The sequence below is a fragment of the Coffea arabica genome, chromosome 5c, assembly GCF_036785885.1.
Source record: "Coffea arabica cultivar ET-39 chromosome 5c, Coffea Arabica ET-39 HiFi, whole genome shotgun sequence".
NCBI lineage: Eukaryota > Viridiplantae > Streptophyta > Magnoliopsida > Gentianales > Rubiaceae > Coffea > Coffea arabica.
In genome coordinates, this window is record NC_092319.1 from 17595841 (window position 1) to 17667929 (window position 72089).

At 35.3% G+C, this 72089-nt stretch overlaps 2 long non-coding RNA genes across 2 annotated transcripts; both read left to right on the forward strand.

Moving 5' to 3' along the window:
• Positions 1-2488: 2488 nt before the first annotated feature.
• LOC113690210 (uncharacterized) lies at positions 2489-15276 on the forward strand. Its single transcript, XR_011815026.1, has 2 exons — positions 2489-4632; positions 5465-15276. It is a non-coding gene; the product is annotated as an uncharacterized lncRNA (long non-coding RNA).
• Positions 15277-18458: 3182 nt separating this feature from the next.
• On the forward strand, positions 18459-24566 carry LOC140007673 (uncharacterized). Its single transcript, XR_011815027.1, has 2 exons — positions 18459-19425; positions 24265-24566. It is a non-coding gene; the product is annotated as an uncharacterized lncRNA (long non-coding RNA).
• Positions 24567-72089: the final 47523 nt, after the last annotated feature.

The window sequence follows — 72089 nt, forward strand, 5'->3', positions numbered from 1 at the left end:
GTCAGATCAGGATTGGGGATCATTGCAAGGAACTGGTGCGGGGTGATAGTGAAAGCGAAGGGAATTACTGAGAGGAGGAAAGGGGAAGCGGCCACAGAGGAAACTCTAGCAATCAGAGGTGCGCTGGAAATGGCTCAAGGTGCAGGATGGACAAACATAGAAGTCCAATCTAACTGCAAGTATGTTGTGAGCCTCATCAATATGGACAATGTTCAGGAATGTAGACTCCAAACACTCCTGGATGACATTGATGTCCTGAAGAAAAGATTTGAAAGTTGCACTTTCTCTTTTGTTCCCAGAACTGCTAATAGTTGTAGCCATGAATTGGCTCAATTCGTAGTCAAGGCAACTAGAAGTTTTGAATGAGAAGGTACATTCCCAACTTGGCTTTCAGCTTTAGCTAGGAAAGATATGGGGGTAGTTACCCTTTTTTGTAATTAGCCCTTGTACTATCAAGTGTTAATATCTATAAAAACATTATCGTTTGTCAAAAAAAAAAGAACCATAAAATCATTGGAATGAAATACTGAATTAACAATCAAGAACTATATCATAAAAAAGCTATGAAATTTGTACCTTGATTTTGAATCAACCTTATGTCAATTCAAATAGTAAATTCAAACCTTTCTATGGAAAAAGGTTGTAAAATGCATAGAATTTACTTTACTTAATCATAAGACTAGTAATCTAGAACAATGAATTAAAGAAATAATTCGTACTTGTGAGCATAGAAATATCTCTTAATCTCACCAAAATAATTACCTCCCTGTGGGCCCGGATAACTATCTCAATGAATTAATTGCAACTTGATATAGATGCCATTTTTTTTAATTTCTTTAATCACTTAGCAATATGTGAAAAAGAAATACAAAATTTCTCCAAACACCAATATACTTAAGATGTTGTGGCTACTCCTAAATATACGGCATTATAAGAAAAATTGTCAACTAGTTAATATATTGACTAAAAGTTCATAATTTCAATCACCAAACTATATGTGATGAAAAACTTTTCTCATCAAATATTTGGGATATTGTGGCTACTCCCAAGTAGTAATGTAAAAGTAAAATTCTTAGCATGACATCTTGTTATTTGTCAACAGTCAAAAAACTTTATGTTGACTGAATTTCATTGAATTTTCTTTTTCTTTTATAATAACCTATTCTTATGTCATTAAAGTTTTTTACACCGTATATTTGAGATGCTGTGGCTACTCCCAAATATACGATGTAAGAAAACTTCTAATGAAAATTCATAGAAAATAAGTAGTCAACTTGTTGACTAGAAATCCTTGATTTTAATCACTAAACTATATGCGATCAAAATTATAGTATACCAATGTTTGAGATGCTATGCCTACTCTCAAACATAAAGTGTGCTAGACTTTATAAGGATATCAAAATAGTCAAAAATCTGTATTTTGACAAAGAATTTCATAATTTCCTTTTTTTTTAACCATCAGTCTTTATATGATTAAAATTCTTCACGCATCAAATAATTGAGATGCAAGACACAATTCATAAAGGAAATTCTGTAAAATTTAAATGTAATCAACCATACTAATGTTGACATTATAATATGAGATAAATGAACATAAGTGTAGTGCACAAACTACTACATAATTCTAAATAACAATAGGAACGTGGAGCCAAATTCATATTGAAATCATGCCGTTATATATTTATCTCATAATAAGGTAGCAAACATTCAATAAACCTGCAAATCCATTCATATAAAGTCAACCAATTATCTTACATAGATTAATATGATATTAATCTTTTGATTGTTGAATATAACAACTCTTTATATGTTTCTCGAATTGTTATATTATATTGATAATAACAATCAATACATATAACCCTTACAATCACAAATATGTAAGTCCGAGAAACATTCAAATTACTTGCAATCATACCAAATTATTGGAGAAAATTTGGATGAATTGCATAACCAAATAAGGTATCATATAAATGATACATATACATAGGATTAGTCAATAAATCTCAATTATTGAGAAAATGCACCATAGATCCTATAACAAATTAAATTCGATTCGTTCAAACTTGATGTAAATCTTTAAAACTTTTATCAGGTTGCCAATAAACCATGAAATTATAACCTGAACAACATGGTTAGAGGTTGGCTCTGATACCACATGTTTGACTAACTATGTACATGTGAATTTACTACGCAGCGAAAATTTAAATATACTTACCTCTAACCACTGTTGTCAAGTACAAGTTGATCTCTTCTTGTGTCTTTCACTCCTTCTTGTATATTCTACAAAAACAAAATATGTAGAAGAAGGAAAAAGTAGAAGGAGAATTTAGAGTAAGAATCTTCTAACCTATGCCTAATTCAAAAGTGTACAATTAATGAAATACCACAGGCTATTTATAGGCTAGGCTAGGGACCCTTATTAGCAAATACAAAAATCCCTAGGGTTTCCTTCCATCAAGGAAATCTTGCCAAAATTCATAATTGAAGATAATATTTTCTGACTAATTGATTGATTTGATTGATTAATTGATTGATTAAAATATCAATTAACAAAGATATCAATCAATCATTAACAAATGAGAGATACTAATTAATTATTGATAAAATGTCAATCAATTAATCAAAATATCAATCACCAATCATTATCTAATGGGAGATGCTAATTAATTATTGACAAAATGTCAATCAATGAATAATGATATCAACCACTTTAGAATCAATCATGTGGGTCATAATTGCCTCAAAAAGAGGCAAGTCTTACACATTAGGGTACATCACATTAAAAGCAAATTTAATGAGTACCATTGTATATCTAGGATCCAAGATGGCAGCAAAAGAAAGAACCAGATTACATTCACCCTAATAACTATCAAATTTTATAGCCATACTCGGAGCCATTGCCCTTACACGATCAGACAAATCTAAAGATTCTCATTCAAAAGTTCCTTGATCCTTTTTAACTCAGCTAAGAAGATATTTGTAGTTGGATATTCGGAACCAAATATCAATCAGTAATTTCATGAAAAACACCTAGGAATTGACAAACTCCTTCTACTTTTATTCAATAATGTAGGGCTGTCAACGGGTAGGGTTTGGACTCGAGCCTAGCCCGGATCAGGTAATTATTTTTGGGTATGGGTTGAGAAATAATTCTGGTGCCCAGACCTATACCCATTTGCTCTAACAAAAAAGTAGATCGAATATGGAATATAGGATTCTGACCCATATCTAACTCAAACCCGAATAATATATTAATAATTATAAAATGTAAATATTTCTAAGTATATTATTTTAGTAAATTAATAAAAGTATTCTTTTACCAAATTAACCAAATTACCCATATCCCAAATGAAGCATCTAAGAAATTAGGATTTGGAAGAAGCAAACTTGTTTGACCCGAAATGTATTCATCACAACTTGTACATAAGTGCTTTTTGCTAAATATCCTGAGATCATGTTGGGCCTTTTTGCTAACATAGATAAAAGAAAATTAATGATACATGTTGTGCCTTTTCTTTCCAAGTAGTCTCGGACCCGACCCCGAAACCCGTCGAACCCAGTTTTGGAATCTTAAGCCCAAGACCGATTGGGTATACGAGTCGAGTTCAGGTCTAGTACATTAAAATGGGTCCGGGTCTGGAATTTTCAATTCCAACCTGAACCCGACCCATTGACAGGCGTATAATCATGAGAAGATGGAACATAACGCAATCCAGGATCAATTTCTTTATGCCTAGAAAAAAACATCTTTAAACTATTAAGCTACAGCCAACATCAAGTATGGTGCATTCCAACACATAGGATAGTCTAAAATCAGCATCTCAGTAGGCAATTGAAGTTGTTTTCTTATCTTACTAAACTCATTCAATCTAGCTTCTGAATTATTCAAGTATTTGATCCTTTCTCTAACAACTTCAATCACATCACCTATTTGACCAAGGCCATCTTGCACCAACAAATTTAGAACATGCACACAACAATGAACATGAAAAAGCTTCCCCTCAAGTAGTAACTCTTTTCACTGCAAAAAATCATCTTTTAATCTTCTAATGCACACATCATTATAAGCAACATTATCAACTGTAATAGAAGCCACTTTATTCTCAATTCCCCATTTAGTAAGTCACTTATTAAATGCATCAGCTACAAGTACTCTAGCATGTGTGGGGATGGATCATTAACAAAATTCAACACACATTCCTACAGCATCTAATTTGAATCAATAAAGTGACCAGTGACATTGTTTTTTCTGCCCAGATTTCACAAGTCAGTTGTAATACTTTATCTACTAACACCATTTAATACTGTCTGCAAACTTTTTTTCTCATTCTCATAAGTTGTTATGCAATCTTTCTTGACAATATAACAACTGATTTTTTGGTAAAATGGGGAATTAGCTTTCAAAAATTTGTTGAAAATGTCATGTTACATCATCTCAAAAGGATACTCACAAGCAAGCACCATGTGAGACGCAAGTTATCTTACCTTAGCATGGTCATAAGAGAAGTTAGATATGGAACTTATACCTTCTCTCTTAATTTCTGCAAAAGCGAGTATTTGCTGCTTCTTTTTATCAGGCTCCCCATTGCAATTTTTTTTTGCAAGCAATATTTCAAGCGGCACGTACCAAAGGTGAGTTGTTGCAGTACTAATAGCATTATAAGCCAGCAAATCTTTACAATAATTGCATTGGTTCTTCAGCGTGCCATCATTTTCTTTAATTGTTGTTATATGGCCCCAAATACTTTATGTTTTTTTTCCTAGGTTTCCTTTGGAATGCCTTGCTTTCATTATCAGCCTTCTTATGTTCATCATAAGGTTTGGCTTCCGCAAGTTCGCCTTCAATTTCTTGTATGTAATCACCTTCCATGTCATCATCTTCTTTGTCTTCCAATCTAGCTAGATTGGTATCACTTTTTTCCATCATATGTGCACTAGAACCTTGACATAAAGTACCCAGGAGCATTTATTAACTTTTGAACTAACAATTAAAAATTATTGAACTCAAAATTAATTGTTTGGAACTTATTAGTAATGCTTTATTGAAAAAGAAAATTGAAAGCACTTTTGGACATATAAATAATTAAGATTGATATATTGATACATTATGTAATCTAGTCTACTTTAAAAACTAAGACAAAGACAAAGACAGGCAGCTAAGGCAACTAATATTAATTCTTTATTTTATCTTTTCATTGTCTTTTTGAGATTATAAAAAAGTATTTTACCAAAAAGGAGAAAGACAAAGACAATGATAGGCAACTAACATTTTTTTCTAAAAAGTAGATTATTTATTTAGAGTCAGATGAGTAGTTTCATGAACATCCTTTTCTTCTAGATTTCCTGGATCAATTAATAGATAAATGCTTATATTTAGCTCTGCAGCTTTCTTAAATCTGCTTTTATTTTTTGGTTTTTGCTCTAAGTCCTGAGAGTGCTCTTGACCCCGATGGCTTTAGCGCAGGATTCTATCAGAGCTGTTGGGAAATAATTCAGGAAGATTTGTTATTGGCAGTTCATGATTTTTTTAAGGGAGCTCAGCAACCATGGGAGTTCACCAGCACCTTGCTCATTCTTATTCTCAACGTTCAAGGAGCCTCGAGACGGCAAGAGTTTAGGCCTATCAGTGTTGGGGAAACCGGGTATTTTTCCACTCAAAAAATTCAACTAGTGATTTAAACGATTCAATAATTTTCAGGAAAGATCGTTAAAACAATTTCCTTAGACAGAATTACCATTCCAAATAAATTTTCAGGAAAGGTTGGAGGAGTCACAAGCGGTCCCACTTAAAACCTAGTCTTCTAAACAGAATTTATGTGCACGGTATATTATCACAACTAGACCCGTGTATACATAAATAATACATACACACGAATAAGAAAATACACACAAATGAACCATATAAAACACTACAAATAAATCCGACAAATATATTGAATACTATACTACAATTGAAAAGAAACTACTAAATAAATGCGAAATAAATAAAAGAAATAAGGAAAGAACGCACCCGAAAAATTAATAACGGAGTTCGGCCAATTTTACCTAATCTCCGAACACCGCTCAAGCAACCCGCTCTTATAAATTTTGAGAGAAGAAAGAATTATGAAAGAATTACAAAATAACTCTTTTGTTGGTGTGTTTTAATTGAGAAGATAGAGAGCTTATTTATAACTCTCAAAATCTTCTCCAATTCATAAACCCACCAATGTGGGATTTGTAATTGTGCCAAATAATTTAACAATTTTGGCTATTTCAAAGTCAATAATTGAGGTTTTGAATTCAATAAATCTCCACCTTGGCATAATTTCTAATCTCACCCAAAAATACAAATCTTTTCACCCAAAAAATAACAAACGGTCCTTGCAGTGCTTCCAAATTTATGCCTTTAGGCGCCAAATTAAATGTGCAAGATGTTGACCAAGTCTAAAAATGTTCAAACTTGGACCTTGTAACCACCTTAGTCAGCATATCTGCAGGATTCTCTGTAGTTCGAATCTTCTGGAGAAAAATCTCCTCTTCTTCGAGAATTTCCTGCACGAAATGATAGCGAACATCAATGTGCTTCGTTCTTGCGTGCAAGACCTGGTTCTTCGCTAAGTGAATAGCATTCTGATTGTCACAAAACACGTCAATGTATTTTTGACCAACTCCCAAGTCTTCAAGCAATCCTTGAAGCCAAATTGCCTCCTTCACAGCTTTAGTAATCGTCATATACTCTGCCTCTGTTGTAGACAAAGCCATTGTTAACTGCAAAGTAGACTTCCAGTTAACTGGCGCTTTGGTAAATGTAAACAAGTAGCCAGTTGATGAACGTCGCTTATCTAAATCACATGTATAGTCAGAATCATAATATCAAACTATACATTGACCAAGTGATTTATCCTGCTCAAATACTAATCCAACATCTACAGCATCTTGGATATACTGTAGAATCCATTTCATAACTTGCCAATAACCCTTGCCCGGATCATGCATAAACCTGCTTATTACACTAACTGTCTGTGAAATGTCAGGTTTCGTACACACCATTGCATACATCAACCTACCAACTGCATTAGCATCAGGACTTTCGCTATGTATGCTCGTTTTTCATCCGTCTTTGGAGATAATAGGCTACTAAGTTTCAAATGAGGAGCAAGTGGAGTACTTACAGGTTTTGAATCTCCATTCATACTAAAACGTTGTAGCACTTTGTTAAATACTGCTTCTGTGTCAAACAAAGCTTGCCTCTCGTTTTATTTCTACTTATTTCTATGCTAAGAATCTTCTTGATTTTTCCCAAATCTTTCATCTCGAACTCTTTACTCAACTGAACCTTCAATTTGTCAATTTCAACTTGACTCTTTGACTCTATCCGCATATCATCAACATATAAGAGTAAGTAGATGTATGACTCATCTCGTACCTTGTGTAAATACACACAATGATCGTATTTGTTTCTTGTGTACTTTTGGCCCATCATGAACTGATCAAATCGTTTGTACCATTGTCTCGGTGATTGTTTCAATCCGTACAACGATTTGCTCAGCTTACGAATCCAATTTTCTTTACCAGTAACTTTGAATCTATCTAATTGAGACATATAGATTTTCTCCTTCAAGTCACCGTGAAGGAACGCGGTCTTCACATCAAGTTGAGCTAGTTCTAAATTCAACTGCGCTACCAAGACCAACAAAATTCTAATAGAGGAATGTTTAACAACTAGAGAAAATATCTCATTATAATCAACTTTCTCCTTCTGAGTGTAGCTTTTAGCCACCAATCTTGCCTTGTAGCGAACATTATTATTGTCAGGAAATCCTTCTTTCTTTGCAAATATCCATTTGCATCCAATTACCTTCCTGCCCTTTGGTAGTTGTGTCAACTTCCACGTCTCGTTCTTCTGAAGAGATTGCATCTCTTCTTCCATAGCATCTTTCTATCTATTATTTTCTGTACTTCGAGTTGTTTCAGAAAAGGTGGATGAAACATCATCAACAATTGGAAGTGCATAGGCCACCATGTCATAAAAAATGAGCAGGTTTTTGAATTTCTCGTCTTGGCCTATTGACGGCAATCGACTCTTGCTGCTGTTGAGGTTTTTGGGTTGAAACTCTTCCTCATCTGACTCCTCTTCTGCCATGGGAGTCACTGATGGTGCTGTTTGCTGGACTCACCATTATATGCTCAAACTCCACCTGTTTCAGCGTACACTCCATCTGTTGCGTACCACTGGTTTCATCTTGTGTTACCTTATTCAACATGGCAGATTCATCAAAGGTAACATCCCTGTTGATAATGATTTTCTTTGCTTCTAGACACCATAACCGGTATCCCTTAACTCCATTATTAAACCCCACAAAGAGAGACTTCTTTGCTCGTGGATCCAACTTTGATTCATTTACATGAAAATATGCAGTAGAACCAAAAATACGCAAAGAATCATAATCTGTTGCAGGTTTTCCAAACCATAACTCTAATGGAGTCTTGTCACCTATTGTAGATAATGGCAAGTGATTGACGAGATATTGATCGTATGTCACAGTCTCAGCCCAAAACTTTTTATCTAACCCAACATTAGACAGCATGTAATGTACTTTTTCCACTAGTGTCTTGTTCATACGCTTTGACACCCCATTCTGCTGCGGTGTTCTTCTAACTGTGAAATGCCAAACTATGCCACACTCTTGGCATATCTTTTAGAAGGGATTACTCTTGTATTCTCCACCATTGTCTGTTCGAAAAGTCTTGATCTTTCTTCCCGTCTGATTTTCAATCTGAGATTTTCATTTAAGGAAAATTCCTAACACTTCATCTTTATTTTTCATAGTAAACACCCAAACTCTTCTGAAAAAATCATCAATAAAAGTGACAAAATAGTACCTGCCACCAAGAGATGGAGTCTTGGCAGGTCTCCACACATCTGAATGTACATAATCCAAAATACCCTTAATATTATGGATACTAGTGCCAAATTTCACACAATGCTCACAAAATTCTAATTTGTAAACTTTCATACCTTTCAATAATCCTTGCTTGACCAGATTTTGCAAGAATTTTTCACCAGCATGTGCCACAACTTTGTTGCCTCCACATCCTTCTTGCTACTGGAAGATGTTGCTGCTGCTGTCCCAATAACTGTACTATCTTGATAGTAATACAGATTATTCTTATACCTTTCAACATCACAAATGCTCCCGAAGTTACTTTAAGAATTCCATCTCGCATCTTCACTTCCAGACCTTTTGACTCCAAGAGTCCCAAGGAGATGAGATTTCTCTTCAAATTCGGCACGTACCGAACATCTTTCAAAATTTTAGTGGATTTATCATGATTACGCAGCTTGACTAAACCTATTCCACCTGTTTTACATGGATTGTCATTTTTCATGTACACAACTCCACCATCAAGTTCTTCAAATTCAAAGAACCACTCTCGCATGGGAGACATATGGTAGGTACAAGTTGAATCCAAAATCCACTCATTTGGATGGAATGTTAACGGTGATATAGCCAAAGAGATTCCGCATCACTTTTGCATTCTGCAACATTTACGTCTTGCGGAGCTTTCCCTTTCTTCTTTAACTTTGGATAGTTTTTCTTTAGTGTCTTTTCTCACGACAGAAAGCACACTCATCTTTGGCAACTCTGCTTTTCGATTTGGACCTTCCTCTTCTCTCCTTTGATTGCTTTTATTGATGAACTCTTGCCACTAATGCTTCATCTGTTGTAGCTATTTTCTTTTTCATTTTATCCTGCTTTTTCAATTCATGACTATACAAAACAGAACATACAACATCTAAAGACACATTCTTCTTCCTATGAAGTAACGTAGTTTTCAAATGTTCAAATTCATCAGAAAAGGATGACAACAACATCAAACCTAAATCTTCATTTTCAAATTTCACATCTAAATTTAACAGGTCTGCTACTAACTGATTAAACATAGTAATGTGTTCATTCAAAGTAGTACCTGGTTGGTAATCGAATCAGAACAATTTCTTCTTCATAAGGAGTTTATTTTGACCACTCTTCTTCAGAAATTTATATTCCAATACTCTTCACAATTTCCATGCAGAGGTCTCATTTTTGAAAGCATACTTTTGCTCTCTAGACAAACACGATCGAATAGTTTCGCATGCCAACCGATGTATGGTACTCCACTCATTCTCTTCTATATCATTTGGTTTCTTTTCTTCAATGGCAATGTCAAGACCCTGTTGGAAAAGGAAGTGTATGACCTCGCCTTGCCACATGTCGAAATGACCAGTACCATCAAATATCTCCACCGCCAGTTTTGAACTTGACATTGGAGTCCTTGACCATATGGACGAGGAAGCCGATGCCCCAGATGTAATTTTTGACGTGAAATTGTCTGATGCCATTACAAACTCAAATAATAGTATTCAATATAACAATTACAAACAGGCCAAAGGACGAACCTTCGGCTCTGATACCATTTGTTGGAGAAATCGAGTAATTTTTCACTCAAAAAATTAAACTAGTGATTTAAATCGATTCAATAATTCTAAAAAAAGATCGTTAAAACAATCTTCTTAGACAAAATTATCATTTCAAATAAATTTCCAGAAAAGCCTGGAGGGGTCACAAGCGGTTCCACTTAAAATCCAATCTCTTAGATAGAATTTACGTGCACGGTGTATTATCACAATCAGACCCGTGTATACATAAATAATACGTACACACGAATAAGAAAATACACCCAAATGAACCGTATAAAACACTATAAATAAACTCGACAAATATATTGAATACTATACTACAATTGAAAAGAAATTACTAAATAAATACGGAATAAATAAAAGAGATAAGGAAAGAACACACTCGAAAAATTGATAACGGAGTTCAATCAATTTTGTCTAATTTCCGAACACCGTTCAAGCAGCCCGCTCTTATAAATTTTGGAAGAAGAAAGAATTAAAAAAGAATTACAAAATAACTCTTTTGTTGGTGTGTTTTTATTGAGAAGGTAGAGAGCTTATTTATAACTCTCAAAACCTTCTCCAATTCATAAACCCACCGATGTGGGATTTGTAATTGTGCCAAATAATTCAATAATTTTGGCTATTTCAAAATCAATAATTGAGGTTTTGAATTCAACAATCAGCATATGTAATGTTAGCTCCAAGTTTGTTTCCAAAATCTTGGCTAACAGACTTGGCACATTGTTGCCCAAGATAATAGTCTTGGCAAACTAGTTTTGTGCCAGGAAGAGGAATTATAGATAACATTCTTTTAGCTTAGGAGTTGGTGGTAGAATTGGATAGGAGATTGGAGTATCATAATTTGATGCTTAAGCTGGATATGGAGAAGGCATACGATAGTGTAGAATGGTCTTTTATACTATTTATGTTGAGAAAATTCAGATTTTATGAGTGGACCATTGACTTGTCTTTTCGCACCCTATCCGACTGCTGGTTTTCAGTGTTGATAAATGGTGTTCCTACTAAATTTTTTAAGTCATCACAGGGTGTTCAGCAAGGAGATCCTTTATCTCCTGCATTATTCCTGATTGTTGCGGAATTTTTAGGGAGATGCCTTCAACAGTTTTGTTTGGAGAATGATTGGCGATTGTATGTCTCAGGCAGGTCTTAGGTCCCTTATCTGGCGTTTGTGGATGATATCTTGATATTCGAGTGTCTGGAAGGCATTTGTGAGTTGCTGAAGAATTATCAAGCATTTTCAGGTCAAAAGGTTAATGAAAGGAAGAGTTCATTTCTTATTTCCAATAGGGCTGCTGACAATGATATTGACATGGTGGTCTCTAAGTTAGGGTTTCTGCAGCAGCATTTTCCTTTTACTTACTTGGGGGCACCTATTTCTTAGGGCGATCCCATTGTATTTTGTTTGATGGTATCAAAGACAAGCTGCACAATCGCCTCTTCAATTGGAGTTCAAAGTTACTTTCGTCAGGTGGCAGGATCATTCTTATATGGCATGTGTTGTCCTCGATAGCAATGTACCTGCTTCAAGTTTTACGACTACTGAATCTAGTGCTTCACAGAATAGGTAAAATTTGCAAAAGTTTTTTGTGGGTCTGTAACACTGAGAAGGGAATTCATTGGTCCTCCTGGAAAAAATTGTGCTATCCTACAGAGAAAGAAGGTCTTAGCTTTCGTGATTTTAGAGATATGGTTCAAGCTTTCTTGTGTAAGTTGTGGTAGAAACTAAGGGTTGATGATAGTATCTAGGCAAATTTCATGCATAAGAAATATGTTAAGGGGCCTTATCCTGTCTGTGTTTTAGTTCAGAGACCATTGAGTATCTAGCGTAGATTGGTGGAAATTAGGGCACTTGCAAAAGTATGGATTCAATGGTGTATTGGTAGGGGTTTGTAGATTTTTGGTGGGATAGGTGGCTATTAGATGTTCCTTTAGCAGAATTCCTGGGGCTAGCCGATTCTTCTCATACTCTGTTGGTAGAGTTTTACTGCTCCTCAAGATGGAATGTGCATCATTTAAGGCAGCTCCTCCCAGGTAATTTAGTGAATAAAACTATTGCTATATTAATAGACCCTCAGGCTCAGGACCGTATGGTGTAGGCATCGTCGGCGTTAGATGCATTCATGATTAAATCTGCTTGGATGGAACTCAAGACAAAGATGACGTATTTCATGGGTAGACAAGGCCTATTGGACCTCTATCTTACCCCTTAAAATTTCTTTTTTGATTTGGCGTTTGCATAGGAATTTTCTTCCCGTAGATGCGATTCTACAACGCAAGGGACTGGCAATGGTTTCTCGATGTAGCTGTTGTTTGGAGGATCAAGAAACGATGCATCAATTATTTTTACACGGGCCTATGGCCCTTAAAGTATGGCATCATTACACAAGGCAATTTGGGATGGTGCAACTCATGTACTCGTTTGTTTCAACGATGTTTAGCTCTTGGATGTTATCATTTTCCTCGGGCTCCCAGGATCATATTCGGGTTGTTGTACCGTAAGTCGTGTCATGGATCTTATGGAAGGCCAGGTGTGAAGATCCGAATTTTTATTTTATTTACTTTTTTTTATCTTATTGGCTTATTTAATTAATTATTTATTCATTTGCTCAAATTAAGTTATTTCATTCATTTTAATTACAATTACATTGTACATTACCCCAAATTATATTTTAGCACATTTGTTTTAAAAGTTAATTTTTCTGCGACTCAACTAGTGAGAATTAGTGAATGTACGTTTTTCGAGACAAAATTCAGTCCGAGAGTGCAGTGTTCTTGGAGAATTAAGGATAATTAATAGTAGACTAAGAAAAGTTAATTGAGGGATTAGAGGTGAGTGAGTTGAATTAAGCTCAATTTGGAGCACTAATGGTCTACTATTCTATTGTTGACTTTTTGCACACAAGATGGCTTTATGTCATATCACCTTTTCATCAGGTTATTTCACTCCAAAAGCTACCAAAACCCTTTCTTTCTCTCCTCTCTTGGCCGGCTCTTCCTTCGCCCAATTCTTACCAAAAATTTCAGCTTCCTTTTCTTCCATTTAGATCCCAAAAACACACTCCAATCTTGCACCTTTCCTTGGAGTATCACTCAAGCTTGAAGGGAGATTCGAAGGAGGAAGGAACCTTAGTGATTTAGAGCTTAAACACTAGTGGTTTGATCTTCATCTCTTGGAAGTTAAGTAACACTCCAAAGCTCTCATCTTTTCCTTCAACTTATGGTTAGTTTAGTTAGTTATAACTAGGTTAAACTTGGGTTGTTGATGGGTTCAAAGAACCTTGACACTAGGTAGATGTCTTGAGGTGGCTTTTTAGGTAGTGATCTTGAGGAATTGTTTGTTTGGTTGTTATTTTTGTGAATGAAATCTTGGTTTTGGTAGTGAGAGTTGAAAAGAAAAGTTGAAGAGAGAAAGGAGCATTCTGTCCGAAATTTCTGCTGGTTATTTCTTCATGTTAATTTCAAATTTTGTAGTTATTTTGGTGCCAAAATACTTGTTATATGTTGGTGTTTATGTGTATCAATTATATCCTTAAAAGCATTTCAATTGGTTGAGTGAAAGTTGGGTCAAAGTAAGGAAGAAAATCTGGAAATTGCTGACCAGGTTACCAAACCAGTGTGTACGTTTCAGCCCATAACTTGTCGTCTAGGAGTCAATATCAAGTGCTGTTTATGGCATATGAAACTAGACTCCGAGGGCTTTCCAACGGTATAAAATGCACCTTCTAGTTCGTTTTCTATGAGCCGTAGTGAACTGGCAAAGTTGACTGATTTTCCTCATTGTATTCATCCGAGAAACGAGTGTAGCTGCAGTTTGTAGCTCGTTTTCACTTATCTTACGAAACGAATTTTAAGACAGTTCCTTCTAGTGATATTTATCATTTTGAATCTAGTTTTTAATGCCGTAAACCACACTAAATTTTGAGTTGTGTAACTTTAGTTATGTTGACCTTGGTCGATCAATCCTTGGTTTTGATGATTAACAAACCAATATGTAGATTTGGGTTAATGTTTTTATGTGAGTAATTTGTTAGAACAGATTCTTGTGGCACAAAAGAAGAAGCAAAAACAGGGCACTCATGTCGGACGCTATCGGACGTCCCGAAAGGATGAAGAACATCAAGAAGGAAACTCTGTCGGACGCTCGTGAGGAAGCATCGGACGTCCGGAAGGATCGGACGCACGCCTCGGACGCACATCGATCGCATCGGACGTCCGAGAAATTTTGCAAAGATTTGATGACTCTCTGTCAACGTTCGGACGCAGGGTTCGGACGTCCAACAGGTGGTTTGGACGCAGGGTTCGGACGTTCGACAGGTGGTTCGGAAGTTCGACAGGCCAACGGCTAGTTTTGACAGCATTTAATATTTGACCGTTGGAGAGCCTTTTGAAGCCATTTCTCACCTTCTATAAACACCCCAAAGCACAAGAAGACAAGAAACTTTTGCCAACACAAAATACAAGCTTACAAGTGAGATTTTTGAATAGAAAGATTCTTTGTTGGTTGTATAAGGGGTTGGGAAAGTTGGGTTGTGAGGTTGCTGAAGTGAAGGTTACTCTCTAGGAGGAGTAAAACCTTGGTGAAGGTGAACCTATCACTTGGAGTGGTAAAACCTTGATAAAGGTTGCCTCATTTGTATAAAATAGTTCTTAATTGGGTGAGTGATCTTTCAAGTGTAGGTTGTTGAGGGTTAACTAAAATAGTTGTAAAACTCCTTGACTCAACCAAAGAGTGTTTGGGGTGAGGAAAGAGTGAGCCTTCACTTGTACATCTTGGTTAGCATCGCCATCAATTGAAGAGGCTATTGGACTGATATTTGGTTTGCATTTCTTATCTTTTCTCTTTAATTAAGTTTTCTTTATTGTGCTTAAATTTGATATATTTTTGTGCATCATTGTGAAATTGTTTGTACTCATTGGGTTGCTCCAGGCCTTACAATTGGTATCAGAGCTTGGTCTCTTTTGATCAAGTTTAACCGCTTAGAGTAAAGATCATGGCAACCATAAAAGTTTCTTTTTTAGAAGGGCAATCTATTGACAGACCACCTATGTTTAATGGTTCTTATTTTAGCATGTGGAAACAAAGAATGATGATTTTCTTACAATCCGTTTATATTGAATTATGGTATGTGGTAGAAGATGGTCCTTATGAAGCCAGAATAATTGACTCTATCACTAATTTGAGTAGATTAAAGACTAGACAAGAATTGAATGAAAAAGACAAGAGATACCTTTCTTTGAATGCCAAGGCCATGTGTATATTGTACAATGCATTAGATGTAAATGAATCTATTAGGATTAAAGGTTGTAAATCAGCTAAAGATATTTGGGATAAATTGTGTGTATTTCATGAAGGTAACCAAGATATTAAAGAACAAAAGAAATCTGTGCTTGTTTCTCAATATGAATTTTTCAAAATGCATCCTCTTGAAAATGTTGATAAGATGTGTAGTAGATTTTGTGACATTATTCAAGATCTTAAATTGCTTGGAAAAGAATATTCTTTTGGTGAGAAAAATAGAAAGATTTTGAATGCCTTGCCAAAAGAATGGAAAAACAAAATAAATGCTATAGAAGAGGCAAAGGATTTAAATTCTATGTCCATTGAATCTCTTGTGGATACCCTAACCTCTTATGAATTAAAAGCTGAAATTCAAAGTGCAAGAGAAAGAAAATGCAAGAATGTATAAGAGAGGCATAGCTTTTAAAGTATCTCAAGTGGGGGATAACCCATCCTTCATGGGTAATGAAATCATGAAAGTGGACAATGATATAACTCCTCACATCAAAAGTTTCAAGAAAATCTTCAACAAGAGATGTTCAAGAGGAGATTGCAAAATTACATGGGATGAATGCAATTCAAAAAGAGAAAAAGAAGAGTTGGCCCAAATGGCACTAATGGCCGTTGGAGAAGATGAGATAAGTTCTTATCACTCTTCTTGTGATGAAGATAATGAAGATGATGATGTGAAAATTCTTATGATTAAAATGCATAAAAGTTTGAGAAAATCTTATGCTAAAAATAAAGATTTGAAAACAAAAATAAATGATTTGTTGGAAGAAAATTCCAAACTTTTTCAAGAAAACAAATGTTTGAGAATGGAAAATGATGATTTAAAAAATCAAAAAAATATTTTGAAAAGGAAGTTGGAAGAGAAAACAAAGTTTTATGAAAAAATGTTGGAGGAACAGAATTTGTTAAAGAAAAGAATTAATGACTTGAACGAGTTTCTCCAAAATGAAAAACAAAAGTTTTCTCAAACAAAAGAAAGCAAATCTTTTCAAGGCACAAATAAGTTTGCTATGATAAGAAGTAAGAAAGTTAGTTGCATTAAATCCACCTATGTGCAAAATACTTTTATCATGTGTCACTTTTGTTACAAATTTGGACATATGCAAAATGATTGCTATGTAAAGAAAAATATGAGAAAAGGTATGAAATCCATGTGGATTGCTAGATCATGTTGTATTAACTCCCAAGGACCCTATAAAGAAAGGGTACCAAATGAAATTTCTCATATTTAGGTACATCATGAAGATTTGATCCAAGAAGTGCTATATGGTTGTAAGTACAATTGAAAATTTTGATATTCAATATGGTCTTGATTTGAAAAATAAAGGGGGAGTTTGTTTTTGATTGATGCCAAAATGGGGAGTAGGATTTATTGAAATTTCTTTGTATGTTGGCACTTTCTAAGGGGGAGCTTTATTTGAACTTATTTGATAAAAGAAATTTTCATTTTGTTTGTCATCATCAAAAAGGGGGAGATTGTTGACCTTGGTCGATCAATCCTTGGTTTTGATGATTAACAAATCAATATGTAGATTTGAGCTAATGTTTTTATGTGAGTAATTTGTTAGAACAGATTCTTGTGGCATAAAAGAAGAAGCAAAAACAGGGCACTCATGTCGGACGCTATCGGACGTCCGAAAGGATGAAGAACATCAAGAAGGAAACTCTGTCAGACGCTCGTGAGGAAGCATCGGACGTCCGGAAGGATCGGACGCACGCCTCGGACGCACATCGATCGCATCGGACGTCCGAGAAATTTTGCAAAGATTTGATGACTCTCTGTCAACGTTCGGACGTAGGGTTCGGACGTCCGACAGGTGGTTTGGACGCAGGGTTCGGACGTTCGACAGGTGGTTCGGACGTCCGACAGGCCAACGGCTAGTTTTGACAGCATTTAGTATTTGACCGTTGGAGAGCCTTTTGAAGCCATTTCTCACCTTTTATAAACACCCCAAAGCACAAGAAGACAAGGGACTTTTGCCAACACAAAATACAAGCTTACAAGTGAGATTTTTGAATAGAAAGATTCTTTGTTGGTTGTATAAGGGGTTGGGAAAGTTGGGTTGTGAGATTGCTGAAGTGAAGGTTACTCTCTAGGAGGAGTAAAACCTTGGTGAACGTGAACCTATCACTTGGAGTGGTAAAACCTTGGTAAAGGTTGCCTCATTTGTATAAAATAGTTTTTAATTGGATGAGTGATCTTTCAAGTGTAGGTTGTTGAGGGTTAACTAGAATAGTTGTAAAACTCCTTGGCTCAACCAAAGAGTGTTTGGGGTGAGGAAGGAGTGAGCCTTCACTTGTACATCTTGGTTAGCATCGCCATCAATTGAAGAGGCTATTGGACTGATATTTGGTTTGCATTTCTTATCTTTTCTCTTTAATTAAGTTTTCTTTATTGTGCTTAAATTTGATATATTTTTGTGCATCATTGTGAAATTGTTTGTACTCATTGGGTTGCTCCAGGCCTTACAAGTTATGACCAGATTTTGAAACTATGTCAAGTGCTCCAAAAGTGGAAATTTCATGAAACAGGTTCCAAAAATCAGCTTTCCAAAAACTGTTGTATTTTGGTGTAGAAAGGTCCAAATTGAGTTCAGTTTATTGCATTTGAAACTAAATTTAGAGTTCTTTCAGTGGTATAAATTTCAAGAATTGATTCTATTTCTATGAATTTTTTCAATTTTCTAAAGTTTACTGAAATTGCAAGCTTGTTTTGCTCTGTTCTGTCTAGAACAGTGAATTTGAGCTCAAATATGAATGATTTCGAGTTTGAATATGAGAATAATGTTTTCTAGAGAGTTTTAGTACATTAAATTTAGTTTCCAAAGGTATAAAGTTTCCAATTTTTGGACTTACAAAACTAGAGTTATGATTTTTCCAAGTGGTGTCACACAAGCTGGAATTTTCTGGTTTCAAGCAAAATGCTCTTTTAAAAACTTTTAACTTTCCTTTGAGATTGTTAGTTCGTTTTAAGTTTGATTTCATGGTTGGATACAAGGTTTTTTTGAACATTAGACCTTTATTTTGAATCTTGATTTTCAAAGGATTAAACCACTCTTGATGCGTTTCTTGGTTGCCTAATTTTCCTTGTTAATTGCATCTCATTTCATACTTGAGAAATGGATTTCAACCCCTAGTCTTATGCCCTTGATTTTCATGAGATTGAACTCTAAAAATGGAGCGTTTTAACTAGAGTAATTCTTGGAGAATTTCACTAGTCTTAAACTCGAAACTTGGAACCTTTAGCTTTGACATATACTATGGAAATGAGTGGAGTTTTGATGCATTTTCACTCCATTAGTTTAGAAAATGTGAATGCTCCTTATATTCTAAAGTTTGGGCGTAAGACTAGAAGTTTTGAGAGATGAAAACTATTTACCCTTTTCTCGATTTTCGTGTTGAAAGTAAATATGGTACTTTCTTTTGGAACTAAGAGTTCTTGCCAAGACTTGAATCGAAAATGACATTTGAGTTCTCTTTGAGTATTATTTTAATGATTTAACGAGAAAAATTCCTTTAACTTGACTTGAACTTGTAACCGTGAGAGTGGATAGCAAGAAAATATTTTTCGTATTAGCCTTGGTCGAGTACCTAGGTAATCATGATTGTGCATGTCTTAGGTGGTCACGAGGACGCTGAGGAGCTTGTCTGATCTGTCGCTTTGCTCTTGTTTTGCTCTTGGCTCTTGGTGAGTGTCAAATACAGTTCAATGTTGTTATGATTGAAATGATATTTGTACAAGTGCTATATGATATGTGAACTTGCCGAGGCGAGGGTGTATTTTACGGCCCTCATCCTCTCTCTCTCTCTCTTAATTAAATGATACTTGTTAAATGAATGTATATGACTTGCATTTGTACTTGAACATGTTTTCACTCGTAAGCACTGAGCGGTAGAATGTACCACGCCCTATTCGGGTGGGAGGTGCCGCTCATCCCAATTCAGTGCTATGAACGATTCTAAATCGATTTAAACATTGTCTCGTCGACCATCATGCTTGTGGGGACGCCCCAACCCATTGGCTAACCTTGTAACTCGAGCCGGCAAGAGCTTGGTTGAGAAGCTTGGTGAACCTTGAAAAATTTAATAGTTTGATCTTTTGAGATCTCGCTTGGCGTACTCGAATAGTATTGTCATCTCATGCGTGTTTGGTTCCGGATTCGAGTGGGTGTTATGTTGGATGGAGGAAGTAAGTGGAGCGCTACAGTCTTGTTGTTACTTGAATTAACGGAGAGTCAACCCCGAATGGCTTGAATCGATCGAGACGTGGAAATAGCTCCTGAGAGCTCCTGTATCCTTCTATGTGTATTTATTTCTTACTTGTGCACTTAAATGAAAGTTTATGTTAAAATTGCTTTCAAGAATGCTATTTGATTAATTGGTGCTACTTGCTTGCTTGCTTAATTTTCCTGATCTCACTGAGCGTTAACTCATTCCTTTAAGTTTGTTTTCCTTAATAGGCTTTAGAGGTGGAAGTTGGTGATTCTAGACTAGCGACTTTTGGTTGAAGCTAGTATACTTTTGTATGTTATTGGAGACCATTAAAGAGTAAATTTTGTTATACTTGGGTATTTTAGATTGTAATTGTAATGGTATACTTGGGAGTTTTGGACTTGTATATTCGAAGTATTTCTTAATTAAGTTGATGGTTGACTTGTGGTTCTTTATTAAGCTTGAATGAGCTCGTGAGTCCTGACGAGAGTTGAGCAGGCATTCCGCTGATACTCTAGGGTTCTCCCTAAGGAGAGGTGGGGGCTTCACACCAGGAATAATTCACGTTTTCGAAGTGAGGACTATAGTGCACAGAAAGTGATCTTTTTTGGTTAATGCCTTTACGGACCAACTAGGCTCGGCGCGAACCTATAGGAAGTCGCATTTTGTAGGAGATTCAGATTGTGTATGGGCTAACATGGTGGTTCCTCACCTTGTAACCAAGAGATGGTGCTTGGTCATCTGAAGCAAGCTAGCCTTTCCTCAGTTTAAGCTAAACACGAATGGAAGTGTGCACAATGGACGGGCTTTCAGTGGCGGAGTCCTACGTGACCATGATGGTAGAATGATCTTTGCATATTATAAAAAGTTTGGAGAAGGAAGTGTGCTTATGGCTGAATGCTTATCTCTGCTTCATGGACTCCAGTTATGTCTTGGGAGGAATTTGCCTTCTTTTTAGGTGGAAGTTGATTCACAGCTTTTCGTTTAGTTGATCAAGTCTGGCTCATTGGCATCATGGCCTTTATATAACAAGCTTTGTCGGGTGAGGTGATCTCTTTTCTTAGCCAAGGCATCTATTACTCATGTTTTACGTGAGGCAAACTCCACTGCAGATAGGCTTGCAACATTGATTTTGTGAGGGTCCAAAAATTTAATTTTCGATTTAATTGTGGTTAGAAGTTGAAGCTTGACAAAATTGACCAAGAGACAAAAGCAAAACTTAGATTTAACTTGGCACTTTGACTAAGTTATATTAACCAAGACAAGACCAAAAACAACAAGAGACAAAGAGGAGGAGAGCCGGGAGGGAGCAAGAAAAAAAAAAGGAACCAAAAGAAAAGAAAGGAAAAGAAGACTTTGACTCTACTCTAAATAGATCAAGCCTTCCTAGTTAAGCAAAGTAAACAACATAAAAGAAAGAGAGGGGAGGGGAAGTCGGGCAAGCTGGACAAGAAAAAGGGGGAGAGAGAGAGAGAGCAGTGAGAGAGCGAGAGAAAATAGAGAGGAAAAGGGAGAAAAGCAAGAGGAAATCTGGGAATTCAATCAACCATTTATCCCTCCAATTATGTGTGAAAGCAAGGAGAAGGAACGATTGACTGCTGGCTGTCTTCATCATCTCTGTCCAACTTTGTTTCTTGAAGATTGAAAGGTAACTTGACTTCCTAGCTCTCAATTTTTATGGTATAGCTTGTAGTAGTAACTAGAAGTTGGAGTTACTAAGCTAGGAACTGATTTCATAGCTGGAAATTCATGGGTTGAAATTAATTGAATGAATTTGGCAGTTTTGATTACTGTTCCAGATTTCTTGTCTGAAATTGGCTTGAATATTCAGGTATGATGGAGGCTGAATTAGCCTTAGAACAAAACATGGAAGTTGTATAGAATTGAGTATAGATTATGCCTATAGATTTCAGCTCAATCAGAACAGGGTACCTTGTGAAATGACTATTTTACCCCTGCTGCCCTGTTTTTGTCAAACATGATAATCTGCCTCCGTAATTGCTTCGTTTGGCTGGAAAGATGGATGAATTAGTTTTTGATGCCTTCTTAAGAATTGTAGCCTTGTATCTTAGATTTCAAATGGTTTTGGAATTACCTGAATCGGAGTTGTGTGTGCTGAGATATGATTGAATGAATCAGGGCTGCTAGTTGAATTTCACAGTGAGCTTGGAACTGGAAAATTTGGGGGCTGTTTGGGTAAATTTGGCTAGGTTAGGGTGGGAACTGAGTTGAGATGTCTTCATGAGAATTGTAGAGCTATGTCTTAGCTTCGAAACGGTATATTGTTTGTTTCAATCCGATAAGTGTAGCTCGAGTTGTGCTTAAATTACTAAAAGGTGACAGTGATATGTGATATTGAACTTTGTGTTTTAGGAATTGGATTTGGACAATAACCAATTGTGGTGAATGGGGATCATGAGCGGTGATTGGTGAGTGTTTCTTATTTGTTAAAATCTTTCCTCAAGTATTTTAGTTAAATGTGCCCCTTTGTTTATTTAAATGTATTTGCCGTTACTAAAAGGATTTGCTAAATGGATTTGTGAACTATATTCTCTTTATAAGGTGTGTGTGTATTTTATCGCACTCACCTAAGGACATGTGTTTGATTTGAGCAATTGGGATTTATTGTATTAGTTGCCTTATGTGATTAAATGTGATTAAATGAGACTTAGATGGGGGTGTACCTTGTTGCACTTGATCTAGGTCTCAATATTTCGATATTGGATGTGTAATATGTGATTGGATGTATATATGTAATAAATCTTGTTTTATTACATTTTTGGCTTGTTAATTATTGTAAGGTATTCCTTAATTTGGATGGATGAATTTGTGTGTGTTTAAGTATAGTAAGAGGAAAAATTTCTGTTTTGAATCTTTCATGTTGGCCGAAATTTTTGGGACAAAATTTCAGATTTTTGGAGCTTTTATTTGAGTTAAAGTTTTGCCAAAATAATGGATTTTAAGTGTATTTGGGTTGAGTAAACTGATTAGCTCTTCAAAGGAAAAGAAAGGAGTGAACTTGTTAAAGTGAAAACTGGAAATTTGCTTTCTGGAACATCAGACCAGTTTCGGGAAAAAGGTTATCTTTTGGTGCATACCACTCCAAATCAAGCCCTGTTTGTTTGGTTTGAAACTAGACACATAAGGCTATAATCCATGTAAATTTCAGGGGCTAACTCATTTTCTGTGATTTTGGGTGATTTTTCCAAGTCCGCTGGAAAAACAGAATTTTCCCTGCCCTGCATTTTACTGTAGCAGTCTATTGACGGAAAAACTGGGCAAAATCCGTATGGAATCTCATCAAGGTGTCTTCTACAAAGTTTTAGCCCTTTCAATTAGGTTTCCAACGGTATCAACTATGCAAATTTTGGACTTGTAAATATTAATTTACGATTTTCTAAAGGTTTCTGCCATAAACCTCCAGTTTCCTGATTTTTACAATAAACATGAAAATGACTTGATATTTTTGCTTGGTCTTGAATATGCACGTGAATGATCATAATTATACATGTCTCAGATGAATACGAGAATTTCGAAGAACTCGTTTAGCCGCTTCGTTTTTTTTTCTCTCTCTCATGACTTTTGGTGAGTATTAAGTGCATGTGAAGTGTTTAAATGAAAGGTTTCTCGTACTTGCTAGTTAATGAGGCAAGGGTATACTTTATCGCCCTTGTCATCTCTTTCATGAAATTGCTTGCTTGATAAGTGATATGTGTTATATGTGATTGCAAATGAAAGTGTTTTTCGCGAGCATTGAGCGGCAGAATGTATCATGCCCTTTTAGGGTAGGAGGTACCGCTCATCTCGTCTCAATGCTATGACCAAATCTTGTCGATTGGAGCTTCATTTCATCGACCTAAAAGTGAATGGGGGGGACGCCCCAACCCATTGGCTAGCCTTGTAACTCGAGCCGGCAAGGGTTTGATCGAGAAACTTGGTGAACCTTGGGAAGTATTATAGTTTGATCCAAATAAGGGGTCTTGCTAGGTATACTTGTTAAGTGATACCACCTACATGCTTGTTTGGTTACAGATTCAAGAGGGTGTCATAGTGGTTGGAGGTAGTAAGTGGAGTTCTACATAGATAACTATGAAAGTTGACGGAGGGTCAACTACCTGAGCTTAGATCGCGCGTGGATTAGCTCCTGAGAGCTCCCGTATCCTTTTATTGTGATTAAATTCCCTACTTGCTTAATGTTTCTCAGTTATTTGTTACTCAAGTTATTGCTTTATATTGTGTCTTTGCTCGCATGCTTGCATGTTTTTTCCTTGGCCTCACTGAGCGTTAGCTCACCCCAATTTGTTTTTCTTAACAGGTTTGGAAGTGGAAGTTCTGAGGCTTAATTAGTGACTCCCAAAAATAATTTTTTTCCCCACAGGGCTCGAGGCCAAAGGAAGCGCTTGTATTGAGTTATTAGTGCCTGAAGGGATATCTCATATATAATTTGAATTCGATTCACTTGATAAGTATTTGGTGTAATATTTGGGACTGATATTGTAATTGTAATTATTGGAGAACTAAGGACTTTTGTCTTATTCGGGGAATGATACCTTTACTTGAGATTTGTAATGTATCTTATTTCGTTCTAAGTTTGAAAAATGTTATTTCGTTTATTCTTGAGGTTGTACCATATGTTATTGGATGTGAGTGATGTATTTTATTTGAGAACTGTAGTAAGTCCCGGCGAGAGTTGGGCAGGCGGTCCGCCGAACCCTTTGGTTTGCCTTAGGGGGAGGTGGGGCTGTCACAGATTTACCTTCGGATAAGGTTTTCCTCTCAGTCTCTGAGCTGTCGACAGCTACAAAAGCAATTTTACTTCTGGATAATATGCAGATGTCTTCAATTAGTGCTTATAATGTAGGGAGTAATACTCATCGTTATTTTCGGCCCACTTTCCCTTCTATAAGGCCAAATTTGGCCCACCTCAAGCTTGTTTTTAGTTTTAATAAAATTGGCCTAGCATCCCACCCCCATATATGAGGTTTGCCAAAAAAAAAAAAAAATCCAAATCACTGCCTTACAAATAAAATTAAAAAAAATTTAAACCACTATAATAACTCATTTGGCAATAGACTTAGAAATGGAGAAAAGATGTATATACACAAAAGATTACATACCTAAGTTGATTACAATGTTGGGTTTTCAAGAGACTGAACAATTGCAGAGCACATCGACTTTTCCAAGCCTCCCAGTCAATCAAGTTACATCGAATCTATATTAATAGGCAAAAATTAACTATTAAAACACTAACACTCAATAATTGAAAAAGGAGATGAAAATAGAGGCAAAGAAATATAAACTAAAAAAAAAGAAAAAGAATGGATATGAACTTACCATGCCAAGATCCAAAAGTTCTTAAAGAGGGGGGAGTCAGAAAAGAGGATTTTTTTTTTTTATTTGGTTGTTTGATGATTATCTATGAGAAAGGAGAGGTGACAAGAAAGAGAGAGGCAGTATATGTGTGGGCACTAGATGAGAAACCCTAGTCTCTTGTAATTGTGATATATATATATATATATATATATATATATATATATATATATATATATATTCTAGAATTATTAGTTTTTTTTTCTAAGGATAAAAGTGGGTAGATAAATATCTCCTAAAATTTTATAATTTTTAATTAACTACAGCTTATGCCCACAAATAAGCTCAAGTATTTGTGAATATACTCATATTTGGCTCAATTAATAATTGAGCCAAATATTGTGGTCGAGCTCGATTCATATAATATATGATCGATCCTTTTTCAAATACAATGTGTCGAATTTGAATGCATTTGTGAACCTTTTGATTCATTAAAGGCTCTATCCATGAGGAATTTGGCCTTGAAAACTGTTTTTATTGAATTCAAATTAGGGATACTTGCTTATTTACATGTAATGTCTTAAGTAAATAGACATTAAAAGCTCAAGACATTTACTTAAATGATATTACATGGCAAAAGTCCTGAATGCTGACAACTTGAACTTCCTATGGCCTGAATGCTGTTCTCCAAAAATTGAGGGACCAATTTATAAATAACAGAATTGTTGCCATCGTCCTCCTTTATAGTCACATGTGGCAGGGCACGTATCCATGGCTTGATAGGTGTCCAGATAGGTGTTACCAACACTTAACACCTATACTCTATGGTGACACAAATTATTGACAACACATCTGATTAGTGAAAACTCAAAAATTTCATGAGTACAAAAATGAATAGCATTGAATCGTCAAATAAAATGTCAATTATTTACCGTAGTGCAATTTTTGTTGTATGACAACACAATTTTGCTGTCTAGTTTAGCAAGATGGTGTTTTTGGTGAATTAATCAACATTTCCCCATCATAATTAGTGAAAATTGGAAATTCCAATACAAAATGACAATAAAATTTGAGAGTGGCAATGATTTGATGTCCAAAATGATAAAGGCTCGATTTTTCATATATTTGAATAGTTTTCTCAATTAGAGAAGCAAAATTTTAGTTTATGGCATTGCAAAAGTATTTCTTGACAACTGAGACTAGTGTTACAATTTAAAAGTGATCCAAAAATCGTACTTCCAATTTTTGCACTGCAAATTATTGAAAATGAAGTGGATAAGTGAAAAACTAAAAAGATTTCATGAGTACAAATAAGAATAGTATTAAATCTAGAAACCAAATATCAATTACTTACCGTTGTGCAGTTTTATTGAATGATAGTACAATTTTGTTATCTAGTGTGGCAAATTTGTGCTTTTAATGAATTAATTAGCATTTTCGTCTAGTAACTAGTGAAAAATGGAATTCCAATACAAAAAGAAAATGAGTGGCAATGATTTGGTTTCCAAAATGAGAACGGCTCGATTTTTCACAAATTTGAAAACTTTTCTCATTTAAAGAAAACAAAATTTTATTATTAGGCAGGGCAAAACTATTTCTTGACAACTACGGCTAGTTTTACAGGTTAAAAGTGATCTAAACATTACAATTCCCATTTTTGTGCCACAAATTACTGAAAACGTAGTTGACTATTGAAAAATTCAAAATTTCACGAGTAGAAAAAAAATAGCATTGAATCCAAAACAAAATGTCAATTATTTATCGTCGTGCAATTTTTTGTTGAATAACAGCACAAATTTACTATCTGGTACGGCAAGATGGTGATTTTGATGAATTAATCAGTATTTCCCCATAATAATTAGTGAAAATGGAAATTCAAATACAAAACAACAATAAAATTTGAGAATGGCACCGATTCTGTGTCCAAAACGAGAAAGGTTTGACTTTTCATAACTACAGCTAGTGTTACAGTTTAAAAGTGATCTAAAAATCGTAATTCCAATTTTTGCACCACAAATTATTGAAATCAATGATGATTAGTGAAAAACTAAAATATTTCACGAGCACAAATAAAAATAGTATTTAAATTGAGAAACCAAATGTTAGTTACTTATTGGAGTGTCTTTTTTTTGAATAACAGAATAAATTTGCTATCTGGTGTTGCGAAATTGTGATTTTAATGAATTAATTAACATTTTCACATAATAATTAGTGAAAAATGGAATTCCAATACAAAAGGACAACATGTGGCAATTATTTGGTTTCCAAAATGAGAATGGTTCGATTTTCACAAATTTGAATACTTTTCTCATTTAGAGGAAGCAAAATTTTATTTTTTTGTCCAAGCAAAATTATTTCTTGACATCTATGACTAGTTTAATAGCTCAACAGTGAACTCAACATCATAATTCCCACTTTTTGTGCCACAAATTATTGAAAATGCAGTTGATTAGTGGAAAACTAAAAAATTTCACTAGTACAAAAACGAATAGTATTGAATCACGAAACAAAATGTCAATTATTTACCGTAGTGCAACTTTTGTTCAATGATAGCATAATTTGCTGTCTAGTATGGCAAGATGGTGTTTTTGACGAATTAATCAGCATTCCCCATAATAATTAATGACAATGGGAATTCCAATACAAAATGACAATAAAATTTGAGAGTGGCATCGATTTTGTGTCCAAAATGAGGAAGGTTCATTTTTTTTCATAAATTTGAATAATTTTCTCAATTAGAGAAGCAAAATTTTATTTTTTGACAGTGCAAAACTATTTCCTGACAACTATGGTGTGATCTAAAAATTGTAATTCCGATTTATGCATCACAAATTATTGAAAACGAAGTTGATTAGTGAAAAACTAAAAATTTTCACAAGTACAAATAACACTAGTATTAAATCGAGAAACCAAAATTCAGTTACTTACCATAGCATAATTTTATTGAATGACAGTGCAATTTTGCTATTTGGTTTTGCAAAATTGTGCTTTTAATGAATTAATTAGCATTTTCATATAATAATTAGTGAAAAATGGAATTCCAACACAAAAGGACAACGAGTGGCAATGATTTGATCTCAAAAACTAGAATGGTTCAAGTTTTCACCAATTTGAATACTTTCTCATTTAAAGGAAGCAACATTTTATTTTTTGGCAGGGCAAAACTATTTCTTGACAACTAAGACTAGTTTTATAGTTTAAAAGAGATCTAAACATCATAATTCCAAATTTTGTGCCACAAATTATTGAAAACCCGGTTGATTAGTGAAAAGCTCAAAAATTTCATGAGTAGAAAAAAAAATAATATTGAATAGTGAAACAAAATGCCAATTATTTACCGTAGTGCAATTTTTGTTGAATGAAAGCACAATTTTGCTGTCTGGTACGGCAAGATGATGTTTTTGGCAAATTAATCAGCATTTCCCCATAATAATTAGTGAAAAATGGAAATTCTAATACGAAACAACGATAAAATTTGAGAGTGGCAATGATTTTGTGACCAAAATAAGAATGGTTCGATTTTTCAAAAATTCAAATAATTTCTCAATTAGAGAAGCAAAATTTTGTCTTTTGACATTGCAAAACTATTTCTTGAAACTACTGCTAGTGTTACAATTTAAAAGTGATCTGAAAATCATAATTACGATTTTTGCACCACAAATTACTAAAAATGAAGTTTGTCAATGAAAAACTAAAAACTTTCACAATTACAAATAAGAATAGTATTAAATCGAGAAATAAAATGTCAGTTACTTACCATAGTGCATTTTTTATTAAATAATAGTACAATTTTGCTATCTAGTGTGGTAAAATTGTGCTTTTAATGAATGAATTAGCATTTTGAATAATAATTAGTGAAAAATGGAATTCCAATACAAAAGGACAACGAGTGGCAATCATTTGGTTTCCAAAACGAGAATGGGTCGATTCTTCAAAAATATGAAAACCTTTCTCATAAGGAAGCAAAATTTTATTTTATTTTTTGCGGGTCAAAACTATTTCTTGACAATACATCTAGTTTTACTAGTCAAAAGTGATTTGAAAATCACAATTCCCATTTTTGTGCCATGAATTATTGAAAATGCAGTTGATTAGCAAAAATTTCAAAATTTTCATGAGTGCAATAAAGAGTAGTACTGAATCGAGTGGCAATGATTTAGTTTTCAAACAAGAATGGTTCGATTTTTTAAAAATTTGAATACTTTTCCCATATAAAGGAAGCAATTTTTTTTTGGCAGGGCTAAACTATTTTTTGATAACTACATCTTGTTTTATAGCTTTAAAGAGATCTAAAGATCATATTTCCAATTTTTATGCCACAAATTATTGAAAATGCAGTTGATTATTAAAAAATTCAAAAATTTCACTAGCAGAAAAAAGAATAGCATTGAATCGCGAAACAAAATGTCAATTATTTACCATAGTGTAGTTTTATTGAATGACAGCACAATGTTGCTGTCTAGTACGGCAAGATGGTGTTTTTGATGAATTAACAAAATGGAAATTCCAATACTAAATGACAATAAAAAACTTCAATGCAATCTATCGTTTGAGGAGAGGCCACTTCATATCCTAGATTGAAAATTAAAGGAGTTTAGGACTAAGAAAATTTCACTTGTTAAAGTTTTATGGAACAACCACGGTGTAGAAGAGGCAACGTGGGAAATGGAGGAGGAAAAGAAATGTACATTTCCTTCTTTATTTGATGAAAAGAAAGGTAAATTTTGAGGATGAGATTTTTTTTTTAGCGGGAGTGAATTGTGAGACCATAGTTACTTCCGCTCAATTATAAAGTTAAATATAATTTTATGTAATAAAATATAACCTTCATCCTTAGAAAAAATTATTTTATAAACTAAATTAGTAAGTTATTTTGTTGTACTGCTTTTAAGTTGATTGCTAGATTGAATGTTTTGTGTGTATTGGATTTATTTAACTAGTTACTTTATATTGGACTAATCAAGTCCAATTGTATATGCATTAAATTTAGCAGCCCAAAATTTATAACTACACCAATGAAGCCCAACCCAAGTTCAAACTATTAGGTGTTTAGATTAAAAAAAAAGGAAAAAAAGAATGAAACAGTTGTTGTCTAGTTCTGGCAAAATCAGGGACTGAATGGAGGTGGGGTTTTAACAAGTGGCAAATTGACCGTGACAAGTGCTTTGCAAAGTGTAGACACCAAATTTTTGTTAATTTTTAATGTTTTCATGAAATTTTATCTATTTGATAAGTTATTATTATTATTATTATTTTTAATATATATTAATGTGTGATTTTCTCATTTTTGTAGGTTTGTTTTTGAAAAAAGAAAAAAAAACACAAAACAAAAGAGAAAAATCAAGAAATCATTTTCATCATTTTCCCTACCAAAACAACTTTTAACCCATTCCACGCTCAATTGTCATGCACCTTTCTTTTCATTAGCTAAGAAATCATCATTTTGGCAAATCCAACACACAAGCTCCACTTTGGCTACAAGTCCCTCTCGGTTCTCTGCTCTCTGGACGGCCATCAGACAAGCCAGAACAAGAAAAAAAAAAAACCAACTCTCCATTTTTTTTGGCTCCTAAAGGACTCTTTCGGCTCTCTCTTGTCTCTCAACAGACAAGACCAAAAAAAAAAAAAGAAAAAGAAACAAGAAGCACTCTCCACTCCCTCACTCTTCTCACGGCTCCCTCTACCCATTTTTCTTCCACAAAAACTCAAACACAAAAAGAAAGGCAGTTATGGGTTAAGTTATTGGAGTTTGCCGATTTCATCAAATTCTTCGGCAAAGGACTACAACCTTCATTGAGGTACATTTTGTTTTCTTTTTTCCAGTTTTTCTTTTCCTTAATTAATTAGATTAAAAGCATGTTTAGGTGCTGCTTTGTCCCTTTCTTTTGTTGGTTTTGTTGTTGTGATGTTGTTGGGCATGTCCAAGATTAGACTGAGGAGAAGAAAGATTATTTTTGTATATGCATGTTAACTGATTGAAAAAATGCCAAAATGGAAAAAACGAATTTTAAGGGCTGTTTTGCTTTATTCTAGTCTCTTTATGTTGTTTTCTTGCCAAATTAAAGTCATAGTAATATTGTATAAGTTGTAAGGAGTGTTATGGCATGATTTTTATAATTTTTGATGAAAGATAGGGTGATTTAAAGAAATAAAAACGGGTCTGTCTTTTGTCATTTTGGCCACTTTAGGGTCAATTTTTGTTAAAACTAACTCCGAAAATGGAATCTGCGCGAAAAATGGAGTGGGGAGATGTATTTTGAGAAATTTTGGTAACCAGAGAGGTCGCCGGCGGCTGCCAGCGGCGGCGGTCCGGTGGCAGCGGCGCCACCAGTGGCCACCATGGTCGCCAATTGAAGTGAGTTTCGGATGGCCAGAGGAGAAGAAGAAACGAATGGGGAAGAAAGAAAAGAAAAGAAGAAGAAAAAAAGGAAAAGAATTGGGCTAATTTTTTAGTAGGCTTGTGGTTATTTTGGTTGGATTTTGATTTATTTCTCTTGGTTTTTGGTTGGGCTAGAAGGTCAGAGCCATGCATTTTTTTGGTTAGGCTTAAGTGATAAAAGACGGGCTGGCCTGGGTATTTTGGCTTGAGCTTTTGTTTGGGCCGAATGGCCTTTGGCCCGGAAAAAATAGAGAATGGCATAGTGGCCTGTTTTTTTAAGAACATCTGGTTACGATTTGTACTTTGGTCCCTGATCTTTGGAGTAGTTTTACTGTGGCCCAGAACATTTTAAATTCCTTTCACCTAGGCCCTTATATTAATTGCACTAGGGTCCCTTAATTTTATCTTTCATTTAATTCTGACCCCTAAACTTTAGAAAATATAATTTTTGTCCCCAAAAGTTTTTTCAATTTTTTGCAAATCAGTCTTTGGTGAATTTTGACTCTCTTTATTATGATTGCGTCTTTTCTTTAATAGTTAATTATGTTACTTTTGAGTATGTTTAACTTGTAATTTTTAGATTTTCTTAAATTTCTTTACGTTTGACATATTAGTGTGAATTTAGTACTTTTATTATTATTTTTTTTCAATTAAATTGGTGCCATGATTCTTTTGTTCATTGTGAGTATAAATAGGACAATTTGACTCTATTTAGTCACCACTTCAAACGGGAGGTATTCGTATTTTTATTATTTTAATGTCAATTACGTGCTCTAATGTGCTCCTATGTGTTCCTATGTGTTTATATATTTTTATATGCTTTATTTATTGGATTTAAATGTTCATTGAAATTTTCTTATATTTTATTTATTTAGTTAATTTTTATAATTATTCGAGAGGCATTTAAATACCTCAAAAATGTAATAGATAGGATAACTAATTTTATTTTATCATATCTTTCCCATTTTAGATTGTAGTTAGATTCCCCGATGTAATAGATAGGTTGCATGTTTATGTGGCTTATATGTTATGTGTTTTATCCGCTTTTCTTAGGATTTTGGCATCTAGATATTATGTTCACGTGTTATGTGCTACGTGCTTTTATGTGTTTATTTGTTTTCATTTATGCTTTATTTGTTTCACTATGAATTGTTGATGCATGACGTCACCACACTAGTCCAACGCTAGTTGTGGCTTTTCCCTCCGTTTACTTGCTAGTCCAACGCTAGTAAGAATTTTTAGAAATGGGCTAGTCCAACACTAGACCCTTTAGGCCGTCTTGCGTTAGATTCATCTTTGTGTGATATTCATTACATTTTCATGCATATTTTCATTTTTAGGATCTTTTCTCATTTGCATGATATTCCCTATTATATTATCTCTTACCCTCTATAGGTACTAATCATGTCATTTAGAATTGTATCTCATTTAAGCTAATTCATTTGCTTGTTCATGTTAGGATAATTATTTTTCAAACATGGGAAATGGGTGATTATAACTTTTTAGTTTAAATACCCTATTAATCAATGTATAAGAAAATTATGTCACGAGTTTTTGCCCCCCCGTACCCTTTATGTTGCATTCCCTTTTTTCTTTGATCACTTATATATGTATATAATTTAATTTCTTTTCTTTTATTTTAATTTCATCATTCGCATACTCGTGACACTTTCAAGGAATCATTTTGGCCTTCGCAATTAATGCGATTGGTTCCATTAAACCCTTGAATGGATATTTTGACCCTTTCGATATTTTATAAATTTAGATTTGCATCCATGTAGGAAACATCCAAATATGATAAAATTAAGGGTTAGATTAGGAAAATTTTGACTAAACCTCGCAACTAGCTTAGACTAGCTTGAAAGGGTGCCTTAGGTTTGAGTTAATCGAACCTTTGCCTTCATTTTCTTCAACCGTGACTCCCGGATCCATTTTCTCTTGTTTTTCAAAGACCTGGAGTTGTCGAAAAGGGTTTTATTTTATTTTATTTAAATACACTTTTTGGGTGACTTGGTACACCCAAACTCGATACCAAGTGACGACTCCTAATTTTTTTTCAAAACCCTTTTAGATTAAATTTTGGATCCAAATTGTCGCATTTTTTTTAAGTCCTATTCTTGGTCCTTTTCCATTTATTATTAATAAATCACATCTTTTTATAAACTCTTTTTCTTTTCCATCGCGAAAAAATGGGGTGCGACGCAAAGATCATGGAAGAACCCCTATCATTAGCTCCATCCTTCAAACGTTATTTTTCTTCTTGCTATTACTTTGTCTGAAACATAACCACTTACAGAGAGGATTAGCAAGAAGGTCTATACTAAGGAGGGAAGTTGGGGAAGTTTGGGCAATTTTGCACTAGAGGAAAGAAATCAGCTATGAGTTTCCAGTTTGTTTTTGGTCAAATATATTTTTTTAAAGTTATGCATGTTTTTGCGAAACTATTGTCTGATTTAGATGTATATAGATACATATTGTGAGTTTATACTTGTACGGCTGCCGCTTGGGGGTTCTGTTATTTGTTGGTTTGGAAAAACGGGCATGCAAAAATCTGGGGCTTATCAAACTTGATTGCCTATTTTATAATCTGTAGATTGAGCATATGTCTTGATGTCGAAGTATGAATCGATAGCTGGGGAATATGCATGCATCGGCATATTATTGACTTTCATGATATTGCTCATTGTATGGATGTTATTCTGAAAGATTAGATCCCTCCAAATTGCAGCCCATGCTATATGCTTATGTCTAATGATAGCAATATATACATAGAAATCTAATTCCTTACTTGAGTGGTTCATTATGGATTCATTATGGTGGACTAGTATGAAATGTTAGTAAGGAACATTGAATCTTGAGGGACTTGATCTAAGGCGCTAGGAGGCATCTAAATGGTATTAGACAATAGCAACTTTAGATCAGTCGTGTAAATTAATTTTTTTTACCATGAAGTAAGAACTATAAATGGTTCGCCATAATTCTACGGATTTAAGACATCCTTAGGTCTGTCCATTTTAGTTCATAAAATAAGAAGTATTCTACCGAAAGTCATGGATTAATGGTAGATTTAAATGATTGGCATCTGTTGTTGCTCAATTGAGAGATTTAATAGCTTTGCAACTACGAAAGCTTGACTAGCTTCCAAAGGGAAAAAAATCCACATCTGTTGACTACTGCAGACAGTCCTGTGCAGTTTTACAATATCACCTATAACTCGGCCTAGCAAACTCAAAATCTGATGCCACTTATTGCTTATAAAACTAGACTCATAAGGCTTTGTAACAGTACAAAGATCACACTCTGGTTTCTCTTGTGCTGAACCTAGTTGTTATTCAAATCTGGTGCAAAAACAACCTCCGAGCAGACTGACTAAGCTTTGGACTGAAACATGCTATAAGTTCAGGGGCTTATTTAGGTAGGTTAATGTAAGAATCACTCAAAGACCTCAGCATGAGAGTTTCTCTAGTCTGAACCTAGTTTCTAAATCTTCAAGAATCATAGCTAACTAAATTATATATCTCAAGATACAGCGATTCTTGTACAACTGCCCAACCTAAAAGTTATAAGCGATGTTCAGGCAAATGCTGTAATTTGTGGACTATTTTGGAGAAATCAAGTGGTGAATCTGGGACTAAGTCCCTCATAAGACTTATAACATGTCAAATGGAGTTTCTAGTGGTTATAAGATTATAACATTTGGAGATGTAAAGTTGAGATAATGTCATTTTGGTAACTGCCATACAATTTGAAATTCAACAGATGCAGTATTGATTCTTCTATAATATTGATATCCAATTTGAGCACTTAGAGTCTCTAAGAATCTAACCATGAGTCCTAGTAAAAGTTCTCAACAATTTGAATTGAACATTTCAATTTTGAAGTCTATATCTCAAGATATATTGATCACTTGAGACATTATTGAATCTAACAACAAAATGTTTTAACCACTTGATTCCTTTATCTATTTGTATCTTTCTTGTAATTATTGTTATTAATTGTCATTGTATATTCTTAAGAATTTTATTGCTTTGTGCACGAATGTTTGACGAATTGGCATGCACTTTGTGATTTTACAAACTAAGTACTATGGCAAATATGTTGGGAGACACCTCTAGAGTCTGCGAGGCTAAGTGCCACGTTAGACTGGAACCACAAAGTTCAAGTATGACTAAATGGACAGTTTGGATTGTGATGGGTTTTGTAAGGACACAAAATTCTTAAGTGGGAGTAAATGTGAGGGTCTATCCCATATCAAAAGAAAGCGAAAAGAAAGGGTTGCCATATAACTCTAGACCCATAGGTTACATAGTAACTTGGGTCAACAATTTTGAACTCGTAGTTTCAGCTCCAAAGTTACTTGAGCCAATCCCTAGGTCCACATCTATAAGGATCTATCCCACATCAGAAGAAAGTAAAAGGAAAATGTTGGTATATAATTCTAGGCCCATGGATTATTTAGTAACTTGGATTAACCCTTTTGAACCCGTAGTTTCAGTTTAAAAGTCACCTAAGCTTAGGATTGTAAATGAGTCGAGTTGAGTTGAATTTTGAACTTATCGAATCGAGCTGTACTTATTAATGTGTGAGTTTATCGAGCCAAAAAAAGGAAGCTCGAGCTCGACTCGATTTAGGAAAAGGAAAGTTCAAGCTTGACTAGTTACTGGCTCGCAAGGTTGGCTCGATTTCTGGTTCGCGAGCAGCTCGAGTTTCGTTTGACACTCTGGCTCTTGAGGAGTTCGAAGTTAGCTAGATTTTAATTGAGGTAAGGACATTTTTATAATTTCACATCAACTCAAGCTTTTCGAGCAACTTGTCAAGCAATCGAACCTAACAAATAACTGCTTGAGTTTGACTCGTACATATTAATACTCAGTTCGATCTCGATGTTGACCGAACTCAAGTCGATTGCAGCCCTACTTGGGCCAACCCACATCAAAATAGGAAAAGGTTGGTATATAATTCTAGGCCCTTGGATTATTTAGAACTTGGGTTAACTATTGTGAACTCGTAGTGTTTAAAAGTCACCTGGACCAACCCATGGATTCGAGGTGTTACAACTACCGAGTCTTGGCAAAAGGAGCATATTGTACTTAGCTAGTTGCGGAACATGACAGTCTTGGGCAAAAGTAACATGCAGTTTCTCTAGTTGAATTCTATCAAAAGTTGAGCAATTTAACCGCAGAAAATGAGGCATTCTTGAGGCATATTAGATTCTCGTTTGTTAAAAGTTGAGCAATAGTTGAGCAAGTCAAGTGCGGAAAATGGGGCATTCTTGAGGCATATTAGATTCTTATTTTTCAAAAGTTGAGCAATTCAACTGTAGAAAATAAGGCATTCTTGAGGCATATTAAAGAGATACATTTAGCAATTGACGATGCATTCCTGGATAATATCTTGCAAACACATAACTATTGAGGAGAAAACAGAAAGGTAATGTCATAAACATCATTGATTTGGTTGATGAGACTGTGTATACTGTATTTGGTAGGTCTAGTCTAGTGTGTAAAACTCTCAAATGGACGACAATATTAGGTAGTGTAGCCAAGATTTTCTTTTTGATAAATTCCTCCGCAAGATCCATTAATCAGCAACTCCTTTTGCAGTCTGAAAAAGCATAAATCTAGAAGTGGCATTAGATGAAGTTTTTAAGGAAATAGATGAGTTATTCAAACACTTGTGAAGTAATTAAACAGCTGAATATAATCAAGAACAACATGAAAGAGGTCCAGTTCATCCTAAAAATTATCCAGGTATTATTACTAATGATACAATAAAAAAATACGTCTGTCAAATATAGAGCAATATAATATTAAATTCTGACTGTCTTGACTTTGGCTCATCAATAGATCCAAAGTTAGTTTAGCATCATAATACTCAAATCAACATATTTGTATATAGCTTTTCTTTTTCTTTCAATCGCAGCTTCAAGTATTGATTTGAATGTGCAAAACTCCAACAGTAGTGACATAACAAGACTTGGCGGAGAGTAGTCGATGAATTGCTGAAAGTGCTTTCATTGATCCATATATATGCTGTTAATAACATTTATCTTACCAAGCAGCATCCTTGAGACATGGTTAAAAAAATCCTTCAGTATTACTTGAACACTTCTTTAAACCATATATCCAACTTTTTACCAAATATATCATTTAGGCTCCTAAAGGTCCAAATTCAAAGATATCAAAATTTAATAGTCAAACCAAGGTTGAAAAATCCATCTTTGATAATATGCCACCCCAACTTATATTTCTCTCCAAAGATAAAGCAAATGTTGAGCAACTTATAAATACAACTCGTAAAACTCAAGGTTCAAGGTCAAATAGGATGAATACTAGTTTATTACTATTTGCAATTCACAAAAAAAATATAAATCTAGATAACCCTATCTACGTTGATGCAATAATAGATTTCCTCCAATTAAAGTCATTCTAAATTAAAAACTAATCAAAATATTTAAGTTATAAGATAAAAAGTTAATGGACTTTTAACTTTAAAAATATAAATTCAGATAATCCATCTCCAAGTTGTCTAAATTTACAATTCAAACAAATTGTTCTTACATTTCGCAAATCTCCCTCAAATTCAGCCGCATAATTCAATCCTAGTTTACAATGAACAAATGATATTTTCGGCTGAGGTACAAGTAAGAGGACTCGTATAAAGCATATGCAATTTGAACAATGATATGTCCTAGGAGAAAAAAGGCATGCATCATCACAATTAAACATCTAATCATGCATCATTTGATCCAATTTTCACATGAGCCTAGAATGATGCATATATGAATGCAGATCTAAATATGTATGTTTAAAGTGAGTACAATCATATAACTTTCTGAATGTAAAGGTCACTCAATCGGATCTTCTTTGTATTAAGTTAGCTTGTTATTGATTGAGCACTATTTTATTTCATATTCTTTGTTACCTCCCATTTTGCTCATTCTTTGCCTCCCTTTCCTATGAATCTATGTAGATGATTTTTAAATTTTGATGCTGAAAATGGAGGTGGAAGATCCATATTTATGGGGTTTCCTAGAAATGACTAGCTGGCATTAGGATGAACATAGTGTCAACATGTGTTAGAGTGAGGGGTGAACCAGTCCCTCTTGGGCACTAGGTAGTGACTTGTGTCAATATGTGGCAACATAACACGTCAAACAGAGAAATGTGTAGCTTAGGTACTCGGCATGGAGGATTTACTCGTGCGTTATGTTAGTCATTAGGCATGTCAATAAATTGGATCTCACCCAAATTCAACGTAGATCCAATCTATTTGGGTAGGGTTTGAATTTAATTTCTCAAATCCAAATCCTACTCAAACCCAGACCCTATGAGAGAATTATGGGTTTAGATAAGGTTTGGTTTTCTAGAATTCATAACCAAATCCAAACCTATACCATACCTTACTCAAATCCATGTAATTTTAATTAAATAATATATATTAGTAAATTTATAAAATAATCTAATATTTTATGGCCATTGGATCGAATACAGAAAGATTTCATAGCATGAGAATCTACATTTAGTGTTGGTGGTTGGGTGATTGATGCAACTCGTGCAAAATTGGTTCCAGATGTAATTGAAACATTAGTAACTACTGATGATTGGATTGAATTAAAAAAATGAGTAAGTGCTTATAAATCTTCTTATTCTATTATTTATTTTGCCATCAGTCCTAATCAAACGACTTTTATCTAATTTACTATTTTAGTGTTGGATTGCGAGACATCTATCAACATTGAGCTTTAAATAGGAAAAAGTGGCATAAAATTACATTTTTTTAATAAGGCTGAATATTTATATATGTTATGGTTGTTTCTTTTTTTAAAACTAATCCTAGTTGTCATTATAATTTGTACAAATTTTTTCAAGAAAAGGAGAAAATGTCAAGGCAAACAAATGAAAGATTGGATGTGGATGCAGTTAAATCTTTGAAAATATATAGAAGTAGTCAATAATAATTCTTTCTTTGAGTACACAATATTGCACTCAACTTGTTGAATGTTAATTTTATTATTTGAAAACAAAAATTAGATGATATTTATATTATTTATGTGTGACAGCCCCACCTTCCCTTAAGGCGAACCAAAGGGTTCGGCGGATCGCCTGCCCAGCTCTCGCCGGGACTCAGTCATACCTCAATAAAAAACCGGAATAAAATTACAAGAATAGTATAACAACAATCTAAAACTTAAACGAAATTTATATACATTGCTATCTCCAAAAAGGAGTACAAACTCAAATATACAAAGGTTCTCAATTCTTCATACATCCAGCCTGTGCCAAACGCTAAGGCGAGAACCATTACAAAATTCAAAGAACTAGACTAAGCTAGTCTATACAGAGCTCTCGTCCTTGCTCACCTTCCCCTGCTAAGGAAAACAAAATTAAAGGAATGAACTAACAACTCAGTGAGGTTTCGAACACATAAGCAAACAATAAGTCCAATGCAAGCGATAATCAAACAATAAGTCAAAAAACATTTACAATATAAAGCAATAATAACACATTCATTAAAAGGATACGTGCTCACAGGGAGCCATTCATTCATTCATTCTCCTTTCATTTCCTTATTCCTCTAATCATTTGAAAAATCATTTTTGTAAGTAAAAACCCCTCATTTACAATACCAATCGTTCATTCATTTCATTCACCCCCTTCCGGACGTTGGTCGAACTCCACCAGACTACAAGGTAATACTCGAGTATACCAAACATTCACCCAGGGTCACCAAATCGCCTGATCGAGTCCGCTTCTGGTTCGAGTCGATCGGTAACGAAGGGCAGGGCCCAATTCAGCCAAAAGGCTTACATTCATGCACAAGTAACGTTTCAATCATTGAATCATTGAAAATTTCACATTCATTGAGGTCGAGTGCGATAAAGTACACACTAGCCTAGAAAACTCATTTTAGCAATCATAGAACGCATTTAACATGTTGACAATTATTCATAACAAGCCATATAATCAAGAAAACATAACAAACAAGAAACACTCACCTATTTACACAAAATAACGTCCAAAATATCCTTCCGGATAATACCCTCAGTCACCGATGAAACCTAATATTAAGCAAGGGAGAATATTACGGTTCATCTAGCAAAATTAGGTGAAACCGAAAAAAATCCGACTAATTACGAGTAGAACGTATAAAGATGACTTTAAAGGTGAAAAGTGGGCATTTGGATTTGAAAACGAAAATCACTAAGGGTTTCACAAACCAAACGCAAAACTAAACTAAAAAAGGGTTTAAGAAAATTCCAATGGAAAACACTTGGATTGAAGATAAATCAGAATCCAACTAGATAGGCTAAGGAAATATTTTCTGAATCGTTTATGTGGCTCAAGATTAACATAAATTCAAGTAGATATCATAGACCAAATGTCTTGATGAAAAATCATGTGAAAAGGATGACAAAATACCTTAATATCACACTTAAAACCTTGCTTGTAAAATAATAGATTCCCATGGCCGAGAAAACCCTAAACCACTCCTCTGTAGTTTGGCAAGAAATAAGAAATCATTTGAAGATTAAAACTGGATATTTGTAGCTATGCATCACGTTTGAAAACGGTTAAAACGGTCACCACCTTCATTATGCAAAAGTATAAAAGTTTACATAACATGTAGCTTATCTAACCTCCTTCAAGAGGACCAAAGTAGTCTTCAATGAAATACGTCCAACTTGACACAAAAATCACATTTCCAAATCCACTTTAACTCACTCAAATTACAAGAAAATAAACGGACAGCATTTCCTCCTAAATTCTTCACTTTCACCCTACAATCAAATACCCATTTTCATAGCAGTTAACCACAATCACACATACGGTTCATAAGCAATAAAACAGATCCAATTAGGGCCACAATACCCTCCAATCAAAGCCAATTAGGGACTTTACAACCCATCAAAGCAAAGGCCTAAATTCGAAACCCTATGACTGAAATTTACACCCACAAGCGGAAATTTTTCGCAAACCATCACAACTAATATACATAAGCTTCATTTTACACCATCTCAATCCATCAATCCAAGGCCAACCCATGACTATCATATAAAATCAGAAAAATCCCCAATAAATCAGAAATTGGACCAACTCTACTTAAAATCATGAAATCATCCACAAAATAGCATATCTAACCTCTACAAACCACCAATTAACCATTATTAGAACAAAAAGGGAATTTCTTAACACTCACCTTATGAGCTCAAGAAAGGTAGTAACTTAAAGCTTCCCTTTCAAAAATCACTCCATTAAAAGCTTTAAACCCCCTTAGTACACACTTGTATGGAGTAGTTTGTAATTCCACCGGTTAAAACACAAGATTCGAGCAAAAATTGAAGCTAGAAAATGAAGAGCTTTCTTGGTTTTTCTCTCAAGACAGCCGGTCAAGCAAGGAGCAAAAATGAAGATATTTTGGGCCAAAAGTAAGATAAGAAGGAAGAAAAACAGTCAGTCAAACCTAGCTGCCGGACCGCCACGTCACAATCCAGCCGAATTCCAGGCCGGATTCAAGGCAGAAGAGAAATCAATTTTTTTTTCAAAAATCAACAACAATCCGGCCGGCAATCCGGCCAAGAACTGGCCGGATTTGCGGCCGGATTTGGCCCTTCCTTTTTTCACCAAATGCCGCGCTCATCTGTACTTCCAACACATAAACATACATACCTATCTCACATCACACGTTCACATATATGCAATGAAAACCTTCCTTAGAAATGGATAACAATTTTTTCATTTTTAAAAAAGAAGTGAGAATAAACAAAATGCTGAGAAAATGTGAAAATTTTAGGGTTCTCACATTATGTACTCTATACATTTTTAATACATTTTTACTTTAATTTGTTCAAAAAATACCCATGAATGCCCATTGGATACCCAGATCCATAAAGGTCTGGGTATGGACTTACTTTTTCAAATCTAAAAAGATTTGGATCTAATTAAATTAAATGGGTCTGGCTCTGAATCAAAGGAATTCAATCCAAACATTACCCATTGACATGCCTATTAGTCATTGAAGACTTGTGTCTGTGTAATGTCATTCAAATAAATGTCCATCTCCTTGAAATATTACATGTAAATATAGAAATAAGGCCCTCTCTCCAAAATTAGGATTCAATAAAATGGTTTCACAACCAAATTCGTTATGGAGAAAATGTCAACTCTCTACTTGAAAAGTAAATTTTGAGTTTCCAATTTAAGGTCTAAACTTAAAGTAGCTTTGCTTGAAGGTTGAGGCATTAGAAGAGTATGTTTTAAACTAATTTAGTTTTAAGGATTGATTAATAAAATTTTATTACCTATTTTTTTAGTATTTCAAATACCTAATTTTTAAGGGTACTTAGTCTCCACAAAGTGGTCAAACTAAGTCGTACTTACTTTTAAGCCCTAGCAATTTTCACTAAATTTACTCATTAGGTAATTATAATTTTATTTGAGAGTTTTATAAAATCAAGAATTTGTTTTAGGTAGATAAACCTACTTGGTCTAAATGTGGGGTATGATAAAAAAAAAATCTTGCAAAATTTCAATCCTTGATTTTGTAAAAGATTTGGGCGCTAGTAATATCTTAAACTAAATTAAAAGAAAACCTTACGTACCGAATAGAATACAAACTGGGCCCCTTATACTCTCTGTATCTTTCTTCTTTCTTTTGGATCCCAAAACGGGTAATTTAGGAGTATCATTTTGACTTAATACACTAAGCCATCCTAATGTTGTGTGATTTACGCCTTCCCACTAAATGTTATCTTCTATTGTACTTCTCTTCGTTAGATCATGTTAGCTTTTGTCATTAAAAAATATATGAAGTTCCAATGCTTCCTTATTTCCATTTTCCTACAACTGTCTTTGGCACTACAATTTTTCCTAGTTTTGGATTCAAGAACTAAGTTTCCAAATATATTTTACTTACATTACAAAGAAAAAAATGTCTCAAAATTTAGTGAATTTGGTTGTTCCTACTTAAATCATGAATCCTAAAGACATAGAGAGGGGAGTTCTCCTTATGAACAGTGACTGGAGGTATTCTATCAACACCTTCATTAGGTGGGCACTTTTGTCAATTCAAGTCTTTGATGATGGTATTTTGGTTCTTTTAGAAGACTTTATCCTTTGCTTTTCTTCGGCCTTTCTCACAAATTCTCTTTACACTCTTTTTTTCTTTTTTTTTTTTCAAACGGCGATAAACTTCTTTTTTCCAAACCCAATGGACTTTTGATATTTTGACAAATCTAAACCCCGTGAAATGGCAACAGACTTTCATTCAAATATGAAACCAGAGTGATTACAAATTCAAAGCAACTGCCCTGACAATCAACTTGAGCAGACTCGAGTGTCCAGACTGGAAAGCTGGCCTTCCATTCTGTAACATTCTTCAAGTTTAAAGCAAATTTTGCTGATCAATTTCTAACAGTGTTGTTCTCTCTTCTAGTGAAAGAGAAACAACAATCATTAAATTCTTTTTGTAGACTTTTGATATCCTACAACGCTGTATGCAGTAACACATCCTCCATTTCACCATTGATTTTGTCTATTTAGCCTTTACAGTCAGACTCAAGCTCTACCTTTCGCCAACCTTTCTCTTTCGCCCTGATCTAGCTTCTCTAACTGCCAATGCTTCCTCCAAATTTGCTTCAGAACATTTGGTACATGGATATGCCCAAGTAGCAAGCAGCTCCCCTTTCCAATTTCTGGCCACAATCCCCCATCCAGCCTTGTTTCCCTTCTGATTCAACACAGAATCAGCATTGAGCTTAATCCTTCCATGTTCAGGAGCTCTCCATTTTGGCTTCTGATCTTGCTTTACTTGCTCACCTTTCCCTTTTCCTTCCTCCCTTTCCTGTACTTCCTAATATTCTGCCCATTATGCAACTTCTTTGTAACTACCATAAAAGGATCCTTCCTTTTGTCATTAAAACAAATAGCATTCCTTGACTTCCAGATTTGCCAAAGAATATTGACTGTTAGGATTATATGATCTTCACCCTTATCTCTTACTATTGATTCCATCAATCCCTCCCACCAGTGCCAAAATTGCCCTCTAAAATCATTTAATCCATTCCAATTAATTGGAGCAGCTTTGCATGTTCACAGAAAAAGAATTTATGTTCCAATGATTCTAATTTTTCAATATAACAGATACACATATGATCTCCTTTGTCACACTTGGCCCTTAATAACTTCATTCATTAGGAGATTATTCTGCAAACATTTCCAGATAAAGTGTTTTAGTATATGTTTCATGTTCAGTTTCCACAGAAATTTCCAGCATTTCACTCCCTTCTCATTTCTACTGCTTGAGCCATTCCCCTCATTTCTCCCTTGATGATTCCACTTACGTTCCTTGGCCAAATGGTATCCTGATTTTACTGTATAGTCCCCAGTACCTGACCATGCCCAGTGAATTCTATCCTTCCCTACCTGATGACTCAGTGGTATTTTCAAAATCTTCTTCTTTGTTTCCTCATTAAACCATCTATTTAAAGTTTCCCTCCCTTATCAATTCATTGAATCTCCTTATATTACATCCAGAAGGCGTCTACCCTCCTACTCTCCCATCTATCAGCCTAAATATCTATAGTCTTTCCATCCCCTACCTTTTTTCTAGTCCCTCTTTCCAGCATATTTCTAGAGCTCAAAAGATTTTTCCAGCACCAAGAGTCACTGCTCCTCATTTGCATGTCCCAAATTGATTCTCCTCTGAAATGCCTAGCCCTCAAGACCTTACCAACGAATTTGGTTTGGTTAACAGCCTCCATAATTGCTTGGTCAATAGAGCTTGATTAAGCTCCATCAGGTCCCTAAATCCCAGTCCTCCAACCCCTTTAGATTTTGACAATTTCTCCCGTCTTATCAAATGTCGTTTTTGTTTCTCCTCTTTCTGCCCCCACCAGAAATTAGCCATCTCTCTACAAATATTCTTGCATAGGCCCTTAGGCAGTTTTGGAATAGGCATAGAATAAGCAGGTAATGCTAGAATCACAAATTTTGGCAATATCTCCTTAACTGCTTGACTCTGCAATTTCTCCTTCCATCCATATAGTCTTTTTGTCACTTTTTCCCTGATAAAGTCAAACACCTGATTCTTTGTTCTACCTATAACCAGAGGAAGCCCCAAATATTTGCTTTGTCTACTCTCCTTCATACCTCCTAGCTTTTCTAATATTTTCTTTTTTTGGTCTTCACCCATATTCTTAATGAAAAACATCGAGGACTTATTGTACGCAATAAAAATTTCAAGTCTGCAAAACGACAAGGAAAAATACACGACAAATATGCAATATATAAATTTAGAAAAATATGTGAGTACAGTCTCCCGAATTTTCTCGAGTTTGTAGAGAGTTTCCTTCGATTCTTCCATTCAAATGCTAATCCAAGGGTTTCGTAGCTTGTTCTTGGATCCACCACTAATTCTTTCAAATCTTAATATAGAAGATTTGAAGAATTTAGAAAATATTTGAAGACTCAAGTCTTGATATATGGAATACTTGAAAAGCTTGACGATCCAGACTTTTGTAGTTTGGAGCTTCAATACTTGAGTTTATGAGATGCCTCTTGGTGTCTGACTTGGTAGAGAGACTCCTATTTCTAGCTGTAGTATGAGGTAGAGATTGAAAACATGTATACCACTCTACTTGTCTTGTAAGACGTGCAGTCATACTAGAACTGTGCCAGTTTAAATATTATCTCTTTATTTTATATTTATTAATATGGAGATAATACTTAAGGAATGTTTCCTTGATTGGCCAGACTTGTAGGAACATATGACATTGTGAGAACTTGTAAATTCCTTATATATTTCTTGAAAATTTCCTTTTATTTGAAAATTATTTGGCAATTATTATTTTATGCTATCCTACGACTCAATCATCCTAGAAAAGTGTCAATGATCATAGGAAATTAGGGTTTTCCTTTCCGATTTCAATTCGAGGTGAAATAGGATTCTTCGTGTATTCGCAGTGTAATTATCCGGTACGGAGTAAGGATCAAATTTGGTGCTTAAGAGTGACTTTTAGGTGGAAAATAATATGTGATTAGAAGCAATGATAAAAAGTTAGTGAATAGGAAGTAAAAACCCTAGTACGTGTGATTTAAGGAAAAACGGTGCGAACCGACTTGTACCGTACACTACCGATTGAACACACCACTTGGTCACCACTTTCTTACCATATAAGCTCATTAATATTTGAGCAAAATATCCCCTCATTCTCAGCTAGCTTTGGCCGAAAATGTTGACCAAATTTGCAAGGAAAAGAAACAAAAAAAATGAGTGGAAATTGGTGATGCCACTTATTGGCCATCTAGGGCCTTGACCAAGACCAAATTGTCTTGCCTTCTTATCACCATTTAGCCTCCTTTCTTCCTCATTTCTGCTTGCTTTGGCCGAGAGAGAGGGAGAGAAAAACCAAGGGAGAGATACACCATTTCATCTTGAGTTTGAATCATTTAAGTGAGAAAACAAGAAACTAATCCGATTAAAATTTTCTTTGAGTGTTTAGCTAGTAGTGTGTTGATGAAATTTTGGAAGGAAAAGCTAGAGCTGCTCTTGGAGGTAACTTTAGTAAGGTAATAATGCTGATTTACCATTTCTTACTCTTAATCTTGCTTATCTTGGCATAGCACCTTAAATTTGTGGTGGATGATAGCTATTATAATGATTTGGATGGATATAGTGTGTGTTCTTGAGTTACATGAGTTAGAGTTTGATGATTTTCTACCTATACGTGCTGTATGGATAGTATATGTTGTATCTAATCTTATATAAGAGGCTGTGGTAGTGATTGAAGCAAGAAATGGAGAAAGTTTCCTTTGAAACCGTAAAATTTCAGATTTCTGGAAAAGTGTAGCTCAGTTCTATCTGGTTCCAATTCGTGATGTTAGAGGCCGAATTAGGCTTAGCATAAAACATGAAAGTTGTATAGAATGATATTTTATAGTTTCTTACAAAATTTCAGCCCAATCGGAGTAATGTAGCCTATGAAAAGACCAAAATACCCTCACTGCCCTAGGATGCATCCAGTGATCCATTTTAGACAGTTCATCCAGTTGACCATGTCTATTCACTATGATCTGTGCTGATTTAGCCATTTTCCAAAACATAAAAGTTTTAGTGAGTTGTCTTAGCTTTTCAACGCCTCCAAGAACGTCTTAAACGGACTTTGGTAACCTGAGATATGGCTATTTGAAGGTAGTATGGTTAATTAGCAGATTAGTTGGAATTTGGTTCTGTGAACTGGGAATTTGACTGGGTTACACTGAAAATTGGACTAAATGATCTTCATGAAAATTGTAGCCCTGTGTCTTAGCTTCGAAACAGCACAAATTGCATTCCAATTTGATAAGCGTAGCTTCGGTTGTGTCCGTTACGCAAAATTATGTCAAATCTGTCTTTTGCTAAATCTCATTTCCACACTTGTTGTTAGCTTGATTTTTGTCCTTGTATTGTCTCGAGCCTATTGAACGGCTATCGGAATTAGATTGTTGTGTATGTACCTTTGGGTTTGAATGAGGAAAATAATGAAGCCATAAATAGTTGAAAATAGGAAAATACAAAGGGCATGCTGTCCAAATTTACGCTCGAGGACTAGAGGAATACACTTGCGACTTGGGTAAAGTTGATAAATGAATATCACTTGAACCATCTAGGACATTTGCTATTTTGTTTATCGAGGGTTATACGTTAAAACCTAGCCAAACTTATACCCTTAGGAAAAGCGGTAATAATCACTATAAATCCGTTTTCATTGCACTTTTGATTCAAAAGTTATTTCCAAGTAAACATGTTGCAAAATTTTTTAGTTTGAAAAGCGAGCAACTGTTTCACGACTATTCTTCAAGTGAATTTCAATTTCTTGATTCTTATTGAACGAAACGTCTAAGTTTCGAACTTTAGTCGATTTTCAAAATTCTTAAGTCAAGTTTTATTGCAGATTTGGACTCCAAACCCAGAGTACAACCCAAACGCGATCACTAAAGGCACTACTTTTGGTGAGTGCTTTCAAATACCAAATTGAACTTGATACTTGTACTTGATACGTGACCAATATGATTACTTGGTATATACGTGACTTGTTAGGGTAAGAGTGTACTTTATCGCACTTGCCCTCATGGGATATATACTTGTTTATTATTACAATTGATTTGATATACTTGTTTATGATGTGCGCACTTCCTGGAATTCCAGAAACCCATGTGACAAGTTACTCAAGTCGAGCCGGCAAGGGCTTAGTCGATTGGGTAACGAACCCTGAGTCTCTTGTTTTGTCGAGTAGAGTGATATATCTTCGGCTAATCGGTATACTCGAGTATTACCACCCGTGTTTCGTGTGGCGTGCGGGCCCGATAAGGGGGTTGATCGGTGGATGGAGATTGGCGTGAAGTGGCATTTTTCTGGACTAGTTCATTACTTGAAAGTTGATGGAGTGTCAACTACCAATTGATCAAGTTGGGATGGAGCCGAAATATGAGCTACTGTATCCTTACATGTGAATGTGAACCAGTTATTTCTTGATTATTTGAAGTGTTATTTTTCTGATTCGACTTGTTTGCTCGCTATTTCACTATCATGCTATAATTACTCTATTTGATGGCCAATTTGATATTTGGAACTTCACTGAATTTTGGCTCACCCCGTTAGTTTTGTTTCCTTACAGGGGTACGAGCGAGGCGTGAGATGTATAAAGACTAGCGTAGTCTAGTTGTTTTTTACTTTTGACTTGTACTCGCGCTATCCCTCGAATAGAATGTTTTGTATTTGGATTGTATACACTTTGAACCAGTTTGGGTATATTGAGGCTTTGTACTTTAATTGTGCATTAATGTAAAATATAAGCTTGAATTGCGATGTTATTTATGGTCCATAGATGTATGCACGTGATACGAGTGAGTGAGTCTCGACGAGAGTTGGGCAGGCGGTCCGCCGAACCCTTTGGTACGCCTTAGGGAGAGGTGTGGTCGTCACAGACACGGCGCCATTTGATTGGTTAAGCTATTGCAGTATATAAGACACCTTCAGGGATTAAATGACTCTAAATATTATTTCTTTAATAAAGAAATAATTATTTAGATATTTATCCATACTTTTGCCAAATCATATAAACATGTGACGTGGCATAATTTAATTGGCAGAGACATCCTGGCCATTTTAATTGGCCGCAACATCTCATCTTGACATGTGGAGAGACATAATTGGCTGTCGAATAGCCGAACCTCCAAGTGTGCATGACATATGGCCATATCCAATTGGATAAAAATAAACCATAGAAATAATTTATAGATCAATGGGAATTTTAAGAATTAATTAAAATTTCATCGTCTACAAATGCCCCTTCGAAACTTGTTCGTGAATGCTAAAAATTGGAGCGGATTTGAATGAACAAGTTTTGATTGATTTTTTTTTTCTTCAACTCGACTTGAATGTCAAAAGAGCAAGACCTGAATATTAAAATCCATATATAGAGTTGTATAGCTTTTAAAATGGGATGCCGTGGAATAGTCATTCAAACTTTCCAAGGTAATTGAATGTATTAGTACCTTCAATCAATTCACGTTCTTTAGCTTCATCTCCACCATCCCATCCATATGCTTATTATTCCAAAGCCGAACCAGAAACCAATTGCTATAGAAGAATTCCAAGTAGAGTTTGAAATTCATTAGGAGTCTACTAACCACGCATAACAGAATCTAATTAATCCAGCGTGATGTCCTGAGGCCAAACTGATGTTGGAATCATAATTGACTTTGAACTCGAGTCTTCAATTTCTTCACAAATTGACTCCAAACAATAAAGCTTGCACAACTCCCTTTTCAATTGCACATGAAATTACTTCCTTTCAATATCCTAACAACAATCCATACAGGATTGGGAGTTTACTCTTATCCAAATTGAAACCACCTTTCATCCGAATTTTTCTCGGACCCAACATAACGCTACTAGTATAAATAAACAAGACTAGAACCATAAATTCACTTGTGAGAAGCTAGAAACAACAATAATAATTTTCTGCTATTGCTGAGTTGCTTTGTTGCTGCTACCAACGTTTTCTTGCAGCTCGTAATTCGAAAATTGTTGTCTAGAATTGCTATAGTTGCTAGTGCCAGCTTTTGTCGCTACTAGTATGGAATTCAACTATTAACATCGTGTCGATTTAGAGGTGATTATCTCAACTCTTTGTCCACCTTTCATAAATATTCATACTTTTAGCATGGTAGTCACTTCGCATGTAAGATATAGAAGCTTTTGTACCTTTGATTTATATGCATGCTTTAATTTGTTTTGGCACTTTGCATGTGACTAATACTTAAAGTTTTGCTTACCAGTCCGCCATGTCTTGAACTTGGGAAATTGAATCATCAACTTACTATAAGATAACATGGTTTCTGGCTTCCTGAAGCTTGTGGGCAATTCCTTCATGCACTGTTGATAAATCACAAGTATCTCTACCAACTTGCATTGGAATCTCGGCACTTCATAATTGTCTAATAAATCAAAGTGACTTTTTAGAATTTCACCACAAAATTGAATAACATATTAGCCACCGTAATTGCATACACGACTCCTTACAATTGTGACTCCACCGATTCATGTTGCTGATCTTCTTGGTATCCGAAGTTTACCATTCAACCACACCTTGACGTACGACCGACTTGCTGAAATTTTAACCTTTTTATCAATCATTCGTCGACATACCATCTCACTTTTACTTGCCTTTTATTGTCAGGTCCAACTTCAATAGGAAATCAACATCCCCCTCAAGGAATTAGACACTCAACCACAGGTAACTTGATTACCAAAATTTCGTAAAATTTTTTTTTTACCAATTCAACCCTTCTTTTTTTTCTTCAAATTTTAGCAACCATGTAAATTAAAGATTACACTACACCATTGGCCCATATTTCATTGACGGATGAGAAGAGAGGGTCTCAATCGAAAAGTTTGTCATTATATGTGAATAAACTAGCAATCAGCACCTTTGCTAAGCCTTTTATACCCCTTGAAGGATGCTTTCATCTTGAAGATTAAACTAGCAAATGGACTAAGGACATTGTAGCACCATTGACATTCTCTACTACGTCGAAGGAAGAAGAAGTGGTCGTATTAAACTCGTCACTTCATAATGGAGATCCAGAAATAGCCAAATTCATGCTTCTATTCGTGGGATTCAATGTTGACAAAACTATACAGAAAATTCCTTCGTCCTATTTTGGCGAGGCGTGCTTCACCTCTCATTATTGGGAGTGAGTCAAGGACATTCTTGGAAGATATAAAGAAGTGCTCATACATGCCGGCATTTTTGAAGCCGCCTACGCGTCGAGATTCTCCTACAACCGCTGTGAAAATATCTTATGAATTTTCTTCAAATATTGGTGTCCCTCGACAAATACGCTCCATACTCCCATTGGGGAGTTGTCCATCACACTTTGGGACCTTTATCGACTTGATGGCCTTTCGATCGATGGCTCGTTCTTTGATGAAATTGTTCCTTCAGCGCAGGAACTTATCACTCGTGACAAAGAAGGGAAGCCACTTCTCCCTGAGAGTTGTAGGCATCTCTTTTCCACTTACTACCATCTTTGGATGAATAACCAAGAAGTATGGACAAAGGACTGGATCCTCTTCTGGTTCAAAGGAGAGTCTAGGTATAGGACTCCTCCGAACAGGGCAAACAGAAGAAAGACCACGTTTAAACAAAAAATGACCTATAACCCTTTTGGAGGCGTAAAGCCTTATGACCTTGCTGATACAAGGATTTCAAAGTCCCTTTTGATACATTGGATATCCCAGGGTCTTTAAGAAAGGAAACCTATGTTGCGGGATTCATAGCGTGTTGGATTTGCAAGTTTCTTTTGCCAAGCAAAAAGATCGACCGCATTCGCCCCAGTGTCTTCAAGGTTGTATGCTTGATGGCCACAGGAAAAAAATTTTGTCTTGCAATTCCCGTCCTTGCGAACATATATCATGGGTTGAGGGAGATCATCTACACCCCTAACCTTGGAGAATGTATGGTAACTTTTCCAATCCATTACATCTATACTTGGATTGGCCAATACTTTGACGTATATTATGAGTATAATCAAGTGAGTAGTCACCACACGAGCGTGACGAGATTTAGTGGTGAGAAAATGACAATATTTTTTTATAGTAAATCAGAAATTGAGGAAATCTTCAAAGAAGTGAATCCCTTGATGCTTTCTAAATTGTGTTGGACTGAAAATGAAGAAAAGATGTTGATCGACGATGGATTTTTATCATCAAGACTTACAAGCTATTTTATCAGTCAACGCTCTTGCCACTTAACTATGCGTAAGGACAATATTTTTATTATCGAAAAATATAATCCTTATAGATTTAGTAAACAATTCAGTTTCTGTCAAGATATTCCAAATAATTTAAAAGAGATTACTCACACTTATACTTTGGGTGAGACTATTCAATTATGGGATTCCTTAATTCGCAAGCAGACGTGATCTCCAACGATTATACCTATGCATAGGAAGCATCTTTTGATCACAAAAAACTATGACGCCTGGTGGTCAACACGGTCAAACAGCGTCTCTTTAACTTCCTTTAAATTCACGGTCAAGATTCCCCAACAATCATCCAAGAAGGGCAAGGTTACTTCTGTCAATGAATCAAAGTAGCACAATGGAACCATAGAGACTGAAATGGATCTTACTGCATCTACCTTGAAGAAGAACAAAATTATTAGCACTCACTTGGAAAGTATTGTCATGAAAAATAATCTTTTAAAGAATTCTCAACGGGCCATCAAAGAGACGAATCTAGTGACTCCAATAAAGAATGCGCCATTCACCATTCCAAAATCTTTAACTATGACTTCCATGGGAGAAGACGTCGAAATTGAAATGTTGGACGTCACGATTCTATCAAAACTATTGAAAAGAAAGAAACTCAAATTCAGGGCACCGGATCTACTCAAAGAGAAACCCATTCATTGGCAAGCGACCGTAGCAATCGAGACCCTCATTGGAACTGATCAAAGGAGAGGATATCTTTTGATTTAGAGGAGGTTTCCTTTACACCATCGTTTGTTAGAGTGTCACCACTTAAGATAATTATCTCTACCTTTTTCTATCTTTTCCCTTTTAGTAACTTTTTTTTCTTTTTCTTCATCTCTTTTTTTTCTCTTTTTTTTGTAATTTTTTTTCCTCTTTTTTTTTGTAACTTCTATTTTTTTAGTCCCCATTTCTTGAATTTCGTCAAGAAAATGTTGGTAACAATTCACCAATTAAACTTGAAACTGATGGTATAATTTCAAACAAGAAAAGTGACAAAATCGTTATCAGTATTCCAAGATAGTTTGCCACCAGTGAATGTAACCCATCAATGCATAAGAAGGAGGTGACTAGTTTGCACGAGATCCGAAAGAGAGTAGTATTGGTCTTAGAATTTAATGGGCAAAAATTGATCTAAACGCAAAAAAAAAAAAAATACTTGCAAAGTTTGTGGATGAATTTTCATAAGCAGATTCTTGACATTCCTATTAAGCAAATCTCTTCTTTAAAAGAGTGCGCAGAGAAAATTATTGTAGAAATCACAAGGACGGATCTTACGAATGGTCTCCCTTTAAAAGACTACATGATAGAATTATTTGCTAAGGCGAAGGCATATGATATTTTGGCATCTTCATCATGAGAAAAGATAAGTAAAGAAACACATACAGAACTCCTTTTCAAAATGATCGCCCAAATCGGGAGAGTCAAGGCAAAGGAAGAAGAACTAACTTGTCATTTGTAAAGTCTTGAAGAAAAGTTGCAGTCCATTGAGGACAGGAAAACAGTTCTGCAACAGGAACTTATCAATTTGGAGAAACAAGACCTGGAAATCAGCTCAACTATCGACCAAAAGCATGAAACTTTCAAAGAGATCTAGACTAAAATAACTCAAACACATGATGAGCTCTCTTCCATTGAAAATACTAGCGTCTTAACTGATGACGCAGTGAAAGAACTTGAAGACATGAAGCCCACACTTGAATCATGTAAAATAACTGTAGTGGATTACAAATTTGACATTTAGACTTTCCACCATATCCTTATTTTTCCTGAATTTTTTTATCATTTTTTTATGTAATGAAATCTTCTACAAATAGTAAAATTTTTGTTCCTTATCTTCGAATTTTTTTTAAGATAAAAGAACTCGAATGTAGCATTTTATTTTTTTTAAGAAAGAGAAGATTTTTTTTTCAAGAAAAAAAAAGAAAGGATTTGGTTTGGAGTGGTGTAATTAAACTTAGAAATTGCCCTCCAAACTGTCTACGTATCCCAAAAAGGGAATCAAGTCACATGTAATTCATGCCGTTCATATTTTAATCTCATGCGGATCAGGAGTATCTATTTGTTTACCATCTTAGATTTGGTGGAGTGTTTTAGCAGTTTAACCACATATATATACTATTGGTGGTTGCTATCCATAGTTTTAGCACATGCGGGTCAGGAGCAACATGCGATTCTGATTACGCATAGTACCTTTTTAGGTATTTGCCATTGATGGGATCAACTCTTAATCCATCATCAGTAACCAACTTATATGAACCATTTGTGTTTATTTCTTGGATAATATAAGGACCATCCCATTTAGGGGTAAGTTTTCTCTGTCCACTAAGAGCGAGAATGATCGGCCTTCGAACGACAAGTACTAACTCTCCGATTTCAAAAAAGCGTGGCCGAACGTGGTTATTGAATGCTTTTGAAAGGCAGGCTTGATAGCACTCGATTCGTTGTTGAGTTTTCAATCTCTTTTCGTCGAGTGTTTCAACTCCTCAAAGCGAAGACGAACATTATCTTTTTCACTGAGCCCTTTTTGAATAGCAATTCTTAGTAAAGGTATTTGACATTCAAGTGGAAGAACAGCTTCAACACCGTAAACAACCGCGTATGGGTTGCTTGCGTGGGAGTTCGAAAAGTAGTTCTATATGCCCAAAGAGCTTCTCCAATTCGAAAATGCCAATCCCTTTTTGATTTATCCACGATTTTCTTCAACAGATTACATAAGGTCTCGTTGAATTTTTCAGTGAGTCCTTTTGCAACAGCGTAGTACATGGAAGAATTGTATTGTTTGAAATAAAATTTTTCGCAAAACTTATTCATTGCCATATTGCAAAAATACTTACCATTATCGGTGATGATATAACGTGGGACTCCATACCGATAAATGATGTGCAAACGAATGAAATCTACTACATTTTTTTTGACCTTTCTTAAGGGAATTGCTCCAACCCACTTTAAGAAGTAATCTGTCGCCGCCAAATAAAAATATGTTCACCAGAAGATTTTGGAAGCGGCCCAACTATATCCAAATCCCAAGCATCGAATGGCCAAGAAGTCACAGTTGGGTGCAATGGTTCAGGAGGTTGATGGATGAAATTGCCATGAAATTGACAAGCTTGACATCTTTTAGCAAAATCGATACAGTCTTTCACCATCGTTGGCCAGTAGTATCTCACTCTCTTAATGCAAAAGTTTAATTTTAGATCAGATTGATAAGCATCACATATCCCAGAGTGAGCTTCCTCCATTTCTTGTATCGCCTTATCTTCTCCAAGATATCATAAAAATACTCCATCAAATGATTTTCGGTAAAGCGTCCCTTTGTAGTAAATGAAACGTAGTGCTCGACGACGTATATCAACCCCTTTCTTGGGATCTTTTGGTAACTTTTCATGATTAAGATAATCAATGATGAGATGACGCCAATCCTCCTTTTCAATCTCATGGATAAAAATATAATAAACATTTTTTTCCCACAATTATCTTCTTCATCAGACATCGGAGGTATGACCCAATTTTAATATATTGAAATTTGATTTCGATGAGAAGGTAGAGTGATCATGGACGCTAATCTTGCTAAAGAGTTAGCTTGTTGGCTGAATTTTCTAAGAATATGTTTTATAGCGACATTGTCTAAATATCTTATGAATTATCTTACATACTTATAATATGGAATCAATTCAAATTTCCTGACATCATAAATATCCAGAAGTTGATTTACCACTAATTTGGAATCACCATAGACCCTAATATGTAACTGCTTCATGTCTACAGCCGTTTCGAGACCGAAAATTAACACCTGATATTCGACCACATTATTTAAACACCGACGTGTTAAAGTGAAAGAATAAGACAATATATCTGTTTGAGGGGTATAAAAGATGACTCCCGCACCAGCTCCATCATGGTGAGCAGCCCCATCGAAATACATCAACCATAGAGATTTGACCATAAATACTTTTTCATTAGAGAGTTTATCAGTCAATTCCCATCCGACATGTATAGGATAATCAACTAAAAAGTCTGCTAATACTTGGCCTTTGACAGCTTTTACAGGCACATAAATAATCTCAAATTGTTGAAATTAAAGGTACCTTCTCGCAAGACGATCAGACAGTACAGGCCTTGTCATAACATATTTGATGAGATTAGACTTGGATATGAGTCGGACAGTGTGTACTTGAAAATATGTTTGAACTTCTGAATGGCAAATATAAGAGCCAAACATAACTTTTCGATGGGTAAATAGTTCAACTCGTTAGATGTCATCATCTGACTCAAGTAATACAGCGATTCTCCTTAACCTTCATCATTTTCTTGAGCAAGTAAGGTCCCAACCCACCGTTCTTGAGCGAAAATATAGAGGATCAACGATTTTTCTGGAACTAGCGCAGCTAACACAGGGATATTCATTAGATACATTTTCATGCTTATAAAAACATTTCTACACGTATCATCCCATTCGAAGAGTACCCCTTTTTTCATCAGTCGACTGAAGGTTGGCATTGTCCGGTCAAATTAGAGATAAGCCTCCGAATATAAGCTAACTGCCCTTGAAAGCTCTTCAACTCATGGATATATCGTGGTTCAGGCATGTTTACAATGATATCAATTTTAGATCGATCAATCTCTATTTCCCGTTGATGAACGATGAAATCGAGAAACTTGCCAGAAGTAACTTCGAATGCGCACTTCTAAGGATTCATCTTCAGTTAGTATCTCCGAAAGCGTTGAAAGACTCTTCGGAGGTCTTGAATAGGATTTCCTCGCTTCTTCGATTTTACCACAAGATCGTCAATGTAGCACTCCATATTTCTATGGAGCATATCATAAAAAATTATTTGCATTGCCCTTTGATATGTTGCTCCAATAATTTTCAATCCAAACGACATCACTTTATAGCAATAAATTTCTTTGGGAGTGCAAAAGGCAGTGAGCTCCTCATCTTTGGCTGCCATGAATATTTGATTGTAACCAGAAGATCCATCGAGAAAAGATAGTACTTCATGTCCTGTTGTAATATTTACTGTTAATTTTATGATGGGGAGTGGAAAATCGTCTTTCAAGCAAGTTTCATTTAAGTCTCGAAAATCAACACAAATTCGAATTTGTCCATTCTTCTTCCTCACCGGGACAATGTTTGAAATTCATGTTGGATATTTCACTTCTCATATGAATCCAGACTCAATCAATTTATTTACCTCATTTTCTATCAAAGAAATCAATTCGTACTGAAAGAGTCTTTGAGTTTGCTTAACAGATTTTGTTCCTCGCTTGACAGATAAATTATGAACAGCGATTCTTGGATCCAAACCAGGATTTCTAAGTAATTCCAGACAAAGACATCCTTGAATTCGAGCAGCAAATCAATAAACTCTTTCTCTTCTTCAGGAATCATACAAGAACTTATGTAAATTGGGTGAGGGTCATTACTCGTGACAAAATTAATCTCTTTTAGCATATCGACTGTATTTTCAGAATCCTTGTTCAAATTCAGGGGGCGTCATCCGCATCTTCTTCGCTTCTTTAGAATCACTGATCGTAATATGATGGCAGGAAGCAATACTTTATTGATCCTGTTCTTAAAAAATGGTTTCAATTCTTACTGAACAAGTCTCCATAGTACATGAAAAAATTGGAGACTCGCTTTCTTGGTCCGTTCTTTTTTATTAGAACAAACTTTCTTTCCTGGCAACTTGCTGTTCTTTTTTTTATTACCTAATCTCTCATTGGTGGGTGGTTTCAAACTCTTTGATTGCAGACCAAGTCTGTCGAATATAGAAGTACACTTTGACTTATTTCCTAATCTATCGAAAACAGATCTTTTTTGACTTGTAACCTTTATTTCTTCATTCACGTAATTACAACTTGACTTTTTTATCACTATACGAACAGGGAAAGGCGGTTGATAACCAAAATTCATTGATGAACTTTCGACGTTATAGCCTCTTTCTTTCAACATTTTCTGCGTAGATGTCAATCCATAAGTCTTCTCGCCAGCAACTTCAAGAAGGAGTTTGCCCAATGTATTCTTCTCATTTGGGTTATAATCCACCTTAATAAGAAGTCTATATGCGTTTCGATTAAAATCTTCTTGAATCCGATTGGTTGGTAGTAAATGATGTTCTACTGCAGGTTCTTCTTTGGGACGGATGAATCCTTGCAAGTTCACTTTCTCACTTTTAACAGGCTCTATTTTTTGTGAGGGAAACATTTAATGTGTCATTTCTAATAAAAGAAGTCTGACCTTCTTTTCTCTTTGATTTTGGGATGTAACGCAAAATGGTACTTTGAAATATTGAATTTCTTCCCTTACTAATTCTTTTCTTTTTGCTTTTTTTTTTTTAAGATAAAATTTGGCGTCAGTAAAGTGAGTCTCGACCTCAGTGAAAGGCTTATCATCAACAGTAACTTTTTTAACTATACCATCTTAACAATATTTAAAATATTGATGAAGAATAGATGATATAATTTCATTATCATGAATCCAGAGTCTTCCCAAGAGCATGTTATAAGAGATTTTGGCTTCAATAATATGAAATAATGCACTTAAAGACAACTCGTCAATAAACAATTTAAACCTTATGAGGCCAACTGCTCTTTGTCCCCCTTGATTAAATCCTTGGATCATGAGACAGCTTTGGGAGAACTTATCGCTTGAAATTTCAAGTTCTTTCATAGCGCCTACGGATATGATATTGATAGCAGATCCCTCGTTAATGAGTATCTGATTCATCTTTTGCTCTCGGACATATGCACTAACAAACAAGAGTCGATTGTGAATTTTGAAATTAACTGTCAAATCATCATTATCAAAATGATAGTCGTTGCACAATCTACAAGTGATTTATCGTTGATTTTGAATTTTTTCTCAAATTCAATATTAATTTGTGTGACTTGAGAATTTTCAGCCTTGATGACATGACAAGAAGTGAAATTATCATTATTATCACTTAAATATTCCTTTGGTATAAACTCTCTCAATGTCACAGGTTATCGAGCCTCTTGAAGGAGCAGATGATTTGAAGATATTGGTGTTACGACCACTGCTTTTTGTTTCTTTGTTATATTTCATTGTTTCATTGTCACTTTAGCTTTTGTCGAACGAATGCTTTTCGAAAAGATATATTTCTTTATTTTTGACTTGCAAGTCTCCTTTTGAGTAACTAAAATCCATCCTTCATTATTATCTTCAATAACATTTTCAATTGAAGATTTTTCAAACTTCCTTTTTACAGACAGAGCACTGATTGATGTAGATAGAACTTCTATCGGACAACACACAGATCCAATCATTATTATTGTTTGATTTGCTGATACTTTATCCTCCTCAAGAAGAATTTTTCCTTGACGGGCTAATTTTATAATTTTGCCTTTAAAGACAAAACATTTAGTGAGAGGGTGGCCAATCAAGCGATAATAACAGTAATAATTTGGATCATTGAATTGACCGGTTTCCTCTGGGCGCTTCATATCGGAAAATTCAAGGAGTTTCTCTTTAAAAAGATCATCAAACATTTCCTGTAAATCAGATTCAAGGAAGGGGTATTCTTTTTCTTGTATCTCTTTTAGAGTGGGTCTTCTTATCAATTTGTTTTGGAAGGAGTCTAATTTTTCGGTGACCTTTCGACTCACCTTGGTAGCAATCTTCATGGGAGCCGTATTTATTGTCATGGACTCTTTCTTGCTGAGTCTTGAAGGAAGTTTGCCCCTTTTTTTTATTTTCTTGTCTTTCGTTGCTTTGATAAGGTGGTTGAACTCGCGGAGTTTGAATAAGAACCCCATCAGTTGCATTGGTTGTGATGCTCAATTCTATATCATGAGCACGAATAGCTAATTTTTCAAATGTGCTTGAAAGTATACCTTGTAGAATGTAACTTAAGCTTCAATGCATTTCTCGGATGCACATTTCTATGGCAAAAGGTTCAGATAGTCTATCTTTGCAGTTAAAACTCAAACTTCTCCACCTATCGATGTAATTGACCACAAGTTCATCCTTCCATTAGCGAGTGTTAGTCTATTCCAGCATATTAACGGTTCTTCTAGTGCTGTAGAAGTTATTCAAGAACTCTTGCTCCAACTGTTCCCAACTATCGATGGATCCTGGTGTAAGATCAGTATACCAATCAAATGTGTTGCCCTTCAAAGATCGAATAAATTGTTTGACTAGCAGGTCACCATAGGTTCCATCATTATTGCAGGTCTCGATGAAATAGATCACATGTTGTTTTGGATTACCTTTTCCATCGAACTGTTGAAATTTAGGCGGTTGATATCCAGCAGGCATTGTTAGGTTGTCAATTCTAGTAGTATAACGTTTGGAGTAGGTAAAATTTGACATTGAGTCACCCTCCTTTTTGTCTTTAATCATGTCTTCAGCAAGTTCCTTCAGTTGTTCTATGAGGATAGTTCCCTCGGCGGTCACATATACTTTCTTCACCTTGTCCTTACCTTTAGATGAGGGAATTTCACACTCTTGGTACTCCGTAGAGTTCATATGATTTTTTTAGGAGCATGATTTTTCTGGGTGAGCGGTTGGGTGATAAGAGCATCCTGATCTTTTATGTGTTTCATCATGATCTCCATCATCTTGGACATGTTCGAAACTTATTTTTCGAGATTTAAAGTATTTGTCATCATAGCAGGCATTGCAGCAGAAGAAACAGTGAGATCTTCAATAAAAATTTTGATTGAAGAGATTCATGGAAAGAGGATAATCCAGTGCTTGATGAATCATCATCATACTTAGAAAATTCAGATCCGGATCCAAATTCGAGCATGGCAAGAGTCTTCTCAATTGATCCAGGAACGTCTTTGATTCGCAGTATGGAAGAATAGCTCATTGGTGATGTTGAACCAAAGACGAGAGTTGACGCAGATGGAGCTTTCATGCTACTTTGGATGGAAGTTCTCGTCATACTCCTTATCACAGGATCAATAGCGCGAGTATTGGTGGCAACATGTGTAACTTCCTGAATAGGTTTAGCGTCAGTAGCCTTGGAACGTGCAATCATGGTCCGTTGCTCTTTGGTGCCATTGATGATACACGTAGTTGAATATTCAAAAAGAAGAGAAGAAAGGCAGAGATGGTCCCACCGAACATGCCAAAAATTTGTACATGATAAAAATTGAAAAAATGATCGGTTTCATCCTTCACATTTCATAAAAATATTCTTTTCATCCCTCATTTTTAAAATGAAGCAATTTCGTCCTTGACATTTAAAAACTAAAATTATTACATCTCTGAACCCAAATTTTAATCTGAATCAAACCACTAATCAACCTGATTACAAATTTTGGGGGTGTAATTAGTAGATCACTTGGTTAACTCAACATGATATTCATGTAAAATTTAATTAACCTCAAAAGAAAAAAGAAAAAATTATAATATAAAAAAGAAAGATTAATCTTTTCTACATTATCATTGCATATACTGACGGTTTTATGTACCGCCATATCATTTTAATTTTAATTTCAACACCAAATTTTATATTTATGATACACATCTAGATTCGTAAGCGGATATACTAACGGTGCATGAAAAGATTTATAAAAAAAAAACTCTACTATTCCAAGACAAAGAATGGCCTTTTATATTATAATTTTTTTATTTAATAAATGTCATGTGAATACGATGAAGTTGATCGAATAATCTATCAATTCTATTTTCGAAATTTATTATTGAGTTATTGGATGGTTTGATTCAAATTGAAAATTAGATTCATGGATGTAATAACTTTAATTTTTAAATGTCAGGGACGAATTTGCTTTATTTTAAAAGTGAGGGACGAAAAGAATGTTTTTGCAAAATGTGATGGATGAAACATGTTATTTTTCCATAAAAATTTCAAGTCTGTAAAACGACAAGGAAAAATACACGACAAATATGCAATATATAAACTTAGAAAAATATGTGAGTACAGTCTCCGAAATTTTCTCGAGTTTGTAGAGAGTTTCCTTCGATTCTTCCCTTTGAACGCTAATCCAAGGGTTTCATAGCTTGTTCTTGGATCCACCACTAATTCTTTCAAATCTTGATATAGAAGATTTGAAAATTTTAGAAAATATTTAAAGATTCAAGTCTTAATATATGGAAGATTTGAAGAGCTAAACGATCCAAATTTTATAACTTGGAGTTTCAATACTTGAGCGTTTGAGATGCTTCTTGGTGTCTGACTTGGTAGAGAGACCGTTATATTTATAACTGTAGTATAAGGTAGAGACTGAAAACATGTATACCACTCTACTTGTCTTGCAAGACATACAGTCATACTAGGACTGTGCTAGTTTAAACATTATCTCTTCATTTTATATTTATTAATAAGGAGATAATACTTAAGGAATATTTCCTTGTTTGGCCAGACTTGTAGGAACATATGACATGGTGCCATTTAATTGGATAAGCTATTGCAGTATATAAGACATCTACAGGGATTAAATGACTTTAAATATTATTTCTTTAATAAAGAAATAATCATTCAGATATTTACCTATAATTTTACCAAGTCATATAGACATGTGACGCGGCATAGTTTAATTGGCAGAGACATCCTAGCCATTTTAATTGGCCGCAACATCTCATCTTGACTTGTGGAGAGACATAATTGGCTATCGAATAACCGAACCTCCAAGTGTGCTTGACATATAGCCATATCCAATTGAATAAAAATAAACCATAGAAATAATTTATAGACCAATGGTAATTTTAAAAATTAATTAAAATTTCATTGTTGTAGACACCAAAAATTTCATTTATTTGATTTTTAGCTTTATTTCTTATTAAATTCAATTTTAGCTTTATTCTTGTTTTATTTTATTTTATTTTAATTAATTAAATGATATTTAATGTTCATGTTATTTATTTTTATAAATTAGGTTTATCATTTTCGTTTTTAAGATATTTTTGCATTAAAATTTCTAAAAAGGAAAAATCCTCACAAAAATTCAAAATTTGTCTTTAACCCTTTTAGATTTAATTTCTTTAAGATAAATGAAAATTGTTCAATAAGAATTAACATTTATTTTATCTATTTATTTTTTACCTAAATTGTTTTTAGAAAATATATAATAAATAAATGAAAATGAGAAGACTATTAGGGGAATATGTGACAAGTGGAGTGCATGCAAATAGGACAAATGTCGTCGTTCTTGGTTGACAATACATGCAAGGAGGGGTTAGGTGTCTAGACACTTGGAGGCCTAGGATAATTTGTAAAAAGAAAACAAAAGCAAAACCAAAAGAGTGAATAGGCTGGGCAACTAGGGTTTTCTAGAGAGAAAAAATTGGAAAAAAGGGAGCCGAGAGTGAGAGAGAGTTAAGGACTGTGAGGAAAAAAAGGGTAGAATGCATGCAAATAGGACAAATGTCCTCATTCTTGGTTGACAATACATGCAAGGGGGGGTTAGGTGTCTAGACACTTGGAGGCCTAGGATAATTTGTAAAAAGAAAACAAAAGAAAAACCAAAAGAGTGAATAGGCTGGGCGACTAGGGTTTTCTAGAGAGAAAAAACTAGAAAAATAGGAGCTGAGAGTGAGAGAGAGTTAAGGGCTATGAGGAAAAAAGGGGAACGGAGAAAACGCAAAGGAGGAGAGGGTTTTCTGGTTTGGAGAGGCAAAGAGAGAGAGAGAACTGAGCAAGAAAAGAGAGCAAAAAGGAAAGGAACCGGGGATTTTTTGGGGGAGAAAGGCTGAAGGGACAAAAGCAAAGGAAAAAGAACCTACAGGAAGGAGAAGGAAAAAACTAAGAGGCTAGAGAGAAACTAAGGGTGAGGAGATTGATAGTCTTGGTGACTGGGCGAAAAAGAGATCTAGAAAAAAGAACCGATAGAGTGAAAGGGAGAGAGCCGAGAGAGGGGTAGCCATGGGTTGAGGGAGAAAAGTTTCGGGGGCTAGCTGGGAAAGAACAGGAAGAAAGAAAGAAGCAATAAGGGCGGCTGAGAGGAGAAAACAAGAGAGGAAAAGAGAGATTCTGGTAAGGGAGAAAGGGGAAAGGCTTCGAGCAAGCTGAAAAAGAAAGAAACGAGGGAAGAGAGGCTTCGACTGAGAAGAAAACTAGGAAAAGAGGGAGCTTGGGACTGAGCAAAATCAAGCAAAAAAAAAACTACGGGGAGCAAGGAAGAAGGAACGTGAATGCAACAGAGGCTGCAGTGCAAAACCCAGTTCATGGGTTCAACGAATAAGCTCTAATAAATTCACCACGATGGACAAAGTGCAGCCTCCAATCTTGGGCCAAGAAAGATAACTTCCATTTCAGCTTCTAGGTATTTGATAGCCCTCGGTCTCCTCCTCCTGTATTTTGAAATTGCATATGCCGACTTCAATGTCTACTTGGCTTCCGAAAATGTTGATAAAGGTCCAAACTTTGAGTCTCTGTTTGCTTTTATGGTGATGCTAAGCTTGGTAGTGGCCATGATAAGTCAGAACCAAATCTGCTAAACTAAAACTTGATTTTGTTTCATATGTTGGGTCTCTATTAAACCAATATGCATCAACGTTGCGCCTGATTTGGTTGAAACTAAAGGCTCATGGTTGCTGTTTTCTTGACGTTTCTCCCTCTTTTCTTCCCGTCCATTCTTTATCCAATGATTTGTTCCTTTTTCTGCAAATTCTATAGCTTAATTGAGTTTCTTTTCGATTACTATACTAGGGATTGGGTTTGTGATATAGTCAGTATTTGTATAGTTTCTTCTTGTTTTCCTCACTGCGGGTTCAGTTGAATGTGAGTGATCTTGTAGTATTGGAGTAATGTTCCTTCCAAAAGTTTTAAACCAGAAATTTGAAAGGAAATCAAAGGTTTTGGTGTATCCTCGGTCTTTCTCTTGTGTTTTACCCATTCAAGTCGATAAGACTTTCTTTTTTTGTCTTGGTCATACATGACTTCTTGTTCCTACCTTGCGTCTTCTTATCCCAGAAACCTTGTTTATCAGGTTGGATAGCTTAGTTGATGCTCTTGAAGCTAGATGGATGGGATTGTCTTGTTTTTGTTAAAATGGCACATTGTAGTTGCCTCCGATTCATTTGTTGTGTATGGATATAGGAATGAATGAATAACCAAAGGTTGCTGAAGTTTCAAACCATTAGGAAAAATTGCATGAACCCAGAATTGCAGAAGGTCGCGTGTCTGGGTTTCCTTTGCTCTTTCGTGATTCTCTCTTTCTTTTGCTGAGTGTTAGCCCACATTTTCCTTTCATCATTTTGAGATGGGTTGCGTCTTGTGGTTGTTTTGATCAAAAGTTGATGTTTGTCGGTGATGTATGTGACGGCCCCACCTCTCCCTAAGGAGAGCCAAAGGGTTCGGCGGGTCGCCTGCCCAACTCTCGCCGGAACTCACTCACTCACTACAGTGCTCAAATGAATTACAAGATAAATCTCAAATATTACATCTAATTCTCCAAGAATTACATATCACGAGTACCAGAAAGTAAATTTTAGAAAAGCCGATAACTACAACCATCACGACAACTATATACATCTTACTAGTCAACTTATAACAAGTACAAATTCAACTATTCTATAACCAAAAGTTTATACACCTTCCCAAGTGATTCCCGCGTCGGCCCCCTGCTAAGGAAAACAAATGGAATGGGATAAGCTATACGTTTAGTGAATAATTGGGGTAAAAATATAAAAGCACATTCAGATAAACATATAATTCCAAATATTTCACATCAATACAGAAATGTAACATCACAATGGTAGGATACGGGTGGTTCCAAATTCAGTTCAATTCTCCGAGCTTGAACACCTATTGACACTCCGTCAACCAAAGTACTCATGGTCCGTAGACTCCATTTAACTTTCCCCGTTCACCTTATCAACTCCCACTGGCCAGTCAACAACACACAGCAGTTCGAGCGAAACAAAACTTAGCTTTCATCAAAGCTTAACAAAGAACTAAATCCCAAGGTTAGTATGGAACTAATTTCGACCAAGCCCCGACTGACTCGAATAGTTCGTCTACCCTTGGAACCGGGTTGGAACCAAGCCCTGAGATATCCGATCTCTCAATAGATGGTATCTCTCAATAAAGTACACAACAAAATACTTACCCCAAACAGCACACAGCAAATGGGGTTCAATTCCAATCACATAATCACTCCCATCAGCACACAGCAAAAGGGTGTTACTCAGCACAAAGCATGTATTCTCACATTTTAAATCATAACAAAGGATGGGTTTAGGTCGAGTGAGATAAAGTACACCCTCGCCTAAATATCCATTTAATATATACAAAACACTTTAACAATTTCACATCAATAAACAACCCAATTACTCACTTGATAAAGTTTGGCACGAAAAATGATACAATTCACTGAGCTTGACCGTCATCGTCAAAAACCTCACAGTCTGTATTGACAGATTATATACACACATAAGTGAAATGGCCATACAATAGCAGTTTATAACTTAAACGATCGAAACTGGTAAAAAATAATCGAAAACGGTCAAAACGACACTAAGGCCACAAGATTGTCGAAATTGGCCGAAACGGCTGGAATGATAACAAAATAGAAAAAATAGTTCTAAATGGTCCAAAACGCCAAAACAGTTGAGAAATGCACGTACACGTGTGCGGAAATAAAAACGGTCGCGCGTCCGCACCCAAAGGCGTAAACGGACATTTCATAGTTTTGATACCTTTTACGGTTTTAATTATAACAGAAGCTGTGGCCATCGGTTGAAGGTGCACGAGATACCGTTTCGAATCTCAGACAAAGATCTACAAGTTTGATGAAGACCACTCAATCCAGTTCGTAGTTTATCTAGGTCAAAATTTCAAATTACAGAACCAAAATCTCACATTCGGGCTAATTAACTGCACTATACGTAAACGACAATAACTCAGCCTACCGAAGTCCGATTGAGGAGTTTCTAGGGCCATTGGAAATCTAAGACATAGCACTACAACTTCTGTCTTTTGGCCAAATGCTAATTCAGTATGGATCAGGGTGAACAGACGCGGTTAAATTGGTGAAATGTCAAAACTGGCCACAAAGCTCTACCTATGGCAGTCAGGGTATTTTTGTCTTTTAATGTGCTAAAATGTTTGGATTGAACTGAAATTTTACAGGCAGTTATAAAATATCATTCTACATAACTTTCATGTTTTGTGCTAAGCCTAATTCGGCCTTTCTCATGGTCAACCAGAACTGGACAGAACAGGGCAGATTGGTTTCCAATTTCTGGCTTTTGCATCTTTCCTCTAGAAATCTATATCTAATAAGTGCTCTATCATCAAACCCACCAATTACTAACTCAATAACATTAATTAAGAGGTAGATAACTATAATCAAAGATGAAAATGTAAACCCTAGCTCCATACCCAACAAATCAATCAAAACTAACCGATTAACCATCATAAACCAAGAATATGAATTTCTATTCATACTTAAACAAGATTAAGGAAGAGTAAAGGGATAGGCAACCATGGTATCTTCCAAAAACTCCTTGGAGGTGAGAAAGACAGCACTTTCTTCCAAAAATTTCAGTACACCAAGCCTTCCAAGCACCAAAAGGTAAGTTTAATCGGTTTGGTTCGGTTAATTTCAACTCAACAAGGAAGAATCAAGGTTGGAGGTGAAGTTGTTTTTCTCTCTTTTCCCTCTCTTATTTTTGGCCAAGATGGAAGAAAAATAGAAGGGAATGGAGCCAAGAAGAAAGATAAGAAGGAAGGAAACTCATTTGGTCAAAGGTCCATGGATTGCCAACAAGTGTCACCCCAAGATTCAATCTTAATTTTTTTCTTTTTCCTCCATTTTCTTGGTCAATAATTTCGGCCCTATGTAGGAAATATTTAGGGCCAATTTTATTGAAATAAAAGTGAGAAAATTAAGGTAATAATGTGGTGTTCAAGTGGTGCACTCAATCGGTAGCGAACGGTACCCGTCGGTCCAACCCGTTTTTCTTTATTTCACACGTACTAGGGTTTTATCTTATAATTCACTAACTTATTATTATAACCTCAATTCACATACTTAATATCATCTAAACTCACCTTTAATCACCGAATTTAGTGTACACATCTCACCAAGTGATCACACGGTCAAAATACGTAAAAAATTCTGATTTACCCAAACCAAAAACCTACAAGGAAAACCCTTGATTCTATGGTTGATTGCAATTACTGAGGGTCTGAATGAGTAGTAAAGCTATTAGAAAGGAATAAATGCCAAATAAAAGGAATTTTAAGAAAATGTGAGGGATTTTACAATTCCATTGGTTACAATTAGGGTTTCGATTAAAATATGAGAGATTTAAGAAAATTGGTTAGTCACAAGTAAACTAAGGTTTTTTTTTTCTTTTGATTAGAATTTAGGGTTTCTAACCTTTAAAACAAAACAATATCTTAAAACAAAAAATAAAAAGTAGAAACCGTAATATCCTAAAAGTCGGGGAATCACAATCTCCCTTCCTTAAAAAAATTTCATCCTCGAAATTCATTCATTTATTTATAAATTCATATATTTATTCGTAAATAAGTATAAGCAAAATAAAATAGCTATAAGGTTCAATAAAAGTATTTTCAAATCATAAAACGAAAATTAATAGAACACATTGAAAATAACACACTTTCTTTGTTTATATCATAGCAATTCACACATCCTACGGGACAGTAACCCTAGGTATTGCTCAAGCACAATACTTAATCAAAACTTGACGAAGTACAACCAAGTACGTAAGCATGAATAATCAGGGTCCCCAAATCTCACTAATATCTTCAATATATTCTAAGTCTCGACTATTCGCATCCCCCATGTCTTACCTTTCGCCATCCGAACTTATCCTAATAGTACTCGAGATATCGATTTAGCATAAAGGTATCACTCTTTGGTACTCGGGTACAAGAATTCAAAAATATGATCATTCCCCACCCGAGTTAGCTACGCTCAAGAGGAAATCAACCACTTTTGAGATTCTATCCAACATACATATCTAAGGTCTCTAACAATAGACATTTGTTTCATACTTAACAAGCCAATCCCCACAGTCTGAGAACCCTCTCCCGGCACGAGCTCGATAGGAGTTCTGATACCACTTGTGACGGACCCACCTCCCCCTAGGGCGTACCCCAGGGTTCGGCGGGTCGCCTGCCTAACTCTCGCCAGGACTTACTCACTCAAAACTCGAGAAAACTTACATTCATAGTAAATAAATAACACATCCACTTCAACTTAATACATACATACATTGATGCTCAAATCCAGATGCAAAACTTCTACATGCCAAAATACTTTCAAGTTGTTACAATTCAAGTACAAAGAACCCTTGTCAGATGCTAGCGTGAGTACAATTCTAAAATTCAAAACAACTAGACTACGCTAATCTGTATACGTCTCACGCCTCACTCGTACCCCCTGTAAAGAAAACAAATGGAGTGGAATGAGCTAAAAGTCCAGTGAGGTTCCAAATAGCAAGTTGACCATTATTTAAAGGTACACGTATCAACGTAGCAAAAGATAACGAACATAACAAGTTCATAAAAGTGAACACTAACACTTCAAGTAGCAAATTTCCAAATGAACGAGTGTAAAGTGCTTTTGGTTTTCAAAAGAAACAATAATCCAATAAATAATAATCATTTCCAAATATAAGGATACGGATGGCTCTCAGGAGCCAAGTTCCCATTGCTTTACCAAAACTTGATCAAAAATTAGTTGACACTCCGTCAACTTTCAAGTAAAGTAACCAATCCAGTAGAGCACCACTTAAGTCCAATCTCCGTCCACCAACCAAACCCCTTACCGGGCCCGAACTCCAAGATAAATACTGGTGGTAGTACTCGAGCATACCGATTAGTCGAGAAGATAACACTCCACTCGACAACACTAGATACCCATGGTTCATTATCTAATCAACCAGACCCTTGTCGGCTCGACTCAATTAACTAGCCAATGGGGGTCCCCAAAAAGGCGATGAGATAACACTCCAATCGACTGAATCAAGATAAAAGTACGGAGACGGGAATGAGAGGTACTTCCCGCTCGAATTGAGTATGGTACATACTGCCGCTCAATACTTACAAGTCATGCACAAGTATTTCAAATCAATTGCAACAATAAACAAGTACATATCACATTAGGGCAAGTGCGATAAAATACATCATTACCCGATCATACCAATCACATATCATTCGATCATATTGGTCAAGTATTGAAAACCAGTGTCCAGTTCAATCAGGTATTTGGAAGCACTTACCAATGGTCTAGTGCCTCTCAAAAGTCACGTTCAGGTCCAACTCCTTGGTTGGAGTCCAAATCTACGATAAAATATCATTTATGAATGTAAAACTCTTTAAAGTTCGAAACATAGGAGTTTCGCTTTAAGAAAATCAAGTAAATGCAACTCGTTTAAGTAGTATGCACGATACTTATCAAATGCCGAACAATTCATGCTCGCTCTTAAACCTTTGAAACTTTGAAGCAACTATATTTTGAAATACCATTTGAGTCGAAGAAATGGAGAAAACGTATTTCTATTAGTCGTAATTTTCATTTTTCCAAGGGTACAAGTTTCGGCCGAATTCTAACTCATATACCTTGATAAAAGAAAATGCAAATATCCTAGATGGTTCACGTGGTATTCACTCTCAAGCCTTACTTGAGTCGCAAGTATATCTACCTAGCCCTCGAGCATAAATCTGGGCAGCACGCCCGTTGTGTTTACCTATTTTCTAGCCATTTATGGCTTCATTCTTTTCCTCAATCAGTCCCAAAGTCACACACAAAATAATCTCATTCCAATAGCCGTTCAATAGGTTCAAAGTCATACAAGTACAAAATCAAGTTAGGAATATGTCCGGAAATGAAATTTAAGTCATAAAACAAAAGACAGATTTGTCGTCGCTTAGCGTAACGGAAACAACCGAAACTACACTTATCGGATTGGGGTGCAATTTATACCATTTTGAAGCTAAGACAAATATCCACAACTTTGATGAAGACCACTCAGTCCAGTTCGTAGTCTATCTAGGTCAAATTTTAAATTACAGAACCAAAATCTCACATTCGGGCTAGTTAACTGCACTATGCGTAAACGACAATAACTCAGCCTACCGAAGTCCGATTGAGGCGTTTCTAGGGCCGTTGGAAAGCTAAGACATAGCACTGCAACTTTTGTGTTTTGGCCAAATGCTAATTTAGTTTGGATCAGGGTGAATA